Genomic DNA, 66,997 nt, shown 5'->3' with positions numbered 1-66,997 from the left:
TGAAAACAAAATCCTATAGTACCTATGATAACACAGTTACTAAAGGAAATGCTCACTATGTCCTCCCTGACACATGAGACTCACATTGCCCACACATGACATAACTGAAGCCACCACTTCTTACCTGAGAGTGGCTGAACATCTGTAGCAGCAGTGCTCAAGAGGAAAATGACTGTTCCTTCTTATTTGTGGTCCTCCTAAGATTCCTGGAGGATGCACCAGTGGTGGACCACACCAGAAGAGGTGAGGAAGGGGTGAGGAAAGCAAAGCATTTCCCTGCTCAGCAGGACAGCCCTCTGCACCAAACACCATTCCTCTGTTTCACTGGAGCAAGACACCACCATTCCCACTTTCAGGGACCAGCTAAAACTGCGTCCATTGGAAATGCTCAAGAGGTCATTAAACAACCAAAAAGATGTGATGGAAGTTATAACCACACACCAGTTTGAGGAATTCTCTCAGATCCTTGGCTTTTTCTAGGAGTCCACATAGCAGTATGTCTGGACAATTTTCCACACACCTTGGTTTGGCTTTTGTTTTTCTCTGTGCCTCTGTATCGTCATTTGAGCTGTCACTGCTTAACAGGCTAACTAAAATATCCTGAAGACCTTGTGAATTTTGAACACATTTATTTGGAAATTTTCACTGATGCTAAACGTTTTTCCTCTACCAGTGTGTTGATGTACCACCATCTCCCACAGGGCACAGGATCCACAGGCAGTGCTGGGTGAGGTTTCTGCTGATTGCTTTTGAGCTTTAACTTTTTCTTTCAAACTGGAAGACATTCTCCCTCAGCCGCTTGGTGCGTGTAGATCCCTTGTGCTAGCAGAACCCCTCCATTTGGAGAGCTTGGTGCGAATGGGGGTGAGGTTGGTGGTGATGGAACTGCTGGCTGGGAAGCTGTTCAGTATTTTACAGACCAGACAAGCCGCAGAGAAATAGCTGGAGGTGTCCTGCTGCTTTTGCTCGCGGTGGACACCGGAGGGAGCCGCAGCACACCGGCTTGCGAACGCCCCTTCTTTCTCTTGCAGTCCAAGCACACTCTCCAAGATATGTGGCTCTGCATCTGCAGACCTTCATCTGGAATGAAGCATCTCCTCTTAGCTCTCCTGTTTTTCGCCCTACTGGAATAGCAACTGTTTAACCTGTTTTTTGTGATAGAAAATAATCTTGATTTCATCCCTCCCTCCCTTGACTCATGACATTGACAAAGATTGCTGGACGCCCTTCATGGCTGGGAGAGATGAATACTTCACGTACTTCTGCACATTCCCTTCTCTCTCCTGTTGCTGTTTTCTGCTTTGCATGCTGCTGTTCTCCATCACAGGGTATCCTGGGGGAGATCTACAGCTGATGACTCAAGGTAAAGCACTCTCTTCTAAAAGTTCAGTGCCACAGTATGGTGTGAAGAACTGTGCCACAGTAAATGGTGTGGGTGACTCATAAAGAAAACACTTCCATACATATCTTTCTTCAAGTGCTGACCCCAGTGCCTGTAGGTGTTTACCTAAGATCAGATGCAGCGACAGTGATTTAGCAAAAACTTATCTTCCTTTCCAGTTGGTACTGATCCCATTATGTTATCTGGGATGCTGTAGGGATGGTAGCATATTTTGGATGAGATGCAAAATTAGCTTTCCTGGAAATTAAAATCTCCTGGTGCATTTCACCCTGTAGACTACTGCATCTAAACAGACAGTTAAAGTGATCCTGGAGCATGCCATTTCCAAAGGTCTGGGAGAGTTTTACCTCTCCTCTTTGTTTCCCTGGCCTTCACGTATCTTCATGGTAACAGAGCATTAAGTTACATCCAAGTGATAAGAAATTAATGAACTGCTGTGAGATCTATGAATGCATCATGTCAATAATGCAGCTCTAGTAGTCACGTGAAGTGGGGATGAAAGGAATTTTCTTGGGACCCCACTGCTGATGGGCTCCTTTAACACCTGAGGTCTAACACCATCCTGCAGTTGCTCCACTGGTGTTGCTGAGGTCATCAGTGGGAAGGGACATGAGTTAAAGGCCAGATCCATCTATCCCCAGTTTTGGGAGTTTCACGTCTTCATCACATTGTAGAAGAGGGAACACTGCCAAGTACAGGAACCTAGACACACCATTTGTCTCTTTTTTACTCATAGTCACATTTTCTGTTGTCCAATCTACAAAAATAAGGAATTCTTCACCCCTTTATTTCCAAATCAACAAGACAGTGCTTAGAGGGCAGGCAGTCTTTCAGTCACAAAATACACGAAGGTAGTCCATGAAACTCTAATTTATACTGCCTCAGCTCCTTCAAATCAGTTCAGCACTGTGAAGACCTGAGCACAAGAAGAGAAAATCAGTGAGATCTTTGGTTGGTGATTTGGCCATGTGCTTCAGGCTTCTCATGGCCAAGGTGGTTATGCTGAGTTGTCAGGGCTTTCCTTCTTCACTGGGTGTGCATTGGGTTTTTCTTCTCTGCTCTTTCTGTAGTTCTTGTTATCACAAAAATCCTTCCTTTCTGATCCTTTCTACTGTCTTAGGGCAGATTCTTCCCGGCTCCTCCACCTGTTCCTCCACCCTCTCCTTTCTCCAAGGAGCTGAGCTCAAATATGGCTTTTCTCAGGGAATGTTTCCCAAAACTGTTCTCTCAGGGAATGCATAACACTTTAAGCTTAACATATAAATCCCTCCTGCAGGCTCAGTTATGTGTGTCCATACAGACTCTGGAGCACATAGAAACACCATATTTAATTCAACTGGTGCAATTTTATGTACAGATGAGGCTGCAGACACAAGTAAAACACCAGCAAGGACATGATGGATTCCCCCTCCCCTTCTCCCATCTCATCTGGACATCACAAACCCTGGAGCAAAGCCAGCAGGATTAATCCTCCTGTTGCAGCACAGCAATCATGCCCTGGAGCAGCAACCAGAGCTGGCTGAAGGAGTCACTGCTGGGAAGTAGAGCTGTGTTGGTCTTACACCAAGACAGAGAGGTTCACAGAGCTGCTCCAGCACAGATCAAGTCACAGCTGAGCTTTCCAAACACTGCAGTATCAGTCTTACTTAAATCCAGCCTCTTACACCATTTTATTGTCATTTGGTAGTCCTCCATGGTGGAACAGATTTTAGTGGTTTTGTCTACACTAACAGTCCAAAGCCAGCAAAACTATATTAATTATATTTAAAAACAGGATATCCTGTAAGCTTTTAATATCATTGGTGAAGGAGGCAAAAGTGGCAACTTTAAAAGCCATTTGCTTTAAATTCTGTAGTGTTTATGAAATTAACATTTGTTGTCAAAGCCTATTTTTAAACTGGCCACATCCCAAATATACAAACTGTTGAAGTCCTTTTCTCTGTCAGCCTTAACAGCACTCACCCTGCTGCTGAAAGGATTTAAGAAAGAAGAGCAAATTGTACTGAGTAGAAGAAATGCAAATGATGTTATATGTTAGCAGACAGACTGATGAAGGCCTATGTTGTGGGGAAATTAAGAAGCACCACTTTCAGGTTTGCATCTCTCCATTTCCTATACCTTCACAGGGACAGTAAAGTCTGACTTAAATATTCATTTATGTTTTATTCTACGGTTGATGTTACAGGAATCTGAACAAAGACTTTGGGCATTACTGCAACCACATTGATATAAATTGCTCTGTCTCCTGTAGGTACTACTGACTTCAACCAGGCCACCTGAATTTTCTTGTGACCTTCCCCAGGTGTAGTCACTATTCTAACTCGATGGCAGACTGAAAACAAGGCAAGCAATGTTAATGAAAATCTGTCCTAATGTGAAATGTGTACATGTAAAGGGCCTGCACTGCTTTAGCTCACCTCAGCTTTAAAGAGATGAAAACAGCAACAAATGTAGACCATTCTGTATCAACATCAACAGCACCTTCACAAGATGCCTGTAAAAGGGCAACACTGTAGCTGAAAAATCCAATTTAGTACTATTCTAATGATTTCTTGCCTCTGTCCATCAATGCAGCTGCCCTGATATGTATCTTTTTATGAAAAAAACCACTTCAACTATTTATCTACTATGTTAATTTTCTTAGAAAAAACCAACCAAACAAACAAAAAAACAAACCAAAAAGAAACCCCCATATAGAATATTTGCATTCAAATCAAAGCCCACTGTGTTTGTTAAAATATAAATGTTATTTCATCATATCAATGTAACCTCTTTAGCAAGGCTCCTCTGGCTATTTATTGTACACTTGAGTTTTCTTGCCATGCCTGCTACCTCAGGTTTCTCTCCAATTTCATTCTTGGTTTTTTTTTTTTTTTTTTTTTTTTTTTTTTTTTTTTTTTTTTTTTTGTTTTGTTTTGTTTTGTTTTGTTATGTTTTCTTTTTCCTGTATCTAATTTCTCTCTCTCTCTGCCTCCCTTCCATTTCTTCACTTATTCCTCTGATTTTCTTTCTTTCTTTCTTTCTTTCTTTCTTTCTTTCTTTCTTTCTTTCTTTCTTTCTTTCTTTCTTTCTTTCTTTCTTTCTTTCTTTCTTTCTTTCTTTCTTTCTTTCTTTCTTTCTTTCTTTCTTTTTCTCTCCTTTTTCTTTTTTTTTCTGTCCCCCTCCCAGTGCTGTCTCCCGGTTTTTCTATCTGAACAAGCTTTTCTGACTCTGGCGTTCTCTCTGTCTCCTTGGTTTCCTTTCAGTCGCCCTCACCGGAATGTTGGCAGAAACATATTTTTCTTTGAAAACAAAGAGACTAAATAAGTAAATGAATAAATAAAATAGCTGGAAGCAGATGGGAGGTCTCAGTTCCAGAAGGGTCTGTATTCTGCGAGATTTTCTCACTTCCTAGCAAAGGAGGAGATAGTTGCACGCCCTGCCCACCCACCCCCAGGCTCGCAGGGAGCCAGGCTTCCCCCTCCCCTGGCGTGAGGACCTTGCTGGGAGTGATGGATTGCACTGCAGCGAGGGCTGGGAAGCACTGCAGGGAGAGGAGGGGGAGGGATGAGGAAGGAAGGGAAGGCGGGAAGGAGGGAGGAGACAGGCTGCCAGCGTCGGGCTGGGAAGGATGTAACGGGGCTGATGAGGAGAGAGGAAGGGGGGAATGGGAAAACGAGGATGGGGAGGGCATGGCTGGGAGAGCGTTTCTGCAGACAGCACGGCTCCCATCAGGCTGAGGAGCCCAGGAATGGAGGTGGAGGCACCAGGCAGCGGGGGCAAGGCTGGCACTGAGCAGCAGGGGAGACGGGCGGGGAAAATGGAAACGACATAAGGAAAGGGGAGGAGGAGAGAAAGTCGGAGCTAGAGAAAATAAGGCTTTGGTTGTACAGCAACGACAAAAGGACACAACTCTGGCAATCTGGATTTCTTTGGAGCTGTAACAGAGGAGGCAGTGTTGATGTAGAAATACTCAAAAGGTCAAACACAGCATGCTGCAAACTGTAGTGAAATGGGCTTTCATTGCACTCCGAAGGGCGGTAACAGGATGACCTCTGGGCAGTAGCGAGGTCCATCTGTGCGGCCGAACCTACTGGTGATGGAGCCTGCAGTGTCTGCCTGCAGCGGCTTCATCGCCCTGTGGATTTTGGCAAGGGGGATGCGTCCTTTTGCTTGGGCACTGTGAGGAATGCAGATGACCTCCTCCACACTGAACCAATTGCAAGTGCTGCTGAAACATCAGTTGTCATTGTTTGTTGCCTTTCACGCTTCTCTTCTCTCTCTCTCTCTTTTTTAATATACATTTGTCCATCTGTTCCTCATTCATTGCCCAGATTTTTCCTCCATCTCTCCCGTTTCCAGCATTACCTTCCTCTCCCTCGCCCCTGCCCACTGGCGGGCGCAGCGCTGGGAAGGGCGGCGGGACCCGGGGCCGCGGGGCTGGGGAGGATGGGGAGCGGGGAGGGAGGGCTGGCAGCCATCGAGCAGCCCAGCCCGCAGGACGCTGTCCCGCCCCTACAACTTCGCGGAGAGACCCTCCCCCCCTCCCGCCATCCACTCATCCCCCTCTCGCCATCCACTCATCCCCCTCTGGCTACAGCTGGCTCTCCGCCCCCCATCGCCGTGCACCAGCTGCGGATTCCAGCTACACTGACCTAGTTTTGGCCTCCCTGCGAGGCACCTCTGCCCCCCTCCTCCCTTAGCACCTGGCGCAGGAGAAAGGAAGGGGAAGGGTCCTCTAGCACCTTAGGGAGCCTCCTGAGCACTGCTGCCATCATGGCGCCGGACCCTGCGAGGGGGGACCAGGATGGGAGATGCAGGGCCCCCGCCCCCATATCAGCTCCATCGGCTCAGGGCAGGCAAGCGGAGCTGGGTGTGTAAGCATCCCTGTAGCTGCGAGAGGGAGCATCAGTTAGATGAAGAACAATGAAGAAACCGCTCCCCACGAATGAGAGAGAAAGAAAAAAAAAAAAACCACAAAAAACAAAAACAACACAAAAACAACAGATTGCCAGCTCTCATCAGCTCCGGTGACAGAACTGCCGGACACGAGAGGAAAACACTAACACGACTGGGATAAACTCGAGGACATATAACCTGCTGCCTGAAGCTCTTTAGCTCGGAGGGCAGATGTTTATCAGACTTAATGCAGCAAAGTGCCTGCGAGATACAGCCACCCTGTGGTTGCATCAGATCTTTCCCAACAGGCACTGAAATCCAAAGTCATCACTGCAACAGCATTCATCAAAAGACAATGGAGAAGGAGACAGAAAAGGGCGAAATAGGAGTAAAAAAGAGGTAAAGGGGCAGGAAACAAAGGCAGGCAGGCAAGCAGGAACTTTCTCAAGATGGTAAAGTAAAAATGCAGACTGTGAAAAACAGCTGGAGAAGGGGCCAGGCAGACAACAGGGACTGGGAGAAGAGAGATACAGACAAAGTGCTTTCCTTTCAAATGAGTGTTTCCATCGAAAGCACATTCATCCTTCTGTCCAGTACTGTTCTCGGTTTCCCTGCAGCAGAACTGCAACTTAGTTGGGAGAAATGCACTCCTGTTTTGTGGAACTGGGAGCTGCTGGTTATATACCAGTCTTTGAAACTTACCAGCTGCTATTCATCCATCCCTTTGTCTCTGTCTGCAACTCTGCCCGCCTGGGCTTCTTTGTGTCTCTCAGTCCTCAAACTGTGCCCAGAATAGGGAAAACAGAAGCCTCTGACCTTCTCCAAAGTTACCTATTCAATGAGATGCATGCACTCCTCCCTTATGTCCCCAAACGGTTGCTGTCTGTCAGGAAAGGTCTCTCAATGCCCCTACAAGCCCTTTTCTTCTGTCAGGATTGTACCCTGAGCCTAAGCCTCGTCTCAAATGCTGGGAGGAAGGGTGTTCCCATTCCTTCTATTCCATCACATGCACCGCCACTGTTATTTTGTCCCAGTATTTACAGCAAAATAATTATTTTCCCCTCCGTAGCCTGCTGGCTCCCTTCCCACTGCCTGGCATAGGAAACGGGCAGTTGCGTCCTCCCCCTGCCCGTGAGACCGGCACCGGCCGCCCCTCCAGCCCAGGACGGCTCTCCATCCCAGCAGGGATCCAGAGATGCTCCCCGGGCAGCATGTCCCGCGCTGCCCCAGCCCCTCTGCCCGCACGCCGCTCTCCCGCCTCGGGGCACTCCCGAGCCCGGCCCGCTCTGCCGCTGGCTGGACGGCGGCTCTGGCAGCCGGCCCGGGGCAGAGACCTCGCTGCCGCCGCCGGTCGCGGCCGGGCTGCCACGGGCAGGGCTGGGCTCCTCGGCACCGCCGCCACCGCTGCCCGCGGCGCCCCGCCCGCACACGGGCAAGGAGGATGCGGATGCGCGCCCGGGCGCGGGTGGGCAGCGGGGGCGAGCGTGGGGCTGGACCCTCCCGGGTGGGACCCGCAGCCTCCCCGCCCCGAGCCCTCTGCTACCGCTCGGGGTGTCCGCGCCGGCAGCGGCGGAGAGAGGTCCCCATCGGGCATCAGCAGGGCATGGAGCTGTTCGTGGGGAGCAGGAGAGCTTCCCCTGGCATGGGAAACCCGTGTGTGTAGGGCAAGGGACTGTGTTTATCCAGAGACATGGGTGAGTCCGGCGTGATGAAGCACATGGAGCCAGGCACACACGGGCGACAGACCCATCTGCAAGGTGGGCTGTCACATTCTGGAGGGCACGGTGTGGGATTGAGTCAGTGAAACCTGGAACTTTCTGCAGACCCCTTTAGCTGGGAGTCCTTTGTGTTAACAGTGGTTTCTCCATTTTCTGTTATTTTAGAGTAGTTAATTCAGAACAGGAATTAGTGTAACAGCAGAACCAATGAGAAGCTCGGGTTGTAGGAAATTAAAGATGATTTTGCACCATTTGGCAGAGTCCTCATTTACATGGTATAAAACAAGAATGATACGGCCATTTTTCCTGTTGAAACACAGGCCAGAAGTTGTTTCCCTTCATTGGACCATCCATGTTCATATGTGAACCCAAGCATTCATGTGTGAACACAGGCATTTACCTTGCCTTATACATATTTTTTTTTTTACTGTTCAGTCATCCAAGCAGGAAGCAGAAACATTGCTATGAGACTTAGCTGACCAAATGAGTAGCTACTGAAGACACAGGGGAGCACACAGTCAGCACACAGGAAAATGAGTATAAATAATTAGGCTTAGCAACATTTTCAGGCTGCACTTTTCTTCATTGTTCCATCACAAGGTCATACACCCAACCAGAGACAGTATATGAAACTTTACAATGTGAATAATGGGATAATATCCTGCAGGCTTTGGCTTCAGGACTAAACAGCTGGTTTGCAGTTGTAGTGAACTCAGTGACAAAAGATGTTTCATGGAATCAACCGTGAAATCAGATTTTGCATACATTAAGGCTTTGGACCAGTCCTTACATTATGCATTACAGAGTGCATGGGAAAAATCTCAAAAGAAAGGTGCCAGGACTTGTTAGTGTTCTGAGGCATCTATTCCTTGTTGATTCTACAATTATAATTCTTCCCTAAAGGGTGAAGCTTTGTATTCTGGACCACTGACACTGACTGAGGGCACTGTCCAATATCATTCTTGCACTATAAAATAGTAAGAATTTAATCCTGAGAATAGATTTATGGACAACAAGAGAGACCTCGCCTTCACTGGCAAAAAGAAAAAAAAAAAGAAAAAAAGAAAAAGAAAAAGAAAAAGAAAAAAAAAAAAAAAAAAAAAAAAAAAAAAAAAAAAAAAAAAAAAAAGAAAAAAAGGTCTTTCCCAATTCTTGGGAACTATAACTTCATAACCTCTACATGCAACTCAGTTGCAGTGACAACTCTTAATAAAAAAGAACTCAAAAGCTTCTGCAGCAGTAGGTATATTCTAGGTGGGCACATCCTAAGTAATAAATTGACCCTTTCTTCTCTTTCTTCTGTTCAACCTTTCCAAGAAAGGGCAAAATACTCTCATGACTCTTTCCAAACTCACTTAAGTTTCTAGATGAGGGGAAATTGTTCTAGAGATATAGGGTATCCAACCTGCGACAAAGTTCAACATACTACAACCCCAGCAGCTCAACAAACAATAATAAAAAGGATACAGGGCTACATTTTGCATGAGGAAGAGCTACAAAGGTAAGTGCTAGTTGGTGGAATAAATTGTTACAGATAATCATAAGACCCAGCTGAAGTATCCCAAATGGTTTGAGATCAAATATCTTACTGCTACCATGACAAATGTTTTTCCTGTACTTGTAGAATGACTTCCTCTCAGATGTCTTATAACCAAACATGCATTTGTATGGCCAAAAATCTACATTCCTGAATTCCCCAGCTGTGCAATTCTCCTCTTTCCACAAACTCCTAACTGTGTTTGAGCAGCAGAGGCATCTGCCTTACCACTTGGCTGCTTATTGAAATATAAAAGAAAAAAATTCTGCTATTACTGTATCACTGTAGTTACATAAATCCTAATACAGATATTTTTCTATCCTCTTTGCTTTATGCTCTCTTAAAAACCAGCATGCGTGAATCCAGAAGAATTTTTACTCTGAAATACCTGTGCATGCTGGGCAATGTGAAGTTGTTGCGCAATCTTCAGCAGAGCAGTGATACCACAGTAGCTCTTTGTTAGCAAATTCTCTGTGTAAACAAACCCGGCGCACCTCACAGCCTGAAATTACAACTTTTGAAAGTGCGAACTTCGTGCACATGGGAACTCTGTTCTAGAAGGCTTCAGAGTGTAGTAATTCTGTCAAAGAAAGTCATATTTTGCTACTGTCAAAACAACACAAATATTGTCTAGCATTTTGGTGTTCTATATCTCTACCTATATCTCTATCTCTATCTCTGTCTCTATCTCTATCTCTATCTCTATCTCTATCTATTATCTATTACTAGTTTACCGTGCTGGTACTTGCCTACAATTGCCTCCTACTCTCAAGTTGTACTTTCAAGTTGGCTTTTAAGTGAGTGATAGTGTATCTTTCCTTACACTGTTGTACAGAGTCAGAAGGAGGGGAACCTGGAATTTGGAAGTGGTCTCTGTCTTGCAGCTGTGAGAAGCCAGAAGACTTGGCAAGCAACCCAAGCAGACGGGAGAGCATTGGATGATATCTGGTAAATAGGGATTTTGGCCTCTGACATCATCTGTGAGGTAGCCTTGCCTCATACTCATTAAGCAAACAGTTTCAGAAGAGCTGCCTGAATCACATGTGAGGTTTAGTGAGTAGGACCCAGATGTTTGCAGAGCAAAATGAAAAAAACTCTGTCATTCAGGTGAAAGAATTAAGATGGGTAGGACAGCACTGCCACATGCTGAAGGGCAGGTTGAATGGGAACATTCATCGTAGGATGGGTGTTTGGGAATGATCAATGGCTGTATCCCATATTTGCAAAGCTGGGAGTGCAACACAGGTTACTGAGGAACACACATGTTATTCCCCTGGTGTGCAGTGTGTGTATTGTGTCTAGAGGTTCTGAAAATTGGTGAAGGAGAAATTCACACAGGAGAATCTGAAATATATGGCTGATACAATACGGTGAATGAAAAGGGTGTGGTACCGAGGAAACTGAGTAGGTGTGCCACAGAAACTGATCAACAAGGTGTGTTGATTGATAAAGGGGATGTGTCATATTTGTTTGCTCCAGCAATGATTATTTTAGAGAAGTGACAGAAGCGAGGGATGGTGCAGCCCTGGCTGCACGCTGGGTATGTCAGGCACATGATGCTGTATGACGGATGTGTTACATGAGGGACATGTCACAGGACATAAGGTGAGCGGACATAGGCTTAAGCTGTGCCAAGGGAGGTTTAGGTTGGACATTAGGAAGAATTTCTTCACTGAAAGCATGATTAGATATTGGAAATATCTGCCCAGGGAGGTGGTGAGGTCACTGTTCCTGGAGGTGTTTAAGGAAAAACTGGATGTGGCACTCAGTGCCATGATCTATTTCCATGGTGGTGTTTGGTCATAGGTTGGAGTCAGTGATCTCAGAGGTCTTTTCCAACCAAATTGATTCTGTGGTTCTGTCACACCTTGACCTGTCACATGAAGAAGTATGAGGGTTCTGGCTTTGCACACCACATGCCAACAGCAGCAGCAGCAGTGACAATCACTGCCAGACAACACAGCTGCCTGGGCTGCGCTGGGTCGGTCACCTGTGGCAGTGGCCTGGGATCTGCACCCTGGAGTGGCAGTCAGGGGTGAAAGGTGGGGCTGCAGGAGAAGCCGGGTGGGCACGGCAGGACCCAGACTTGGGTCTGCCATGGCAGTAGGGGCTGGACCAAAGCCCGGTCTCGGGTGGGGGAGAAGGGCAGGAGTGGGTGTGAGGAAGACATGAGGAAGAGCTTTGTCAGCAGGTCGTGGGATGTGATCCTGCCCCTCTACTTGGCCTTAGTGAGGCTGCATCTGGATCGCAGTGTCCAGTCTGGGTTCCTCAGGGGAGATGTAAAGCTCCCGGAGCAGGTCTGGGGTGGGAACAAGGATGACTGGGGGACTAGAGCAGCTCTCTTGCAAGGAAAGGCTGAGAGAGTGGGGCCTGTTCAGCCTCGAGAAGATGGGGGGACCTTAGCAATGTGTATAAGCAACTAAAGCGGGGATGCCAAGAGGACGGAGCCAGGCCCTGCTTGATGGTGCCAACCATTAGGACATGAGGCAATGGGCAGAAAATGATGCTCTGGAAGTTCCACCTGAATACGAGGAAGAACTTCTTTGGTGCGCAGGTGACCGAGCACTGGAACAGATTGCTTCGAAAGGCTGTGGAGTCTGTCACTGGCGATATTTGAGAACTGGTTGCAATCCCGTGCAGTGGGCTGGCCGGTTGGTGTGGGCAGGTTGGTGCAGGTGACCACTGCGGTCCCTTCCAACCTGCCCCCTGCTGTGGCAGGCCTCGGCCGTTAGACAGGAGCGGCTTCGGGCCGCGGGTGGTGCCGCCGCTCACGAGCAGCAGTTCGGTCCGGTCCGATCCGGTTGGCCCGGTCCGGTTTGGCCCGGTTCGGTCCGGTTGGGCTCGGTCTGGCCCGAGGCGCCGCCGCCCTCGCGCCCGCCGCGCGCGTGCCCGTCCCGGCCCGGCCGTTGGGGCACCGGCGCCGCTCCGCTGTGAGGGCGGCGGGAGCGAGCGCGGGAGGCGGCGGCGGCGGCGGGCGGGGGGCTCGGTGCAGGGAACAGCCGCGGCCTCCTCGCCTCAGCCGCGGGGAGGAGGGACACCGAGCAGGGGGGAAGGCGGGGTGGCGGCGGGGCTGGGGGGGGGACGAGCGGAGCGTCGCGTCGCTCGCTTCCCTCTAGGACCGCGCGGCGGGAGGAAGGGGCGCGTCTCCCCGGAGCCTTCGTCGCCCCGCGCCCTCCATTCCCAGGCCCGGTGCCGGAGGGGGTGGGGGCGGGCGCCCCGCGGGTCCCCTCAGGCTCGGCGGTGCCCGGGGCGGGTGAGATGTCGGGCTGAGCGGGCGCGAGCCCGCGGGGGTGGGGTCCGCCGTGCCCGGGGAGGGGGCGGGGGGTGGTCGGGACCGTCCCCTCACGGCCGTCCCGCCCCGCCGCGCTGCGCCCATGGTGATTGTGCTGCATCCCCCGCGCGCCGAGCGGGGCGAGCTGCCCGCGCCTCCCGCCGCGCCCGCCGGGGCGCCCAGGTGGGTGGCGGAGGGGCGGCGGCGGCGGCGGCCGCTGGTCGTGCCGGGGAGAGGGGCGGGAGGGGCGGCGGGCCCGGGACACGCGCTCCGCGGGCGGGTCGGCGGCGCTGCCGGGCGGGGTGGGTGGGTGGGTGCGGGCCGCCGCCCCGCGGGCTCGCTCGGGTCCAGGGGGATCGGCGGCGGCCGTGGGGGCTGATCTTCACGTGATGGAGCCAGGGGGGTGTGTGGCGGGCGTTGGGTCTGGCAGAAAGATCTTCCCAACTGGGTTTCCTCTCCCCTTTTGTTTTCCGGTGTTTCAAAAAGCTGGTGGCACATCGGTGACTTTACTGCCTGGGATCTTACCAGGGGCTCCGTTTTCCAAGCGTGCCACTGTGAATCTTGGATTGATTCCATCATTTAAGCCAGCATCCTTTAAACATGTTATTTTTTTTTCTTTTTTTTTTTTTTTTATCCCTTTTTTTTTTTTTTGGTCACCGTTTTTAAACGGCTGTTTATTTTCTGTGGCAGAGTGTGTTCTAATGCATGGGAACACATGCTCCTAATACATAGGAATACACCCTTCTGGACTGAAACGTACTTTTCTCCGGTCTTATCTGAATCCTAAAGGTTATTTTGGGGGAGAGGTTTAAAGGTTTAAAGGCTCACAAATAAAGAGGAATAGTTTTTGTAGGCTTAGAAACTCAATTTCCTCATATGTTCCCACCTAAGTACGGATTTATGTACCCATTGAATGCAATTCTTAAGTTAAAGAACAAACTGCTTAGCCTTGTGGGCTTTTTCCCTTTAAAATCAGTTTCTGTGATAGTATATTTGTGTAAAATACTTAAAGTTGCACATTTCCCCTAATTATGTTCGTGTCATCATTTTCTTTTGACTTTGCTTACTGTTTTGAGTAGCACCTTTTCTTCCTTTGGGATTTAGCTTATCTTTATTTCATACCTTTGTATGTTTATGTCTAATAGGGATGTTTCTTTTTTTTTTTTTCTTTTTCCTCCCTAGGTGTTGGTGACTTCAGTCATTTAGGGGTTTAGTTCTGAGGAAGTAGAGACACAAGGATTGAGTTTCTTTTACGCAGAAAGCTACAGCTCTTCACCAGTACTCTTTTTACTCCTTCCCATCCTTCCCTGCTCCGTAGGGGAGAACAATTTGGGAATTATTTTAAACATTCATTTACTCCCCCTTCCCTCCCTCCCTCCCTCAGAAATCTACCCTGGTCCCAGAGGCATCTGCTAGACAGTGCCTGACAGGACCAGGAGAACGCTATCATTGCTTGTTTGCCTTGGGAGCTTCAGTAGTACCCTTCCCTCCTTTGGGGTGTAGTGGAGGGAGGCATCCAGAAGACTTCCCTTTTTGGTTAGTAGAGGATCCAGGAAAAGGGGTACCTAGCAAGACACGTGACCTCCTTGAGGGAGCCAGAACTGAAGCAGCACTTGGCACGCTGAAGGAAACACCCATCTTTAGTGTCTTTTTCGTCTTCCACTCCTTCCTCACCAAATTTCTGGTAAGTCTCTTCAGCCCATTCATTCACGCAGTGCATGTTTCCCTTCCCCCACTCCAGGCGCTGGGAGAGGCATGCACAGAGACTGTGGGGTGGGGGAAGGGAGGAGGGAAAACTGGCTGTGTACACACGGATCGGATCGGGGAGGAGAGGGGGTATTGTACCACGCTGCGGGGGAACCTGGCACAGGTGGAAAAGCAGCTGATGTGGGAGGAAATGGTGTGTTTTATTTGCACACGGGCGTGCGTGCGCACACGGGGACAGTGGAGGGGTGTGAAAGCTGAGAGCCCCTTGTTGGGAAAAATACCAAAACCGAAGTGGAAGGATGGCTGCTGCTGGCCAGTATTGGGCTCGTGTCGCGGGGAGGAAAGAGAATGGATTATTTGGTGGCGATGGGGAAGTGGGGTGTGGGAATGGGGAATCTTGCCTTCTACTTGCAAGCATGAACACAGAGGAGGAATGATGGGGGGTGTGGATGTCCGCCTTTCAGAGGCAGCTGTGCCTGGGAGGATTGCTGCTAGCATCTTGAACATCACTCAGTGCAAAGGTGGAGACAAGGAGATGAAAGCCATCATGGGGAGTGCAGTTGCCCGTCCGCAGGGGTGGGAATGAATGGGAACAATTAATATATTCCCATATCCTTTGGCTGTTGCAGTCTCCAAATCTCAAAGGGATAAGGAGGTGAATACTGTGATGTGCTTTCAAAGAGGTGTGCTTGGGGTTCACCTGCCTGCAGAGACTTTCAATTCTCCGATGCATGTGTAGAGGGTGGATGATAATGCAGCAGCGGTGGACAGATTGTGCTGCAGCTTTTCAATATATTATATAAAATGCATTTAAATAAATATTTTAATTTTTCAGATTCTTCAGCTTTTAAAAATGTGTTCTTTCCAAAGATTCTCAAACAATTATGTGACAGTCTTAGGAAAACTAGTTTCTGGTACGTAAAAGAGGAATTTTTCTTGATGTTGGCCTTAAGCATCACCATGAAGCAGCATTGTCAGGAACAAGTTGACTTATCTTGGATTTATTTTTCTAAAGATGTCAGTTCTTTTCTCTATCACCATGTGATATATTCATCATCCATACATATTTCCTTAACATTTTCTTTAGATGATCATCATTCTGCTATCTTTGTGTGGAAAAAAAAATCACTTGTGCTTTATGCTCAAAACAGCTGTGAACTGTTTGCAGACCTGCTCTCCCTATGTCATAGAAAGTCCAATTTCTGGGATATTTCAAATGCTGCTCTCTTCTCATTAAGATGAGACAGAGATTTCCATGACAGTGTATGATGGATTACATGCTGGGTCGTGTGCTGGACAACTGTTCATTAGCTGTTTAACTGGTCTGCTATGTAAGATTGACTTTAAAATTCAGATCTGCCTTGAGGTGTTTCCTGAAGGAGATAACTTGGAAGCATCTGCCAGCCATTCTTAGGTCTTCACTCTCTTGAAATGCATCTTTCCAGCCATTCTAGAAACTGCTCTAATGGTAGAGATGATTGGTTTATTGGAAATGTGTACTCAGTTTCAAGCCTTAGCTAATACATGATGAAAAGGAAATCAAAGTACCTTTTCCAGCTTCAATAGCACTGTTCTGAAAATGAGTATTATGGGAGAAGCATTAATGGTGTTGTTAGTGTTACTCTTAGTGAGGTGAGTGCTTGGAGCAGTGTTTTTCCTACTTCTCCATTTCCCATGGTGGTTGTGACTGTCAGTCTCTTGCTCATTCCTTCTCACTTCCCTGAGATTTTTATTGTCAGTATCTCAGCTGTAGGGATTAAACATGCCTAGAGGTGTGCTAAAACTAAGGCTAGGTTTTACCTCTCTGTTAACCACTGAAATCTGTGGAGTTTGTGTTATCTGCACAGTGCTGTAACATCTGGGCCAAGCCCTAGGAAAGGGGCGGTTCTGGGAGGGGCTGCTGGTGATAACTATTCCCCTAACTTGTTTCCCAGATCCCACTGTAGGCAGTGGGAGTGTGCTGCAACATCAGATCACAAGTTGAGCAGGTGAAATAGCTAGATCACGTTGATCATTAATGCTCTAAACATATGGGATTCCATTCATCATTCCCATAGGGAAGACACAGCCTAGACTTTATATTACAAAAGCATTTGGGTAGTTGCATACTGAACAAAAAGAATACTGAACTTTTTTTTTTTTGTATACTAGATACCTTTTATCTTACACATTTATCAATAATGCATAAATTAATTAGGATCTCCTAAAAATGGGTTTCTTGTGTCATCTTAAGGGAAATACATCATGGTGAAAAAGAAAAAGAAACGAGAGTATTTTTCTCCTACTTCTGTATGTTGAAGACAGGAGAATGAGTAAATGAGCCATGGAGACCAATCTCCCATTCCTGGAGGGAGAGGGAGGTCTCTAATTTTCTCTGTGAAGAGAACACCCCCTTCAAGGCAAAAAAAGTGGTCTTCAGAGAAGAGTTCCAGATCTCTCTAGACAGCTGATCTGATTGGCTGAATTCCCTGTTATTTCAATAAAACATATTCATATGTGATGTAAAGTCAAAAAGGAGCACAGTGAGTGCTTTTGTTAGAACAGCTGCTAGAGGTGTACTGCAGATTGAAGGAATGTGGGAGGAAATAGGTTTACATGTGCTGGGGAGGGAAGGAAGCTGCTCAGTGATTGCTGGAGCAAGGCCTGGGTTAAGCAGTGTAAGGGTGCCACAAGTTGAGGTGAATGTTCATTCCCTCCATGAATTGTAAGGAATCTGTTCCACGCAGTGTATTCCTGAAGCAGTTGTGGCAGTGTCTGCTTGGCTGGTGTGACACACAGTTTGATTTTTATCACAGACCTTTTACTTTGATAACCACCCTTTTTCTCTTTCCCAGTCTGTTACATGCACTTAAGTTTATGATTATTTTTTTGCCTTCTGATTTCATAAATCCGTGAAGTAGTTATTGAAAGATTGTACTTACTTTGACTGTAGTAGCTTTGAGTGAAAAGTGCAGTTGAAGTGGCCATCTTGAAGTTATTTAAACATCTGCTCTTCCCCTTATATATACCATAGCTGCTTTGCAATAGATGCTCCCATGGATTAGGAAGTATTCTCTGCACACCCAGCATTGTCTGAGGCTGTGTCTTTTAGATTGAAATGGGTGGAGTTGGTTTTCAGGGAAGAATTCTGGCAATAATATCCAACTTCAGAGCTTAATGCTTTTGTGCATCTGACTGCAAGGCCAGCTTTCCTCCTACAAACCATTTTTCTTGAGAATGTGGGAGGGATTTTTAAGATGTTTGGGTTAATAGGGTAAATTGCAAGTTTCGTTATGTGGGATTTCTTACACAATCAAAATAGATTACAAGGTGAGGCTGAAACTGGTGAATATATTCTGGTTTTAGGAGCAGAAATGTTAGTGTGAAAAAGAAATTATTTTGGGTGGAAAAAAAATATAGTATTGGGTTGGAGGTGAAGGATCCAAGAGTTAGGATTGCTAGTTTCTGTCTCTGCTGCTGGCTTGTAGCTTGTTCTAAAGGGAGCTTCTCAGTCTTTACTTGCAGACTTGAGATTGTTCCTGCCTTTCTTATAAGATGGGAGCTTTTGTAGATACATTTACAAAACCATTAAGATTTTGAGCAAATGAGATGTAGTATTAGGAGAGAGTTGAATAGCCATACCCAAGGCGTTTTCATACACCTGCTGGTTTAATATCCTCATTGATATATATGCATGGCCCTTCTTGACAATGTTGTAACTTATTTCAGAAGAGCAGGAAAGAGAATGATGTTTCTTTTTCTTTCTTTCTTTGACCCTTTGTTGATTTTTAAGAAATTAAGTGCTGAAATGACAGTCAGGGAGAGGTGATGGTGTATTTAAGGGGGTGAAGGTGGGGCCACTTAGAGAAGAGATTTGAGAAAAATTGAAGCAGATTGGTAAAGAAAGCAAAAATGGAGAGAAAATACTTGGTTCTTGTATCAGCGTTAGAACCAGTACTGTGGGGGAAAAAGCCTCAAACCACAGAAACCCAAACGAAAACCCCAGGCAGGCATAAAATACGTGATAGTTTCTGATTTATGGTTGGGTTGTTGGTTTTTTTGGTGTTTTTTTTGTAACGCTGAGGAAGCGTGTGCGGTGTGTTTTTCCGTGCCCTCGGCGTGTCCCGCTGTTGTGTGGGTCGCGCCCGTCGGGGCCGGGGCAGAGCGGCGCTGCCCGGCAGGGGCGGCAGGTGGCGCTGCTGGGCGCGGCCACCCCCCGCAAATGGCAGCGCTGGAGGGCAGTGCCCGGGGCCGCCGGGCTGGGCCTGCGGCGGGGGCATTCCTGCAAAACACAGTCTGTCCCGCTGCCCGGACCAGGATGTCGTTCCAGGAAGTTCAATGTAAACTACCGCGTCCAGACATCCATTGTTGAGGGAGACACAACTGGGGCAGGATCTGATAGATGTCAGCCATTGCCAGCCCGAGCCTCATCTTGCCCTTTTCACTTGGAGCTGCTTTGAAGAACAAAGAGGTTCTTTGAGAGATCAAAAGATACTCCTTATAACCTCCCACACCCATTTTTCTGCAGGGGGCAAACACTCTTTTTCCTGCTTTACCTTGAACATCTTGACTACATTCAAGGACTGGTCTGGATCTGTGATGTCTTTCCTTAGCTTCTGCCTTTTTTTCAGTGTGTTCATATGAAGAACTGTAGTCCTTGGCTTTATTGTAGCACCTCATTTACCAAACCAAGGAAACGAAAGTCACAGACTTTGCGTGTTGTTACTATGGTTCTCAGTACCAGGAATAAAAATGTACACTTAAAATTTTATTTTCTTATTAAGAAAAAGCTGTTCTTGTAGAAAAAGAATCAGTTTTTTAATGCTAGAGAAACCTAGCTGGTTCTTATGGTTGTAACTAAACAATCCTTTTGTTCTAAGACCTTCTGCAGAAACTAAAATTCTTCGTAATATCAAGTGATAGCAATTATATACTAAAGGTGTTTTTCTATTTACATTGTCTGCTGGCAGCAGTCATTAGGACTACCAGGCAAAACTCCTGTTTCTATCTCAGACTTCATAAACTCGTGTCATTTATATTGGTGAAAGTGATGATTTTTGCATCTTTATTTTAATTGGAAAGTTTAAAGGTGATACAGAAAACTGTTCTGGTTTTCTCCAGAATTCCTATCCCCTACACCATGCTTGTCTTTCTTGAACATAAAGGAGTAGTCCATTAATATACTTTTAACTGTTTTACAGCTTTAAAAATATTTCAGTAAAAATATATTCAGACAAAAATAGCCCAAGTCATCTGTCATCTGTATTGAAAGCAAAAGGAGCAGTACCTTGCTCTTATCAGTTCTAGCCCTACTGAAATTCTTCAATTTGAACTGTGTTTTTTGTTCTTGGTCCTGAATTCATTAGTGCTGTTTATGTATAAAGGTGATTTAAAAAAATTGATTTGAAGTAAGAAAGGGCTACCAATGAAATTCTGGCCTTGATTTTGTTTTATTTTACATATGTTAATGTTCTGTATTCTTGACATTTCGTTAGTGTTCCTTGTTCTATTGGTTTTTCCATTATTGTGTGTTCTGGATACTACTTATGTTTCTAAGTATATCTCACAGCAGATGTGAAATTTATGAGAGCAGAACAGTCCTAGATAGTTACCTGGAAGATTCTGTGGTAATGAATTTCTGTACTTCTGGTCTGCTTTTTTAACATAAAGTTTCTCACCCTTTACTCTTCCATATGTGGTGGAAAGAGACAAATCAAGTCTGTCACTGGGTATTTTAGCAGTACCTGGGAGAAGGGCGGAGTTATTTTGGTTGAAGGAATTATCCTTATCATGAAGTTGAAATTCTGGCCTTCAGACATGGCCATTGAAATTGTTTTCAGTTCTTTGCATGCTTTTTAGTACTGTCATGGAAGAGGAATGCTACTGCCAGTAGCAGTAGTTACATCTTTGTGTGCTTCTTGAGGAGAAAGCTGGGATGAGGACCAAGACCTAATTTCTAGCATTTAACGTTCCATGGAAAGCAAATGGATTTGTTTCTGTTGTTGGTACTTTTGGTTGAAGAGTAGGTGTAGACATTATTTTGCTTCTTGGAGATTGGAAGTTGCAGTCTGTTGGAGCAGATTGGCTTGTGCAGGGGACGCGGGACTTAGTACAGCAGGGACTGTGAACATAAGAGCATGTGTACTCTAACAGGGTCTCATCTTCTCCACTGTCTAGCAGTTCCACTGGAAGGAGACCTTGAAGGTTGCAAGACAAGTCCAAGATGTGCAGTTCAGTTGCTCCCAGGCTGTGGTTCTTAACAGACCGTCGCATCAGAGAAGATTACCCTCAGCAGGAGATCCTGAGAGCACTGAAGGCCAAGTGCTGTGAAGAGGAGCTGGATTTCCGGGCCTTGGTGATGGATGAAGTGGTGCTGACCATTGAGGATGGAAATCTTGGTGAGAATGAGCTAAAGCTGGGAGTGTACTGAAGGGGTGCTTGGAAAAAGATTGTAAAATGGAGCATCTGTACTATTTAATAATTAATTCCATGTATGTCAGACTACCTATCATTCATCGTCTTAATCATGTAGATGTGCATCATACCATTTTTAAAAAATTTATTCTGTTAATCAAATATATTTGTTCAGTTTGATAATTTGCATTAGAACCACTTTTGCCTTTCCTCTGCAGAAAAGAGAGGAGGAGGGTTTCATTTTGGTGAGTCTAGGATAAGGACCACAGGACCCCTGAATTATTAAGGAATCATGGAGCTTAATTTTTGCTTCAGTACTTGAACTTTGTGGGTCACATTAAAGCATTTCAGAGGGACTTTTTTCTCCTATTTGTGTTCTGGCTCCAAAATAGAAAACACTGGAAATAATCTGAAAGGAATTTTCAATGAACAGTACAAAGTGTCACGGAGCTAGAGGTTAGAATGTGACATAACTAAAACACGCTGCTGTACGGATGTGGAGTTATGTGAATTCCAAAAAAGAACAGTGCTGATAAAGTATGTGCATCAAATAAATTGAGCTATTACTACAATTTACAGTATTTTAAACTAAATGGTAAGATTTCTGTTGTATTTTCCTACTAGCTTTTTTTTTTTTTTTTCCTTTTGGTGATTAAAAAGGAGAAGTAAAATGTTAAGCTGCATTAGAAATGTTAAGTAAAAGGATTCTCTAGATAGTAAGCTTATGTGATAGGAAAATACTAATACCACGAATGTCAAGCTATGTAACACTTAAATTTATTTTAGTTTCAACATTTTTTAATTTGGATTTCCTGAAGCAAGGGGATTTCAGTGTTGTTTTGGGTTTGTTTTTTTTTTTTAATCTTTAAGTCTTTCATTTCTCTTCCTCATTTACCAGTCACAAAAATGTATTGCTGGAGACCAAGGGAAGAATTACATTTCTGAAAGTTGTATTAGAGTAATTCTTTGTGAGAAGAAAATATGAAAGTACCCTCAGCCGTGAAGAAGAGGCTTCCATGTGTACCTTGTTCCTCTTTGGGAAATCATATGTAGGGAAGGAATCATAAAACTGACTCTGGGGAAGAACTTTGGTCAGAATTTATACCCTAATTTGGCATGAATCAATCAAGTATAAAACCCAGGCATGGTAAAATGACCATTTTTTATTCTGGTATTTCTAAACTTCTGTTTACCTATTTTGTCTTTTAATCTGAGGAGTCTTAGGATTTTTATCACAAATTGAAATTCTGTAGGATGCCTTCAAATCAAGGTAACTTCTTGTCAGAAGGTCTGAGCTCTGAGCGTGCTTTCCTTTGGACAGTGTGTAATGGGAACACAGCCATCCTGGACTGTAGCTGCAGTCTCTGAGATACATAATTAATCCTTCAGCATTTCAGTACTGTTTTTATTTCTTGGTGATTTCTTCCTTTCTGTCTTATGTCTATTTTTGGGGAATTAAATAGGGCAAGTGTAAATTGTGGACCTTTCTGCTCTCTTCTATCTAATGTCTCCTAGTGCTGTGTCTATTGTAAGGAAAAAGATAAAAGTAATGCAAGTTGGAAAACTAATATTGAGGAATGTGTAGTACAAGAACAAGAAAAATTAAGAAAATTACTAGAAAAAGTGCAAGAAAAGGGAAATTATCCTCATACAAAATATTCATTTAATACGATGTAAATAACCTACCATTTGAAAAGAAGTGAGATAAAAGTACTGAAAGGTTGTGGATAGAAATTTAGTTATAGGTAGTCTGGTCTGTCTAACTGTGGTGGTGTTTTGTTGTTCTTGTTGTCTTTTTTTTTTTTTTTTTCTTCCCTGAGGGATGGGAATTGTTTCTATGAAACAGTTCTTTCTCTTGAGGAGCAATGAAGAATCTTCCCTCTTAATTTTCCAGTTGTGCTTTTTCTAGAGCTCTTGCACATACTTTGATAAAGATTACTGGTGGAGGACACAAGCAAAAGCTTTGTGTTTCATTTTCCTTTTTAAAAACCTCAGTTGGCCTACGAAAAGGTGTCCTTTGTAGGAACAAAATCCAGGAGGTAGTGCATTCTGTACCCTTTTTGTTATCTACTGCTGTGTGAGGGATCCAGGTTGAGTAAAATTTTCTATGACATAGAGGAGTTGATGAAGAGAATGTATCTTCAGTGGATAATAATGTGCTTTTGCTTCCTTTTCTATCATTATTTGTCTTGAAAGCTTGGCAATTCAAGGCTCAAACTCTGAAGGTAATACGTGATATTGGAGGAAGTAATAGTTGGTTTTTTCCCCACATATTCATACTTTGATTAGAGCCTTTTTTGTCCTTTAAAACCAGGGCAATTTCTTAAGGAAATTGTTAGAAAAATGTTAAATTTCCGCAGTCAAGTTAGTGGTATTTAAAACCTCAAAAATGTAGTATTTCTGTAGATGATAGAGTCAGTAATCCTTCTTGTGGCCTTGCTGACTATCAGGAACATGGCTGTAGACTTCAGAGACCAAAAACTCAGCATAAGATATTAAAAAGCTTAAAATTATTTACTTCACAGGGCTAGAGTGGAAAATACACTTCTACATTTAGGAAAATTGAGCAGAACCATGGGTTACATACAAGTGAAAATTGTTCCTTCCACAAAGCACTTGGCTTATACCTTAACAATAGAGCACACTGATGCAGGTGTCATTGATGCCCAGGCCAGACAGATGCGTAAAGCTTTTGTGATGCTGAGATTTACAGAATTTGTGTCTGTCAGAAATGATAAGATTTGCCATGGCCAAAGGGAAAAAAGGGGGAGGAGGTGGGGTTGTTTCACTCAGTGGAATCAGCAGCAGCCACTCCCTGGGGCAGGTTTCTGCTGTACTGCAGGGCTGGATGGGAAATGTGTTGGCAAACCAACAGTGTAGGCCCAGCAATCCCTGCTGGTTCCTTTTCTTTCACAGCTGAAACTCAGGATAACCCAACTTCCCAAGTACCCCACGCAACCTCGGTATCACTGGTCACATGAGGAGCCTGCATGCAGCTCAAGATCCACATTAGATACCTCAACACAGCATGAGTCCAGGAGTGATTGTAAATGCAAGTTAAAAGATGTGGAATTAAAGTTTTTCCTTTTTAGTCTAAAGGGAAATTCTTAAACTGATTTATGCTTAAACCATTTTGGAAATAAGTTCAACAAGTATTTTTTGAAATTAACTGTGGTTTATGCCTTACTTGAGTAGGTGTCTGCTTACCCAAGCCATGCATTCCTTTTTCTTTTCCACAGTAGTTTTCTTTTCCACTTTTCTTTTCTACAGTAGTACTCTGTAGACTTCCAGGGTGAAAGGTGAGAAAAAAAAAGTGGAAAAGTAGAGCTGTAGAAACTAATTTTTTCTGCTTCTATGGTGGGCTGAACCTGCTGAGATGGTTACTGAATCAGGCATGCACAACATTGTTGCACAGGAATGGACAAGAATGCATGTGTGGAGGGTGATACTGGGCCGTTTTGATTTAACCTTGCACCTGTAGCTGTAGCCTAAGTTTCTTAAGAGCTAAATTCTTGAAACTAAACCAGTCTAGGACAATCTACTGCCAAATGGAGCAGCCATGTTCCTCTTGTCCCTTTCCAGCATTACTGTTGCTGCTTGCCTTGTAAAGGACTTCATGTCTCTCTTGGTTTGCTTTCATGTTGTACCTCAGCTAATTAAATAAATAGGTTTACCAAATTATCTGCTGCTTTGCAGGCTCTGGCATTTGTGTGAGTTGAGTTGGCCAACCTAATGGAAGACTAACTCCATCAAATAATTAACAATTGTCTGTTGGAATAGGTTGCTGCACCAGCCTTTCTTGTGGTCACACAATTCCTGGCTCTGGTACACATTAAGAAAGAATGGGGTTGTTCTTTCAGAGAATGGCTTGTATTTTTATTGATTTAGTTATAGCTCCAGAAATACTTGAAAATAGGAATTTTCTTGTGATTGGGATGTCTGAATGTGTCAGCTTTAGGATTATTTTGTTTGTGCATGGCATCTGGTATTTACCGCTGCAAGGATTACAAACTGAAATGTCTAATTTTCTAATCTAGTTTGGCAATTCCTGTATTCATTTGAAGTACGTAGCAAGTAATGTAACAAAACTCTGCAGGACATTTTTTAGACATTTATCTGAAGCCTTAGCAGTGAGTCCTGTCAAAATGTGTACTTTTAAACTATATGTCTAAATTTGCTAATGCAGTGATGTAACTGCATTGAGGAATTTGCAGATAAATTAAAGCTTGTGAACAGAGTATGTGGTGTGGGATGAGGTGAAGGTGAAGGAAGGAAAATCCCACCCTATAGGGGGGATTTTGTGGACAAGAGACAAAGCATATCCATGGGTTGTCCCCTCATTCTGAATATTCTTTCTTCTTCCCTGTGTTCAGGATTGAGTAGTACCTTTCCCCACAGACTGCACACCTTACCTGTAGGGCAACATGGTTCAAGAACGATTCTTTGGTGAAGAAAATGTTAGGGAAATTTGGATCCTTCCCTCATTAAAATGATACATAATAATAATACTATAATTAATTTTTTTTGCTACCAGAACAGCAGAAAATGGAATTCACTGAGTCAGCAATTTACCGATACCTTTATTGTACATTTTTGGAATCTCCATATTTTCTGATACTGCCCTGTGAAGGAAAATAGTTTTAAGGAAAGTTGCTTTCATGAACTTTGAACTGTCAAAGATTCTGGAGTGACTAAAGTATAAAACAAAGTATTAACTTTTCCTAAGACTTTAATGGCATTTCCTTTGGGAATGTGAAACCAAATGGTCAGCTCAGGTGAGGAATAAACAGGGCATAATAGTCATGTATTCTAAAACAGTAATACATTGTGCACAGTCAGCTGGCTTTTCTTAAGTCAGATGGGTAGCATCTGGAAACAGATCTCTTACTGTCTTTTTTTTTCTGCAGAGGAAGTACCTAGAGGATAGATTCTTTTAATTTGGTAAAGGTTGGTGTGCTGATTTAGGCTTCTGGGTTTCCAGTGTGGGCCTGAACTTGGCAATAGAAGGTAGTGTCTTGTTGAAGTCTTTCATCTTGCAAGATGTGATTTTGTTTCATATGATCTGTCCTTCATTTCTTGTTTAGTTTGAACTGGTAATGAGTAGTTGCGATCTTTGATTTTTTTTTTCTCACACTGGATTAGACATCATTTGAAATAAACATGGAAGAATTGGCATAGTTGAAAGATTTCTGTCAGGTATAGAAAGCTGTGGGAAAAAGGTAAGGGTGGATAGTTAATTGCTGTGTTTTCACGTAACGGTAAGAAAAACGCTTGAATCAGCTGGATCCATGGTAAGGGAGGGCTTTCACATATATTAAATGGTTTCCATATCAAAATACCAGAGGTCTTAATATCTTTTTAAGTCACCTAAAGACTGTCTTCCATCAAACAATGTAAGAAGAACACAGTCACCTCCTCTTCCTTCTGGCTGTTTCAGTAGCTCCCTGGCGCTTGTTTGTCCAGCAGTGCACCTTAATGTAAGACCTTTTCCTGCAGCATGCAGCAATGGCTTTGGGAGTGATGGAATAGAGGGAAGCAACCTTGGCAAGGTGCCTTTTTGAGCACTGCAGAGTTGGCCTGTTTCCTGCTATTAACTACAGCCAGGGCAGCCATTACTTCCTCTGCAGAGTTGGGAAATTGGTTTGTGACTCAAGTGAGAGCAGGAGAAGGAACTGCATTGTGTGCAAAGGCCTGGAAGGTGGTTAGACATGAAGTGGATTTTGTGCTGTGGAAAGTGCTGGGCTCAGAATCACTTGAAACTGTTTCTGATGTTCTTCCACTGTGAAAATTGATCACTTCCAGTCTGATTGATGTTAAAGCCATAAGCATTACTATTAGGCAGCCATGGACTATACAGAGATTTTGGAATGGTAGCTGTGTTTAGAGGTGGGTGTAATCTAGTATGTGACACCCTGGTATTAGATACCCAAGACAAACACATCTCTAATAGAAAAAACTTAACATTTGCTTTATTATCGTATTGTAATAATAGTGCCTTTCAGCAGCTGCCATATATGTTAAGAAGAATTGGTTTGGTTTTTTCTCAGAACTGACACCAAAGACAACTTTCTTACAATGCATATAGAAAGAAAGGATTTATACTCTGTAACGATCCTGGGTGTTCTTGCAGTTTTCTTCCTTCCTGTCAGGGATTTCTATTCTTATGTGAATGATTGTCATCTTAAACTGATGCTAAAATAACAAAGGCTAACAGTGAATTTGATCTTTTCAAAATTGTTCTGTTTCTTCAGTATGTCACCAGTGATACAGGCTCAGTCCAAAGCCACCCTGGCAAGGTGGAGGGGTAAGAATGTTTCTGCATGGAAATTATGTTAATTTCAGAGGGCCGTGTTAAGGTCTGAAGTTTTTCATTTGCATGTGTTCTAGAACAGCCAGCCAGGAAAATCAGACTTGTAGGGCACATCATCTTGAACATACGTGCATGTCATCATATCTGGAAATGCCAAAAAGCATTGCCAGATTTTTATTGTTGTAAGAATTCTCAGGAGTGGCCATCTGGATGATAAACAACATAAAAGGGGACAAAAGCAAGATGAAAGAAGTGTTTCCATACATCCTAGTCAAGAAATGAAAATTAGCCTAACGTTTCACAAGACAGGCTTTAACTGGCTGGGGATTTGCGTGTCACTTTTCCAGCAATCCCTGTTCCAGTGCTGTGTCACCTAAGCAAGTTTTGCTGGCACATTTGTCTGAGCAGTTGTATTGCGAACCCGGTCTGCATACTGATATGGTTTTAAACCAGTCTGTTCTTGGTGGCAGGTGTTTTTTTTAGGCTTCATCAGTCCTCCAAGTCAGGGAACAGCGTGGCTGCACAAACAGTTCTTCAGCACTTAAATCGGAAGGGCAAACTGTGTGTTGGAGTAGGAGAGATTAGGAGATAGCACAGGTATTGATGCGAAAAACTTAATCTCATGGAGCTGTGCTTGCGTTCCCAGATGTGTGATCAGAGAAGTACTCTATCACCTGTTCTTTAAACAATGACAGTAGCTTTGGCTTTGTCCACCTTTCCTCAAGTCTGGTGGTTGTCTCCATTTGTGAATGATGGGCAGTTGGTTCTCAGTGATTGTGAATATAAGAGAGACTGGTACTACTGAATTTCTACCAGTATTGAGATGGTCTTCCACTGTGCAGACCTGTGTTTAGATTGATACGGACTTCTAGGAGTACCGGTGTCCACAGACAAGTCACTTAATTTTCTTATTTTTATAAACTCTTACCTGTAAATTGTGGTGAAATACCAGTTTTAAGAATTTGTTTCCTTTACTGCATGGGAAGAGTGGAATGAAGAACAAAACAACAACAAAAGCAATGTCACTACTGAAAGGATCAATTTTTTTTTTATTTCCTTATATTGTAAATAATTAACGTTCACAATGTCACAGAAATCTGTAATGTTGTCCTTATAATGATTGTTCTTTGAATGGTAGAGCTTACATGATTTCCATCTCTCTAAAGGTCTAGTCCATTTTAGGGTCAAAAGTGTGATAAAATGCCTTTTTATTTGTCCAAAGTTAAGCAAGTTGAAGCAGAATGTGTTACATGTGCTCTGACAACTTTGAGCAGAATACCTGACAGCAAAAGTATTCTGCTTATGTTGTCAGAGAAACCCTGCTTCAATTACACTAATTAATTGTGTTAACTTGTAGGAAACCTTTCCTACTATACAGAAAGGTTTTCTTGCTCTGTACTTCAATACAGGGCAGGTATTGAGCTGGGCACTGTCTTGCTGTGCTTGTTACTCATCTTGACACATCTGAGTAAAGTGTGGAAGAACAGATATTGGAAGAGACGCGCTAGTGATTTGATCCATTTTGTCAGGGTGTGAAGTAAAAAGGCTAGGTATGTCAATGCTCTTGATTTTGTGGGTGAGAAGGAGGTTAGACTGCACTGACACAGTTATTAGGGTAAAAGAATTTGTTCACCATAATAGTTGTAAAGTAACACCCATGAAATGATATGCTATCAAATCCTGTTTCTTGGCAATTTCTGTCTAAAGAACAATTACATCTGATGGGGAAACACAGCAGTCAGAAGATCAATTAATATTTCCCTTGAGTTCTAAGAACTTGATTGGAAAGTATCCTCTAGGTGTTGTGTCAGTTGTGTTGTTATGTTGGTACAATGCTGGGGAGCTTTGAGGGGGGATGATTTACTTTTAATTTAAGTTTTTTCCAGGACAGAAGAAGTCTTTTGTAAAAGGCTGTGTAAGTGTTCTCTTTAGCTGTTCAAATATACAGCTATGAATTGTTTGACAAGCAATTTAGAAATAGAGCACAGACAGAGCTGTTGGAGCAAAATGCAAAGGTGATTCTCATTCCAGATCCCTTTGATATGCTCACCATCACAACACTGGCCATTCCCAGTCCCTGGGAAGGCATAAAGGGGTTTAAGTCAACTCAAGCCCATTGCTCTCTTCAAAACTCTTTTGGCTAATGATTTTTTTTTATCCTCTAGGTTGGGCTGAGCCCTGGATACACTCCCCCATGCTGGTCTAGTTATCTTGGGAAGACATTCAGGCTCTTGCTGCTCTCCTGGACAGACATTTACACATGCAATTGATTCATTCCTTTATCTTAAAAGCCACCTTTTGGTCTCTTTAGTCATAGAATGGTTGGGGTTGGAAGGGACCTTAAGATCATCTTGTTTCACCCTCCCTGCTGTGAGCAGGGACACCTTCTGCTAGACCAGGCTGCTCAAAGCCTTGTCCAACCTGGCCTTAAACATTTACAGGGATGGGGCAGCCACAAATTCTCAGCTCGTGCCACTGCTTCAGCACCTCATAGTCAAGAATTTCCTCCTAATATCTAAAGTAAACCTAGTCTCTTTCAATTTAAAGCCATTCCCCCTTGTCCTGTCTCTACATGCCCTTGTAAGTACTTACCATCTTTCTTGTAGTCTCCTTTCAGGTACTGAAAGGCTGCAATTAGGTCGCCTGAAAGTCTTCTCCAGGCTGAACATTGCCAATTCTCTCAGTCTTTCCTTAGGGAAGGGGTGCTCCTCCCCTCTAGCCATCATATGATAAGGTCAGCTTTCTTAGCCACAGCTGTCGGTCACTGCCCACATTTGCCCAGAGCGTCACAGGCACATCACATTTGTTCATCTCTGCTGAGCCTTCTCAGGAATTTACTGATCCATCACGTGGAGAAGAGAGCTGTGAGTACATAGAATCTGGAGTTTGAGGCATTTACATCGATGTTAAACTTGTTTAGCATCCGTCTTTGCTTGAAGTAGTAAGTATAATTCTTGCCAAGTTCATGCCCTGACCTTAGAGATGGAATATTTTCATTTTTAATGTGCTAGATGTATGCTTTATGGGACACAGAATGATATGATACAGAGGGAGATCACCTTAGGAAGACTCTGTGATCTGATGACTGTGTCAGTATTTGGGTTCCATATCCAAGTAGCTGTCCTTGGATGACGAGGTAAAAGGGTATCTTCACCACCAGTTTGGCTTACTGTGAGAAGTGCCAGAATCCCTTTGTGAACCTAGTGTGAAAAGTCAAGCTGCTTCTTCCAAGTTTCTTGTTCTGCTCCAGATAGTACTGTGAAGGTCTTGAATTAATGAATAGATTCTTTTGGTTTCCCCACCCCCAATGAAAGTCACTTGCTTTGACATTTGAATGGCTGACCTAACTGCTGAAATTGCTGATGCCCTGACTTTATGCTTACTTCCTGGTAAAGTCAGGATTTATTTAAAAGTATAATTTAAGACACTCAAGATGGTAAATGGATGACATGTCCTGATTTATAATGCCTTCTTCCTTGCTTTCCAGTAAGAAGAGCATATTGTTTTGCTTTCTGTCTTATGTATAAAACAAAATAAAAACATGATTTCATCTGTTGGCCAGACAGGTGACACTGGTGCAAAACTGCTACTTTGCTTAGTTTGTGCAAGGAAATTTTGCATTTTAGTATTAGTTCTGTTTTAGGTGATGTATTTATATCTGATAAAACATTGAATTGGGGGTTTTTTGACGTTGCAGGTGGGTCTTACATCACCCATCTTAACATTACAGTGGGCTAAACCTTTGAATCAGATTTTTATTGCTTAGAATCTGTCCTTCCTTATTAATATACATCTGACTCTTAAGTCTCAAATGTCTCTTTGAGGGAGCCTTGTGATTTTTGCCAAATCATGCAGTGGAAGGAGGGCATTTCAAGGAAAAAAGAATATTTTTCCCCTAATCTGTAAGGATGGTTTTGGAAGGACAAGCTTGAACAGGAACTAAATTGAACTGAAATGGCTTTTGCTGGTGAAAGCAGACATGAATTTGTCCCAGATTATTACCATTTCGAAAAGTAATCTGTTAAGCATCTCAGAGATGTGTTTCAGCTTCATAGCTAAACATTTGAAATGTAGCTGTGTATTAGGCAAAAGAAAAGACCTCTGGTGTTGTGGCCTTCTGTCTGCTGTGGGATGGGAGATACAGTTTGGTCTAAGCACACAGTTTAAGGTAGAGATCTTTTTTCATACTGGTTATACCTTTTCTCTGACACAAACACCAGAATGGTCCATTCAAATATACTGGGGACAAGATGATTGAAATTGGTTTGGGACTGGGCACTGAGGTGGCAGTGAAGAAAAATTTGGTGTGAAGGTAGTGTACTTGGCAAACACGCTGAACAAGAAATTGTGACAGGAAGTGACTGCAGAGAAACTCTTGCTAGATAAAGGGTTGTTTCCCTCATGAAGGAAGTTGGAGATTGAAACTGGTGGGGGCACGGGTTTTGTGTTGAAACTTGCAAACTGAACAAGGAAACTCAAGTGGGAAAAAAGTTTGAAGGCAAGGCAGAGAAGTGAGCAGTTACAGTGGTATTCAAAATTGCAAGCAAAGAAACTACATTGCAGTAGGAGAAATCTGTGGTTTGGAAATTAACTGGAATGTCAGGGGGGGATCAGTGCTATGGATGTGTGAGTGGGGATTGAGAATTTGGGGCAAAGCAAGCTGGTCTCACCCTCACGTGCTATTCCACCTTGTCAGATGTTACAAGGGATGAAGTTTGCTTTTGATTATCTGCAAGTATGAAGATAAAATTCTGTTATGAGTAGCAGCAGCAAAACTTAGAAATCGGCAAAATCAGATTTGGAATTTTATCTTCTTTGTTGTGTATTTGTTTTCAGCTACTACATTTTAAATTACTTAATTACTTGCTATTTTTCTATCAGCCTCCTTAAAGTACATGGTGTTCTGCTCTGGAAATGTAACTTGCAGTATGGTGGAGAGGACAATTGTAGGATGCCTTTTTTGTGATTACAAAAATTTGTGACAATTGAAGCAGAACATTGCTAGAAGAAAAATGTTAGTCTGGTAATTTAAATTGAACTGCTCAGAAATTGCCTTTAATTGCATGTTTTTGCATTTTCTGAGTGCCCAGACTTTGGATGCTAGGATCAGCTTTGTGAAAGAGCTGAATACTTAGATCCACAAATGAAGTCAATCAGAACAGCATGAGCAACTGAGAAATCATGGTCTCCCAAATGTGGCATCTAGAACTCCTTCAACAACACTTATCTCTAGGTTTCTCTCCCCCATATGGGAGATCAGTAGAATATTCACTGATTTCCTGTGGTGTTAACAAAATTAATTATGATTGTGAAGGACTTGGATACTATTGTGATAAGCACAATACATAAAACTCAAGAAGAAACTATTAGTGGTGTGTTTTAAACAAGGATTTTGGTACACCAATCCATGGGTTACACACTAAACAATGTAAAAGAAAATACAGTCCCCAGTCGCTGCTTGTTAAGTGGGTGCTGTTCCTTCTGTGCACATCAGGTATCTGCTATGGGGAAAAATAATGTTTGTTTGTGTAATTGAAGGCAGTAGGTGTGTGAGGTTGTAGATCAGTGCTACACACATCCTTAGTTGTAGCTTTTTCTAACCTTTATGTGCTTGACTTTTTGGCTGCAATAATTTTCTCTTAATGTAGCTTTTGAATGTAATATTGAATGCCTACAGTCTTTGTAAATAAAGTACATGCACATAGGGACTGTGCTGGATGCATCAATGCCATTTACTATCCAGGTTTTGAAAAATGTAGATGTAGAGGAAACCAGAAGTGCTGGAATGATAACTAATTACTTGTGTGACCTAATACTCTTCCCTTTGAATAGTAGTCCGTGGATAAATTTATTATGTATTATTTAAATAAATAAATTTAAATAATTAATTAAAATTATTAAAAAAATAAATTTAAATGTATTATGTTAGTGAGATTGAGGAATTTTACCTAAGTACTTGGGGAAGTTGCTCTTGTACCTTCTTCTCCCTCATACTTGTTTCATGAATATGCAAATTGTCATGTCCCTATTGTTATTTTACTCAGCTACTTTGGAAATTGGCTTATTCCATTCTTGGAATTCAGTTTACATTCTTTTGACAGTGCTGCTTTCAGTGTTTATATTTCATATTTTATGAGGTACCTTGCAAGCTGTTTTTCGTGGTTAAGGATATCTTCATATATATAAAAAAAGTAATATATTACTTTTGGATATCCACATGAAGTGTTGAGCCTTCTGTTCCTGGATGAGGAACAGACTCACAGGCTGAGCTACATTCTTAGTTTTGTGGTCAGGCAGGATGCCCTGCTTTGAGTTGAGATTTTTCTTAATATGAAGTAGGAAGGGAGCACTAGTGAGCCTGGCTGAGCCTGCCATGGCAGAGGCAGCTAGTTGTTATGATTATGAAATTATTTTTTGTAAGCTTCAGGATTCCCTGCACCAACCACACTGTTCTAGAAAGCAGAGCCATGCAAATCTTGCCTCTCTGTGTTGTGGGGCATCTTTCTTTCCTATGTGTTTTTCTGCAATGAAGGTTGTTGTTAATAACAGGAGAGGCCACACCAAGTTCTCCTGCTAGTGTTACTGTGTGTTCTTGTTCCCCTGATTCAGACAACATTCAGGAGTATCCTGTAGAGTCACAGTAAAGGTTTAACTCTTCTTTGTCTGGAGTGCAGTCCATCTCTGCTTCTTCCCCATGAGATAGAATTTTGGTAAGTGTATCTTAAAAATCCTTTTAAGGTTTGAAGTAGCTTTTGTTCCACAAAACTAGATTCAAACTCAGCTCAGGACCTAAAGGGGACTACCCTTTGTGTCCCTGACAGTTTTCTGCACCTGCAGAAAACTTATCTTTCTGTGAAGGCCTATCTTGTTGATGACTGCTTCCACCAGGAAAATGAAATGATGGTGTGCGAGGCCCATTTTCAGTTGTTTCTTTAGAGCTTAACAATAAAAGCTTACAACTTCTTTCTCCACTTTGTTACTTTGCTTTCCAGACAGGATTTGCCTTTATCATATATTAAGTTTCTTCTTTGAGCTCTTTCCAAATTTTATTGTAGTCAGAGAATCAGACTTTGGGTCCTGTCTCTCCCCTGCGACTGTTAAACCTATGAAACCTTTCCACTTCCAGCATGAAGAACTTGATCTTTAATTTTTTAATGACTGTAAGAACCTGTCAGATGATCTTGATAATGCAAAAGAAAGACAGGATGTTGCCCAGTGAACCCACAGATCTAGTTTGAGATGTGAAACGGGGCATTGTGGAGCAAGTGTCCTACTGTTACAGCCAGGCATAACAATAAGTAACCTAAGAGCTCAGGCATACTGCAGGAGAAGGCCCCAGAGAATCATAGGGATAACTGAGTTTGAAAAGGACCTTTAAAAGCCATCTGGACCAACCTTCTAGTCACAGTGGCCAACTTGAAAGCTGGAGCCAGCTCTGAAGTTAGATCAGGTTGCTTGGGGTGTAGGAAGTCAGGTTTTGAATATCTCCAAGGATGAAGCTTCCACAGCCTCTCGGGGCAGTGTGTCATGAAGTTAGACCACCCTCACAGAGTGGGTGGTCCAGATATGTGGTCACAGTGTGTCAGCATGCTGTATCAGTTGCTGGGCTCTCGTCTAGCTCGATGCACTCCAAAGCAGAGCTGCATGCATGTGATCTACTCCTTTGTGTGGGGCACAAACCCTTCTCATATTCACAGTCCTTTTAAAGGAGCCTTTATCCATTCACCACAGTACCTCAGGCATGCAAACTATCCAGCTGCCAATTGAGGAGAGATTATGGATTGAAGTCCTGGTGTGGTGTAAGTGCAGGTAGAAAGAGCTTAATACTGACTGGAGATCTTTGAGATGTGCATGTTCATATCCTGCTTCCTTTTGTTTTTCTGTCAATCTTCCCAGGATCATTCTGGCCTAAGACTGAAATGGTTCTTTATACACCCCTCCTTACATGCTTGGGACTAAAGGTGAGGATGCTTTGAGTTCAGTGGTGCAGGCAGGAAGGCTACTGTACATGTAAACTGCATGTCTTACTGCTTGTAGTTGTTAGTCCTGCTCAAACAACTTTGGCAGCTGGACCTTTGTAGAAGTTTTGCTGCAAATTTTTCGTAACCTGAGAGAGTGAAAGCCACTGGAGAATGTGTTCCCTGCATTGGTCAGGAGGATAGGAATTGGAGAAACAGAAATCAGTCTGATTGGTTTGTTGTTAGAAAATTGGAGGCTGGGCTAGCATGGTAAATGCACAAAGGAGAATACCCACCTCACTACAGAGAATTCCAGTCTCAAAACAGCACTATCTGGACAATTTAAATTGTTCAGATCCTTGCTGCCCTTGATGTGATCCAGATTTCTCTGTTGCAGTTGACACCTGGATTCATCAGATCCCACAGTGAGCTTGTTCAGCTTGCAACACCTGCAGAAAGTGGATTTCACAAAAGAACAGAAGAGTTTCCTGCTGGTGTAGGAAGCTTACCAGCTCACCAGTGTGTCTGTGTATGAGTGATAGGGAGTGGGTGGTACTACATGCCACTGTAGGATTGCATGGAGCTGGAGAGTAAAACTGTTGGCAGCAACAGGATTTAAGTCACAATTGTCTTAGAACCAAAACCTTATGTGAGTGCCTTCTCCTACACAAGAGTTGCTAAATGGGTGCTCATTTCTTCTCCTTTCTTCCTTAGGTCTTCCAAGGTTCATAGCATGCTCTTAGACCTTTTCCTTTCAGAGTTTTTAAGCTTTTTAAGTTGTTAGAGGCAAAGTCTAGGAATGAATTTAAATTGCAATTCGGTAACTTAAGAGCAGATCAAGAATGGCATTCAGTAATGAAATTCCATGATTATGTTGCTGTAAAATGGAAAAACTTGACGAAAAATATAATCTGCAGATATTTAAAGGCGATTCTTCATGTAATCTGTGGAAGAGATAAATGAACTAAGCAGACTTATACCTGAAGTGGTTGTTTCTCTTCTCTGCCGTTGACTTCTTTGTGATGTGAACTGTAACCCTTTAGTGATTTTTATTTCTTTGTAAGTTGGGTGGGTGATTATTTCAGAAAAGACTAGAGCTTTGTATCTTGTAGTGTAGACTAAATGTTTATAAAGATACTTACCAGCTTGTAGGGATTGGAAAGCACAGAATTACCCTTCCAGCCTAGAGATTAGCGGTAAATTGGAGGATCTCTTAAATGTGTTGCCTTCAAAGGTCAAAACAAGCTGACAGTAGGGAGGATATCCCTTCTACTTGCTTTAGTGGTGACTGTGAGTACAGTACTACCCCTACATGATTTTTTTTTTTTTTTTTATTTGACTGGACTGATTGGAAGGACTGTGGAATAATGAGGAACATTTTCTTTCAAGAAGAAAGTTGTAGATTGTATGGAGTTTTAATTAAGGAGCATACTAAGTAAGTATCTTAATTAGTTAGCATGTTTTTGTGACTAGGTGGAAGCTTCTGCATCCAGATCAGGTTCAAAATAATACTGTGGTGTTACATCTGTATTTTCATTACAGAATGGGCATGGAGCATGTGTACAGCTATTGCAGTGTAGTTTTAACCCTCTAAAGCCAGAAAGAGGAGACAAGCTCAGTGAGCTTACAGAGATGTGGGAAATACAGAATTCTTCCTTCTCTAGCTTTGATTTTGTATGGTTTTATGTTAATGTCCGTAAAAACAAAGAAATTTTGGGTTATAGCTTTTGGTCTAGAACAACTTTTTTAGGGGACTGAAAGTGTTCATGTAGGAAAATACTGTACTCATGATAGCACTTGAAACTGATGTATACTATATATCCAAGTACAAGTTTTTCTCTGACACATTAAAAAACCCCCAGACTCTCCCATTTGACAGGAATTGATATTATCTTTGCAAGCTTTAGAGTCAGTTTTAATGCAAGTTTTTTCCCAAAATACCACAGGTAAATTCCTTCCTTTAAGAAGGATGCATTTGTTTCCAAAAATAAGTGCTTCCAATTCATAAATTTAATGCTAGGAAGGCTTGAGACTGCAGTGACAAAACAGTAAACTGAGGGGATCTTTCCAGTCCCCAGAATTCAGACTCAGCTAAATTTAGAAAAAATTGGAAAGGAGAGAGAGTTGAATAGAATTTATTAAAAGTTTCTGACAATGTAGACGTTCTTCTGGGTATCTTTTCTGTAATGGGAGACAGACAGGAAGGATCTGTGTCTTCGTTACAAGTTGGAAACTCGTGTTGGATGCTTCTCCGCTTTGCCTTAGGTAAACAAATGTAAGAAGGTATTGTTTGGTGGCAGAGAGATGAGGTGCGTTATGTTAGGCAATTTAAAAGTATTTAGTAGGCTTTGATATTACAGGAAAAAGATTAGGTTCATCTCAGATGGGAGGAGAACCCATTATGGGTTGCTTGAAATCTTCCTTGGCATTTCTTTCTGTTTTTGGCAAGACCTTTCCAATCACCCTTTTTTTTTTTTTTCAGGTGTATCCTTAACATTTTTTTTATTCACCTGCTATTCAGAATGAGCAGAAACAGCACATGTAAAACATGGGAAAGACTGACTGAGTGTTAAGAGTGGAGTTAGTTTAACAGTAAGGTTAGTTTACATATATTTAGCAGTTTTAGATTAATGGTTAGACTTGATTTTAAAGGGTTTTTACAGCCTTAAGGATTTTATGGTTCTCTTCTTGTTCTGTAACACTGAAAATAGGATGGGATTATTTAGTGTTTATGACTTTCTGCATTTGAGTTGGGGAGGCGATTCCGGAATTTTTTATTTCTAAGGCTCTTAGTGTTGGTAAGCCCTGGATAGACTTGTGACTTGACCTGCCACAGGTGGGTCCTCTCCCAGTTGAGGATGCTTTAGTCTTCTAAAGCACAGTCACTCATGCCTATGTGACCCAGGAATGTTCTAAGATCACCTTGTGGAACGATTGTACAAAAATCCTAATGAGATACAAGAGGCCTCACCTAAACCACATAGAAACAAAAATATCATGTCTGGATTATAAACAGATGTCTGCTTTTAAAGTGTGGTCTGTGCTGAGCAGTGGGTTTAGGTAAAGGTTTCATCATAAAACCTTGCTAAATATACAGCTTCTGCTTTCCAAAATATTTTTTTTTTCAGAATACAGTGGCACAGTAGTCTTGTAGAGAGATAAGTATTGTCTCTGTGCTGTGTGATTTCCTTGGCACTGCTGAGCTATGGAAGTGTATTTTGGTGGGAAAGTCTGGTTAAGTTTTTCTGGAGAAGGAGGATGAGGGCATATTAAGCATATAGGGTTGGATGTTAACAGTTGTTAATTTGGTTTGAAAAAAACTAGTGAGCAGGATAGGAAGGGAGAGAATATGAACTTAAACCACGCAGCACAGAACTATTGTAGAAGTCTGTTTCTGTGGACAGTAGAGTAAAAAAATGGCTTGGTAATAATAGATACCAAAGGGGCTTTTACATGGCAGGGAAATTTTGGAGGAATTGTGACAACTTAATGTTCAGACTAATAAACTGTAGCTGTCAGGTGATGAGTGATACAGAGAAAATTCCTGTGCGACTTCAAAGGAGAAGTTCAGTTCAGTGTTAATAAATTGGTAGTTCTCTAAAATTTCAGTGCTTAGCTGCCTTTCAGAGGTTAAGTTCTGGTTCAAATAAAATTGCATTTAAAGTGTGATACTTTATCTAACATACAGCTGCCACAAGCAGCCGCTTCTCAGAAGAGGAATTTAACTTCAGTGACTGCCTCTATCTTTGGGAAAACCCCCAGGAATTGCCAATTGCTCCAAAATACTTCTATATTTCAATGGAGTTATGTTTTTCAAACACGGTTTGAAAAAAGAAGTTGGAAAAAGATCATGTTTATCACCCAATTTCTGGGAATTTTATGTTGTTTATAGTTAGATAATAAGATAGATACATAAAAATAAATCAATACAGCAGCATGCTTTTGAGGTATAGAGTGGTATTTCATTAATGTTGATTCTACTTCTGTTAATTATTCCTAAATTCCGACACAGTCTAGGGAGAATGTATATGGACTTTTGAAAATTTTAGAGATTTAGTTGTGGTTGAATTTAGTGAGGGAATGTATAAGTTGTTATTGCAGTAATCTGCAATTAAAGTTTGGGATATCTCCCTTCTGAGCTTTAAGCTTGCTCTAACGTGGCAATTAGGGTGAAACACATTTAATTTCCTGCAAGTAAACTGTAAGTAATTATTAAACACTTTATAATGATTTAATGCAAATATTATGCAGTGTCTTATGGGTGACAGATATGGGGAGGACAAATGAACCAGAAATAGGAATGCACTGATTTGAGAGCAGGAATGAGTCCAGGCTTGTAGAAAAATTCAGTGATGTCTGTGAGAACAACTGATGAATTGTGGAGAGCAAGTAGCAGGATGTAATATCATCGAAATACGAGGAAAGGTTTGTGTGATAGAAGGCTTGCCTGTTTCTCCCAGCTGACTGAGTTGAATTCATTATAGCCTGCTTGCTGAGTGACTGTTCACTTGGGAAACGTTAGCAGCTCCATGGATGGGTGGATGAATAAATTTGTATAACAAAGTTCTGAGAGCTGGAGACTTTCAGGGTAGCATCCAGATCTCTGAGGAAAGATCTGGGTAATATATCTAGAAGTTCCCAGACCCTGCTAGCTCCTGTTGGGAATGTGGTGGGAGCTGGTCAAATTTATTCTCGGGTGATTACAGTTCATAATGCAAAAATTCCTTTTGTACTTTTTCTGAATACGGTAATGATTGGTGTATAATATTATGGGTGTACCATGTTCCATTTTGGAGATTTCTGTCTTGCAGTGGAAGAACAAAGACAGCTGGAACTGAGAGAAAGAATAGGTCTTGTTCAAGAGCAGGGTTTACATTTGTTTTTATTGTGTGATATTCAAACATTATAGAACCAAAGAATACCCAAATATTTTATGATAACCTAAAAAATAGTTCCTCAGGCACTGGTAAAATGGTTGTTATATTATGAGAAAGTTCACAGTATTGCATAAGCTTGAAATCTCCCTTTCCTTGCTTATAGTATTGGTACTTCAAAGGACTGTATAGCTGTCTCTTTGCTGTGTCTGTATGTCATGGGCATCCACTAAAAAAGTCAACAATGGATCAGCTAGTTATTTGTCAAGGTATTTCTGTATGATCTGGGTGTCTGCCTTCTGTGTGTTTGTGAGGTCAGTTCATTGTCCACAGGCATCAGTGAGTGTAACCTGCTATTACTGTTTTGGGATCAGGATGGGTCTATAAGTGCAAAGAAAAGAGGGTTCATCTCATCTCAGTGTGCAGTTTTGTGTGCCACACTGTGAAAAAGGTCACTTGATTTGTTCAGCCTGGAGAGATGGAGGCTGAGGGAAGAACTTGAGTGGTCTGTAGCTTCCTCATGAGGGGAAGCAGAGGGGCAGGCACCGATCTCTCCTCTGTGGTGATCAATGACAGGACTCAAGGGAATGGCCTGAAGCTGTGTCAGGTGAGGTTTAGGTTGGATATCAGGAAAAGGTCCTTCACCTAGAGGACAGTTGGGCACTGGAACAGGCTCCCCAGGAAAGTGGTCACAGCACCAAGCCTGACAGTTCAAGAAATGTTTGGACAGTGCTCTTGAGTACATGGTGTGGTTATTGGGACTGTTCTGTGCAGTGCTAGGAGTTGGACACGATGAGCCTTGTGGGTCTCTTTCAACTTAGCACAGTCTATGATTTAAAAAAAAAAAAAAAGATTATATCTTAACCACTGAGCAACATCTCCATAGTCTTGTTTTCCCTTATTCCTCTTTGCATTCTTGAATCAGTTCTTTGGAAAAAAATTACCCGTACGCATTAGTATCTTTTGTGTTACTGCTTTCAGCATATCAGAGTGAATACATATTATTTTACCAGCCTACTTGGCAATAATGACCATTAACCTGATTGTTAACTGATGGATCTCAGATGGAATGCTGAATGCATGCTTGTTTCAAAATGGCAGAATCTGCCTCTCCTTTTTACTGTAATAAAGCTGCTTCTGTTTGCAGCACTGTGTTGCTGGGAGACTGCAGCTAATTTTTATGATGCATGTCAGTAGTAGTGATTCAGATTATATATTTCATTGAGTAGCTCTTCTTTTTGTTTGTAAACTGCCTTCTATAAGGGAAGAGAAATTTTGTTCTGGGGGGAGCAGTATCCAGGCCAGACAGTATGACTGAATCTGAAACAAAAGCTCAGACTGTTCTCTCGATAACATCGCTGTACTTCCAAAGTCTCTTCAGGGGGGATGGTGGCCTGGCTAAATGTACACCAGTCTGATAGTCAAGTCTAACACAGGTATTCAGGAGAGTTCCAGGTGAGACAAACACATCTCCTCAAACTGCTGTTTTTCTTTTTCAGACTCCATGGTGCAAAACTTCAGCGTGTGGCCTGACTTTAAAGCAAAACAACAAAATAGGCTGAGAGATTATGAACTGGAAAACTGTGTCGTTTTGGTTCACAGCACAGATAACGGTGGCAATTTTGGAGCTGTGTAGAAAATGCAGTCCTTTTAAAAATGATTGTTGCACAGCTTGCATGTGGATCAGGACATGCATGCAATTACATTGGCAAAAAGTGGGTGTAATTGGGCATGCACCTAAATGGAAAAATACATGTGTAAGGTGGAATCTGACTAATAAGTAAAAAAAAAATTTTGCTTGCTGAATCTGTCCTCCTTTTCTGGCTAAAGGAGATGGTAGTCCATTTTGTGATGTTCACAGTCTGCTTAGGTTTGTAGCAGTGTCTTGTTTTTAATCTTGCTTGAGATGCCTCTCTAAAATGGGGGGTGTGTGTCTGTCTGAAGCCTGCTTGCTTAAACACGCGAGTCATGTCAGCTGCAATGCGGCAGTGCTTGGTGCTAATGAGGTGAGCAGCCAGAGCACCCGTCTGCTTATGTTTGCTCATCTCTGTGCAATTATGGCTGTGGGGATTGGAAAAAGGGATTTGTATTGGATGTGGCTCTGTTTTGGCCTTTCCGGAGTGTGGTTCTGTGTTCTCCTGAGGACCGGGCAGCACATTTCAACTTCCATTTTGGGAATTAGGTGGTTGATTCATTATATTTAATGCAAGCTCTAAAATACGTCGTGGCTGAGAGAAGAGAAGAAAAAACGGAAGTACAGAGAGGGGAAACACCCCTTCTTCTCTCCCCCCTCCCTCCCTCCCTCCCTCCCTCCCAATTCCCCCCAATTAATTCTAATGCACCTTGAAATGAAATACTTAGCCTGGCAGTGGGTGCATTCATGTAGAGTAGATACAGGTCTGTATAACATAACATCTTTGGAGCACAGTAATCAGGTAATAAAATTTGGTTAGATCTCACTCGTTACAGGTTGGCCTTTGGTAGGCACAAGATGCAGATGCACTGTGATTTCTCCTCTCACTTTTTGTTTGTTTGTTTGTTTGTTTGTTTGTTTGTTTTTAAAAAAACCAAACAAAAAAGGTACTGGCAGCAGTGTGAGCTGAGTATTTTTTGCTGAAGTCGTAAAATTTTGCTTTGAACATAAGATAAATAAAGTGAATATCAAACCTTGTTTGTCTTTTCCCATCCTCAGATGCCAGACTGTCTCCATTGAGCTTGATGCCTTCCTGTCCAATCCTGTTGTATTCCTATTTCTGCGGCTTGTCTTTCAGTGTTTCTTTTTCAGAGAGTTAGCCTGTAAAACTATAGGTTGTGATTAAGTAATATATTGATCTTGGTGGCAAAACTGGCTTTCCTTCTAGTTCCTGCCTTTGTCACAGGGTGTTTCCCTGTTAGCTGATAAAGTTATTTCTGAGTGCTTAATTTAATATAAATCAGATTGTAAATACACTGCAGGTTTTTTGTGTTTTTTTTAAGTCTTGTATCTAGTCTCTGTTACTTTGGCAATATTTTGTGTAATGTGGTACCACAAACAAAGGGATCAATACAGCTGGGCCTGGGAAAGGTATGAACTGCATCCTGTAGGCAAGAACCAGCAGTGGGAAGCAGAAACCTCCTGAGCTGTTGATACAGCTGATGTGAGTGTAGTGTGCAGCTAACACCCGTAGAAAGGATGGAGTGTCAACCTATAAAGAAATGCCCTTCACCCTGGGAAGGAGCCCAAGACTGTGTGCCCTAATTAAGTCTGGTTTTTGCTTGGTCCTAGTTTTGAGTGAGTTGAGAGTGACATGAATGAAACAGCACAGCTGACAAGATGCGTGCTAGGGAGAGCTATGCTGTTTTAACACTCGCTGTTGAAGTCTGGTATCTCTGTGAACACAGATAGTGCAGTATTTCTGTGCCTGTTTACCTTCTCCTGGAGACCTTATGACTTAAGACTGGGATGTTTTTCTCTCTTCCTTCTGCAGGTCTTCGGGTGAAAGGGGAGCTCATCACTGCTTACCCCCAAGTGGTGGTTGTGCGTGTGCCGACACCTTGGGTCCAGAGTGACAGCGACATCACAGTCCTTCGCCACCTAGAGAAGATGGGCTGTCGGTTGATGAATCGTCCTCAAGCCATCCTCAACTGTGTCAACAAGTTCTGGACATTTCAAGAACTTGCTGGCCATGGTGTGCCTCTCCCAGACACTTTCTCGTATGGTAAGGCTGTTGGATCAAAAGGGTAGTATAGTTGCCTAGAAGCTTACACTTTTGCAGTGCAAAAGATGTAGGTTTTGGAAATCCATAGAAATTTAAGTAGCATGAAGCCAGGTCCAGAGCTTAGTGTTGAGTAACCAAAAAGGAAATTAAAGTCAAGGCACTCAGATTCTGGTTTTATCATTGTTGATCAGCTTTTGATGCTTTGAAAAGGGTACTTGAACTGTATGTCAGCTTTCCAAGCAACTGACTTCGGCTGTTAGTGCTATAATACTTTCTGTTCTTTTCCAATTGTCCAAAACAACAGACAAGAGCTTGGGGTACTAAATGTCATAAGTACTACAGAAAAGAAAACGAAACTTTGGTACAACCTGAAAGTAAATTAAACTCCTATATGAATAAAAGTGTCTGCAAATACATTAATTTTTGTGAAGGGACAAAAGTAGCAAAAAGTACAAGCCCTTGTGTTCATGTTTTACAATCGTTTGGGCTTTGTTTCCCACCAAAAAGTTAATTATCGTTTATTATTTCCTCTGGAATCTCTGGTATCTCTGGTTCCTGACAGAGTGCTAGATTAGAGGAACCATTTGTCTGAGCTACCCTGATGCTATTTCTGCTTTTAATTACAATCTATTAAAGAACTGCAGATGCCTCTCAACCTTCTGTTCCTTCTGGGAATACCAGTGCTTTCCTCTCCTTTGTGTGATTGCATCAATGGCTTTTGTAATGGCAACTTGACAAAATGAGAAAAAAAATTGACAAAACCATTGCTTTCTATCAATTACTATTCCCATCAATTACCATGAAAACACATTTGAGAAGAAACTTACCCTTTCTTGTACATGTAGTTGCTCTTACTTATTGAGAAAGGAATGAGTTTTTAATTTTTGGGGGGAAGAGGAGACCATGAATGATGCTTAATAATCGCAGAACATACCTATTTGATTGTAACACCCTCCCACTTCTGTTAGTGCCTGCCTCTGGAATTTCACAGAAGCATGACTTTCTTTTCTTTTTTTCTTTTTTCCTTTTTGTTTTTTTAAACCACAACTATGAAGTTATCAGTGAGAACTGACTTTGCCACGTAAAGCAGGGTGTGCTGATGACATGTTACTCCATGACATGCATTAAACACCATGGCAGGGTCATGATGGCTGCTGCTGACTTTGGGACTTTTGTGTCTTGGCTTCACTTCTTCACTTTACTGCACAATGTGTTAGAGGGGGCTTGTTCCTTTGTCTGCTGACTTCTCTCTTCTGTATTTCTTGTGCTGTGGTCAGCCTTCTTTGAATTGAGCTCAAGGAATGTTGAAGTATTGACCATAACTGTGCAAATGGCCATTAAAAGCTACTCACTAAGGTCCTCACAGATGCAATGGATTAAAAGGTTGAAGTACTACTTCAGGATATAGGGAGAAAGAGATTCAGGAGACTTAAGCCTTCAGAAGGGGGGAGGTGGACTGTCCAAGGTTTGGGTTGTTGCTGCCCTGTGGCTATTGCCTTGTCATTGTTTTCTGTTGCTTTCCTGGTTAGTAGTTTGGATGGAACTGTTACTAGTGTTATGTGTCTGCTATTTTCCTGTTAGACATTTGAAAAGATGGGAGTTGATAAAGCAAAAGGGATAAACTGGAACAAGATGGTAGAATTGAGGCATTCAGATTTGGAGGATTAGATTGAGCCTATTGGGATAGTGATCAAGAGGCATCAGTCAACTTGTGTCTTCATTTCCAGAGGAAGTAGGTCTTAGTATCCCACATGTCACAAACACCTTCAAAGTCTGATCATGCTCCATGACCAAGTTCCTCCTAACTGATAATTTTTTCTGCATTATCTAAGCTGTAAGGGTGGGAAGAATGTATGGCAATTACATCCCAAATTTGGCCACAGCAGACTGGTGGCACATAATGTTGTTGGTTTTCTTTTTGCCAGGTGGTCATGAGAATTTTTCCAAAATGATTGATGAGGCGGAAGTGCTGGAGTTCCCTATGGTGGTGAAGAACACGCGGGGTCATCGAGGTGGGTGTGAGGTCAGGAGTGAGGAGTATTCTGAGCAGCACTCCAAGATTTTGTCTCATCAAGGAATGATAGTTAAGAAGACCTGTTAGGTGTTGGACTTTTTTCCAGCACGTCTAAATTCTACACCCTTGAATGCTGAATGTTGAATAGACTGCAGCACTGGGAAGCAGTTTTAGTAGAACCCAGTCTTGCAAAGGCGGGGGGAAAGGATTCAAAATTATGGTGCATTGGTGACTTCTATGAGGAAAACTTTGAACTGGAATAATGGGAAATCTGGCCTTCGTGAAGTCGAAAGAAGCCAACGTGGATTTTAGGGATGTTTTTAAATAGGCCTAGGAAATGAAATTTCAGTTCATTCAGTGACTTTTTCCTACTCAACTTGGTCTATAATTAGGATTTTGATTTAAATAAAATCTTATGTATTGTTTGTAAAACTCTGTTTTTCAGAAAAATACTTCTGACAATGTCAGTAGTGTTACAACAGTTTCAGATAAAATTGCTCTGTTATTAGTCTTTTGTTTTAAGTGTTGAATATAAAACAAACACCAGCTTGATTTAGTGTTAGGTAGTGGTTACTAAAGGAAACCATATTTAAATCAATTTCAGGGATTATTTACTCAGGAAGTTGCTCTGTTTTTAATATACTTTAAAGCAAATTAATAAATATTAGATCTATAAAGAGACTAAAAATGAAGTTAAAGCACAAAACCAGAAGTTACTTCAAACAAAATCATAACTAGAGGACACTGTTTCTTCTTTCTTTCTGTCCATCAATTTGCTCTCACTCTCTGCTGCTCTGATGCTTCTCTTCAGCTGGCATGAGTGGTTCTGTAGCCATATAGTAAATGGATTCAGGAACTGATCTTGTATGGATCTTGATGGGTTATCTTTACTCAGATTAATTCCTTACATAACTTAGCCCTTACTTGCACAAATGCCTGTGTTGATGTAATGGCAGAGAGCAAAACGCTGGGGCTGAGGAAGACAAGACCTGCTGCTGTTGGCAGCAATACCTGTTAGTGTGGTTTTAAAGTGTGGGTGCAGCTCTAAAGCCAAGGTGGAGTCTGATATTGCAGCAAGGTGAATTTGACAGCTGTGGAATATCTGAGACAGAGGATTTGACTTAACCCTGCCTCTTGTGAAGATCTACTAGATAATTTCAGAGTTTCAGCTATTGGTTTTCTTCTCCCTATTTTAGCCAGGATTCCGGTAAATCTGTTTACAAGTTTTGCTTTAGAGCACTTTAAAGTCCAGGCATTTTAATGCAAATTTATGCAAAGTACATATCTTTTCATATTAAGAGAGCTGGGGAAACTTTTTCAAATTATTTGAAGATCAGCCAAATAAGTGGGCAAACATGGTCATGGGTACTGGCTGATGGATGAATAAATGTTATACTCTTCTAGGCCAGTTTTCTGTGCAGTTTGCTGCTCCAGCAAATGGGCCAGACCTGGTTTTGCCAAGCTGTCATGCTGCTGCGTAATTCGCAAGATCTAAGGAGTTCCTCTTCAAGGCATCATTCTTCCTATTCCATTTCAGGAATACAGTAGGATTATTAATTGCCTGTAGAAGAGATAAAGTTTGCTATGGGAGAAAGGACATGAAGGCTTTTTACTTGTGAATTTTAAGCTTACATTCTCATGTCTCTGTAATGAGAAATTCCATGTTCCTAAGCAGTGTTCTGTGTTTTGGAGACCTTAAATCTTGTCTAAACAGAGGCTGCTCTAGTTGGGCATAGGAGCACTTGGTGGAATTCTTTATACATTATTTAGCCTAGTTCTGCTACTGCTGCATTTCTGTTCTCTTACTTAAGGAGGGGCAGTTTATCAATTTATGTTTGTACTCTGTTAACACCATAACAGAATTGAATGACAGTTTTTCTACAAATGAATGTGTGCAGCCTTATTGCAAAACATAAATCTAATATGACATAGAGCCCTTAAGACAGGGAAAAAGAAGTTGGGAAATGTAAATAAAGATGGAAAGGGATGCAGTCTAGTGAGACTGGAAATTGGATAGAAAGTAGTAGAGTCTGTTTCAGGGATGACTTTAACAAGCATGAATACAACTGGAAAAGAACAAAAAAGTCTTCAGTGCGCTCTAAAAATGAAAGGGAATGGAATTACTTACTTCAGATTAAGAAATTCAAGTCCTAGAGATGTTTGCTTACAGAAAAGCTAGTGATTTGTCAGGAGGGGTTTTTTTCAGTTGTAGGATAATCAATTCATTTTATGTCATGTGGAATCTTCTGCTAAAGTATCTTGGATACTGTGGAGTGAAATGTTCTCCTCTGAATGTAGGAATGTTGTTCCACTGCAAACCCCATTCTGTAGTTGTGATCCCTTTTAAGTATTGAGAAGAGCAGCTCTCAGAAACTTCCTGACAGAGAAGTGGGTGGTTCTGCAGTGGCACACTAGATGCCCAGTATTTAACAGTTTCATGTTGTTGATTCCTGTGTCAAAGCTGTAGGCTGTGGGTCCTGTCCTCTTGGAAGAGCAAAGTTGTTATTAATTATGTGTTGGCTGCTCTTTAAGTATTTCTTCCTTTTTTTTCTCTCACTAAGGACTTGTACCAAAAGAAGCTGAAACTGCAAGACCACCTCCTTTATCTAAAGCTTTTTCCTTTTTCCTTCTTTCTTTTTCTTTTTTTTTAACTCATGTCAACTCAGCTCTGTCAGTACTTGAACATTTAAAAGCGTTGAATCAGTGGAACACTGTTGTCCATGAAGAATTTGTAAATGGATATAAGCTACAGATGGGGCCTCTGAGAATGGGCCGTGTGCTGGTCAGAGGTTTTACTTTCATGTGCTGAATCATTGATGCAGCTCAGATGGGTAGCTGCTTTCAACATCCCGATGTTGTTTCCTCCATACAGGTAAAGCTGTGTTCCTGGCACGAGACAAGCACCATTTGGCAGACCTAAGCCATTTGATCCGTCACGATGCCCCTTACTTATTTCAAAAGTACGTTAAGGAGTCCCATGGCAAGGATGTGCGCGTCATCGTAGTGGGAGGCCGCGTGGTGGGCACCATGCTCCGCTGCTCGACAGATGGGAGGATGCAGAGTAACTGCTCACTTGGTAGGAAAAGCATTGCTCATAGTTTTGATCAGAATATTTCAACCCAGTTGAAAAATCACAAAGCTGACTGAAATAAGCTGCAGGTGTTATTTTGTGTTAATCGTGCTTGCTGCTGGGGGTTTAAAGGGGAAGCATGAGAATAAGGATTAAGTAAGAAGCATGTTGAGCAAACACAGAAGGAGACACGATCTTTGCTCAAAGTGTTTGATAGATGGGTTGGTGACAAGCAGAGGAAAGTTCTAGAACACAAATGGAGCAACAGATGTGGTAATGGCAGTTTGATGCTAATGCCGTATTATCATTAGTTTCATCCTGTTGAGAGGAACAGAATATGAAGGAAGACAGAAAGCAACACTTGAAGGAGGTGGAGGGGTCAGTCCGCTGGCAAGAGAGTAGGAGAAAATGTTAAGTGAAGAAACTGTTGAAGGCAATACACAGTTGGATTGCACTGTGCATTTTCTGTGCTGCCTTAAGTCTGTCAGGTTCCTCCCTGCTACCTCTTCCCCCAAAGACCATATCTGGGAAAAAGAGAAGGTTGTATGCATTGATTGTAGCATACTCAGAACTGAGATTCTGCAGAGCTGTGGGGGTTTCTGAGGGTAAAAGGAGGAAGGACACTTGAGGGTATCTGGTTGAAACTGTACTGAACCTGAGTATGGATGGGATTAAATGTGTTCATATGTAGTGCAGTTTTGGTTAGTCAAAATGCCTGAGAGATTTTAGTTACTAGTTCATGCAGAGGAAATATAGCCTGGAAGATTTTTTCCCTTATTTTTTTTTCTTTTTATTGTTTGGGTTATTTTTATATCTAAATATTGTGATAGATAAAGCTTGAGCCAGTTAATGCTTAGGTGATGGACTGTGAACATGTCTAGCTGAGGTTCAGACACAAATGTTGCCTAATTCTTGCTTTAGAGACAGTAACCTGTGACAGCAAGTTGAGAGGGATGTGAAAGATGATAATGTCTTAATCCCCATCCCCCTCAATTATATCTACAGTTCGAGTTGTAGTCTTACAAGAGCTCTAAGTTTAATTTTGCTGAAATATTTCTTGTGATCACTTAAAAACATGTAAGGAAGGCCTCTACTTTAGAAGGAACAAGGGTGGGTTGTTAATTCATTTTTTTAATATCCTGAAATCATAAAAATCTGTATTTTTTCTTGACTAAAAAGTCGTCACTTAACTTGTTTTTTAACTTGTTTTTAAACAAGTCATAATCTTGACCTGCCAAAGGCAGGTCAGAATCTTTCAAAATCCTAGTGTGGCATCATGTTCATTAGTAGTCACCGTGGAAAGGAGGTCACTTTCTAAGTCATCAGCAGTGTGCTTGCAGGCTTGCTTTGGAGCTTCCCAACCGAAAAGCACTGCCCGGTTGAGAAGGATTTCAGTCACCTGTGACCTGAGTGCAGACAGCAAGTTCTTTTCACTTTTTCCAGGTGGTGTAGGAATGATGTGCTCGCTGAGTGAACAAGGCAAGCAGTTGGCAGTCCAAGTGTCAAACATCCTGGGGATGGATGTGTGCGGCATTGACCTGCTGATGAAGGACGACGGCTCATTCTACGTCTGCGAGGCCAATGCAAATGTAGGTTTCATTGCCTTTGACAAGGCTTGTAATTTAGATGTAGCTGGTATCATAGCGGACTATGCCGCTTCCCTGCTGGCCCCCGGCCGCTTGACGCGGCGCATGTCCTTGCTCTCCGTGGTGTCCACGGCCAGCGAGACTAGTGAGCCAGAGCTGGGCCCTCCAGCTGGGGCCGCTGTCGACAACATGAGTGCTAGCTCCAGCTCTGTCGACAGCGACCCTGAGACCACGGAGAGAGAGTTGCTCACCAAGCTCCCGGGGGCTCTCTTCAACATGAACCAGCTATTAGCCAATGAGATCAAGCTCCTTGTGGAGTGATGCCACGTGTAAATAGGTGACCGACAGAACTCTCTCTTGTAAATTTTTTTTTTAAACCAACTTGCAATGCTGTTTATCAGAGACACTCAGAGGAATGAGGAAAGGAGGGTGGGTGTGTCAGTCAAGAGAGCAAAAGTAAAAAAAAGGCACACGTGCTGTGATTGCTGTCCCTACTCATTTGCGGAACATTAAATTGTGTTCATTCTTCATCAGTTTTACAGTGGAGATGCTCAGTTGATAACCAGGCGGCGATTTTATTTGGATGCTGCTTTGGTCCCCAGATAGATTGCAGTTCATGTGTCTTCACAGGCAAGCATTGAAGCATTGATTCACACTTGAAGATTTTCAGAAAGTTGTCTGGCAGTTCTCCAGAAACTTCTGTGAATTACTGCACCAGTTGAGTCTCTTCTACCTCTGTAAGGCTTGATCCTGTAAATTGCTGAGTGCCTCAAATTCTTTATGTGAGTTGAAGGTGTTAAATACCAAGTATTTCAAAATTCCTGGACACATACTGTTCCTGCTCTTGTAGGTGGGAGCTGTAAGTTCAGGATCCTTTTAAAGTCATCACTTTCTGACCTTGCAGGATACGGCCTTTCAAATGATGAGGCTGAGTGAAGTGTCAGTTGACTTAATGTGAACTTTCTGTAAAAATCTGTAAATTGTACCATCTTGGTATTAAGTGGCAGCTTTGTGTCTAAATTTCTTTATAAAGTTTTTAAAGGAGGGTACTTCTGTTTTTTCTCATTTCAAATCCTGATTTTGGAAGGTATATAGGGGAATTGGTCATACTATATTTGTGGGCAGAAGTGGCACGTTTTTAACTATTTTTTACATGGTTGGAGGAGATAAACAGCACTGTAATGTTTGGTATACAAAATGATGTTTAATCTAATGTGAAAAAGAATTACACTAGTTTAAAACAAACGTGCATCGACTTGTATTTGTTAGTGTTTTAGTCTTTCTGAGAGAGATCTGCAATGTTAATGTTCCTTTTTCTTTAATACATGCTAGTCCAACACTCCCTTCTCTATGCCTGCATCTTTAACAGTGGCCAAAGTGAAAACACCGCAGACTGTTTGTTAAGAAAACACTGAGTTATAGCCTGTACATTGGTGGGGGGGGGTTGTTTGTTTGTTTTTATTTTTTGCTTTTTTTCTTTTTGGAGGGAGGAATGTGGTAAGGTTTGGAGGAGGGAAGAGCTGGTTAAAAGTGATTAGTCATCCAGAGGAACTTTAGAATAAAGCTGCAGTTCATACAATACTTACCAGGCTTACTTTTTCCCCACTGAACGTAAAAAAAGCGATGTTGGCATAAATCCAAAGAGTATAACTGGGGAGAAATATTCAGTTCTTAGCTTTGGAAAACGTGGCAGATTTGAAAAAGAAAAAAAAAAAGAAAAAAAAGGAAAAAAAAAAAAAAAGAGAGCTCAGCCAGAGTTTAAAAAAAGAAAAGTAAACAAACTGTAGGTCCACAAACAATTAAGGGATTGATCCTCGACCCTTATATGTGTGTGGTGTGAGTGCACACACTCATGTGTGTTTGTGTGTGCATAATTGTTTTGCTTTATTTTTTTGAGGGTGTTGGCTGTTTAGCTCCTAATTTTTTTCCAGACTTCCTGATTTTCCTTAATCCTTCTGGCTGTGCATTTTCTCATTAGCCTTGAGCTGGTTTGGAAAACAGATAACCAAAACAGATACTGAGTCCATTTTTCAGTCCCTGTCTTCCTCCTCCTTCTCCTTCTCCCTTTTCATTCCCCTCTTATTCTTGGGGTTCATAAAGCCCTGGAACTATATATATATATAAATATATATATAAAGCTAAGCCTCTTTTTTAAAAACAAAAAGTAAAACGTTTACAATTGAAAAATCATCTTGTGAAAATAGGTTTGTTTGGAGGGGGGTTGTGTGTGTGCAATGCTGCTGTTTTCTGGATACTTTAATGGAGCATGTCCCATGTACCCTCTGAGGTTCTGCACTGCCCACCTCTGTGGCCCTTCCTCACCTCTCTGCTGCTCTGCTGTTTTACCTTCACTTGGACCTTAAACACAACTCACGGACACTATGCAGAGAGTCTTCAAGAGGCAATAAACAGAACAGTATTAACCTACTTTATGGAGGTTTGATCATGCTTCTTTGTACAGTTTGGTTTTTTTTTTTATTATTATTTTAAAAGGAATGTAATAAAATGGCTTTTTTTTTTTTTTTTTTTTTTTTTTGTAGAATTAAATATTATTATTAAAATCAAGTGAAAGGTTGACTGTTGATGTTAAGCAGGAGGGTGGACCAGCTGGTCCAGCAAAAAAAGGGATCTTCAGCAGTAAAGGTATTTTCAAATCCTTCTTACTGAGCCTTCAAGTGCAGAGGTTACACCTGAAGAATATAAAGGTCTTCAACTTCCTTGAAGAGTTACAGAACAACAAAACATGAAAGTAACCTAATTCTCTAGTCACTGAGCAGTAAATTGTCTCTTCAAAGAGCTCTACTTCCCTTGCTTGTTTATCCAAGGGGAATTTGGGGTGGAGGGTGGGGTTTTTTTTGTTGTCGTTGTTGTTCGTTTTTGTTTTTTCTTTTTTTTGTCTATTCATTTTTACTGGTAGGTGCCTGCATTCTTTAGAGGCTGATAGGATCAATCCTTCCCTTTCTAGCTGTGGCATACACATGTGGAATAACAGCAGGGAGTAAACATGTGCTAGTTGGTATACTTGGGGGCCTTTGTGTTTCTATCACAGGAAACATCTTTTAGAGGAAAGAGCTGTTAACTGAATATTCTGGATTGTTTTTTTGAGTCCTCATCGTATCTTGTAGCTTACAGGAACCGTACATTTCTAGCACCCTTTCACAGTGTCTAGGTTACACCTCACAGTTGTAAAATTTGTGAAGCAAACATAAGATTTTTTAAAAAAGAGCAGGTGGGTTGAGAGATTTGCAGTTTGACTTTCTTCTGATAAGTTGCTCTTCAGGTTGGTGCTTCCATTACTAGTTTGGAAATAAGTGTATGCATAGTGGTCACAGAGGGAGACAGGATTTGAGATGTCATGTACATGTGTTTGGACACTGGGTATTGATGCTGCATGAAAACCTTGCTTGAGGGTTCATTTGTACAAATGGGCACACTTGTCTCATGTATTTACTCTCTACTTACCCATTGCTCTTGAAATAGTGATGTGCAAAGAATGGCCTGGGGGTGCAAGGAACACCAGCAAAGCTAGCCCATGGTAACCAGTGTTTCCCATTGAAGGTGAACTTCACAGATGTCAGCTTTATACACTTTACTTTCTTCAGTTCTGTGTGCTGAAAATCACATGCTAAACTTTCATACAGTTGCACTAACACTACCTCCATATGTGGGTTTGGAAGCATGTGCTGAAAAAATGGTCAACATAGTGGTGGATTACAGTAGTGCCAATACAGCTGATGGTGATACAACTATTTTTGTATATTTTAATGTTTGAAAGAGCCAGTTAGAAACTCTTGTTTGCAAGAATAAGTTTCTTAAACTACATCTGATGAAATTTTGTTCTTTGTAACACTGCAGATTTTCTTCTGTTCAACTTACTGTGTTTGTAATTGATGTCTTGCTGTCAATGTATGGATTGTATCTTAATCCTTGTATTAATTGCTCTGATGTGTTTTATAAAGTCTTTCTTGTAATGTTACAACGCCTTATCTGTAAAACAGTGTCAATGCTTGATGTTTACACTGACTGTTACATTTTTTTGTTCTGAATCAATCTCGAAGCCTTTTCTTCCACTTGGTGTGCTGTATTTGCCATGTGATATTTACTCAGGAAATAACCTCTGGAACATCGGGGTGTGTCAGACACAAAGAAGATGCTTCTTCAGCTGTTACACCGGGCTACAAAATCCAACAAATGAAACCAGTGACGCTTGCTAAATTCCCTCATTGCAAAAAACTGTCAGTTAAATACAGAAGGGACCATAAGGGCTTAGAGAGACTTTGAAAACAGATTGTACAGTATCTTTCTCATGGCTCACTCTTTTTGAGAAGGTTTATGAGCTTTATGGCTGGTGTGAGACACACGACCCACTCCTGTTCTCTCTATGGAATAGTAGGTGCTCGGACAGGTAACTTCTGTTGCTAATGTCTTTTTTAATTTTTAATTTTTTCACTGTTCTAGGAATTGTTTTAAACTGAACACTGCAGGATTTATAACAAGGTGTTTGCTGCATTTTCCTTGGTTTTATTTCTTTAAATCTTTCTTAACCTTGAGGGTGACTTTTGGAGCATTCTGATGGTGGATCTGCTGTTGGAAGTCTCCAAGCCTCTCATGTTTCTAATTTGAGTTGAAAAGCTTTTGTTTTGTTTATTTGTTTAAAACAATGACACAAATCAGCTGCGCACATTTCGGGTGGGATTTGTTGTTGCGCTGTTTTGGGTGACTTATTCTCCCTTTTTTTACAGAAATGTGTTCTAACAGTTCACACTTTGTTACTGTTCTTTGCAAAACTTTTCAGGAACCAAAAAAGTCAAACAATCCAGAGAAAACCCCTTCTCCCCTTTCCGATGGCAAGAGTGAGAACTTATGAAAAATCCTTGCGAATGTTCCTTCCTAAACTTTTCCCCCCAGTAATGCAAGCGGGTAAAATGGTAAACGCAGCAGTTTGGTGGCATCCAAAACCGACCTGTTGTCAGGTAAATTGACACTTTTCTGCTCTTACTCTAACCTTCATAAGTTTGCTAACTTGTCTGCCTTCCTTTCTTCCCATCAGTTCATTTTGGTGATACTTGTTGAATGATTTCTTTAACCGGATTTAGAGAAAAGCCTACTTTACTTGCTTATTTCCCCTCCTCATACTTGTTGACTTTTAAGAAAACTCTCATTGTGCTTTGCTTTACTCAGGTGAGACGAAAGTGAGTCCCCCATGCAACTGTATGAGGGATAGTTTTGTAATAGATTAATTTCACTTCCTCTTTATCAGTTCTAGATAGCTTGTCTTCAAGTGTACTATTTTAGCTTAGATTTTTTGAAAGATACGTTGATATTTGCTAAGTGAACATAAAATATAACTGCAGAAGTAAGTAGTTGACAGGAATGAAAAACTAGCACTAAGAATGTTAATTCTATTAAAATTCAATAGAGCAGGATCCTGTAAAGAGGACAGATGGACGAATATGTGTGCTGCAGAAAAAGGCTGTTGAGCTGATGATTTCTCTTTGTGGAGAATGGGGTGACACGTTTTATCTTGCCCTTACTGCTGTATTGAAGCTCTTGTACATTTTATCCTTCTCTGGTAACTCTCTCCCTTAATCTCAAACAATCAAAAAGTGCTGGGTGCTAAATATTTTTTTACTTAATTTAAGGAGGAGAATCTTATATTTTACTCAGAGGTAAAATATCAGACAATTGGAATACCATTTCAAGTTGAAGAATATTGGCCTACAAACAGGCTTCCAAGATTCCTGATGCAGTATTATATTTCCCATGACATCTGTAAAGAATTAGCACTTGTTTCAGATTATTTTTCTGTGTACATTAATTACTCCTCTATACCATCATAAAACAGTCTATTTTTCATAGTCTCAGTTTATATTTTCCTGAAGGAAAGCAAACTTACCAGCAATATAATAAATTGCAGCTTCAAATTAATGTGGGAGGGAATAATTTTAGAGCCAAATTTTGCTCTCAATTACATTTAGCTAAACCTGGAATCACTCTGTGGAAGTCAGTGGAGTGATATCCGATTTCACTGGTATAACTGAGTGTATAATTTGTGTCTTTAATTTTACTTGCAAGGCAATTTTACAAACCTGTTAAACTTACGTTTCCAATGCTTTTTCCTTTCAGACCCACCCACTTCTTGCGTCTCAGCATTGGGCAGGCCTATTCCTTTATTTGTGTATATTTTTGTGCATCAGCTGCTATAGGACACGGGTGTAACACTTTCAGGCATGTGGTTGGGTGTCTTTTTGGGGTTTGTAATAATGTCTAAAAATAAGAATTTCTTTTCCTCAGATTTATTAATTAAATCATGTTGGAACACAGTTTTGCATCTCTAACCTGATTCTAGATACACATTATGTGAAGATTTTCTTGAAAGAAATACAGTACTAGTTCTTTGCAGAGTCTGCAGTTGATCTTTGTTGGGGAGAGTTGACCAAAACTTACTGCATTCTGCAATAGTTAATGTTTTAATATCTAATGTAGCTTGAAAGATGGTTTTACAGATCATACTCCTTCCTCTTTATGGAATGGCTTTCAAAGCCTTGTTATTGATCTTGGTGTGCCCAGTGCTTTGCCTAGTGTATGGGGAAATGGAGAACTTGAATAGGCCATGACTTCTTAGACAAGAGATGATGATTATGTCCATGCTGAACAAGAACTTCTTCTATATGCCCTTCTGCTGCAACAGAATAATAAAACTGGTAGGTGGCAGCAGCAGAAGACACTCATGACTGTGACCTGAGAAACCTCCAGTACTGGGAGAAATGGATTGCAAAATACTAACTGGAGTAAGGGGAATGGAGAAGAGAGGCAGAGTCCCTGAACTGTCCCTTTGAATGGTGAGTCTGATTTACAGAATTCTGACCATCAAAAGACTGTAATACAAGAGGCACATTGATCTATCTCAGTTGGTGTTTGGTTACCTGATGTCCTAATTCTCATCTTTGATTCAACATTTTAGTTTCCCCTCTACCTTTACAAGGCACAGTACTTGTCTTAAAAAATTAAATTTTGCTAAAATTGCCACATATTTAGAGGACTGGAAGATAAGGCTGAAAGGAATTTATCTAGCCCAGTCATTCTCTGCTCCACAGAAGTCTGGTCATATTTGTGCCATTGATGAAATGTTTATTGTAACCTAGTTTAAAAACCAAGGAATACATGAGGAAGATTCTGCAATCCTATGGAATTTCATTTTATGGAGGTAAAAAACATCCTTAGTGTAAGCCAGTGATCAGCTTCATAGGCTGAGAGCCCAACTGCTTTTTTTTGCTACTTAAGAGCAACACATATATAAATATATATATATGTGTGTGTACCATGATAATGAAGAACGTTGTTATTTATGGGGATTTCCTAAATCTCAAGGTAGCAAGAAAAGGTTTGGATCCCCAACAATTAAAATTCTTTTTGGAAGTGGGAAGTACAAATTATATAATGTTTCTGAGTTAGTTAAGGGTTGGTAATTTCAGCCACCTCTTCAGTTCTAAATGGCTTTAAAACTTCTTTGATTGCACATTCCTGTCAGAGAAAACATTTTGAGCATGCACCCTAATAAATAGTTTTTGCAAGTTACATATGTGTATTACTACATTGTAGTAATTACTACATTACATACATTGTAAAACTTACATGAACCCAAGAAGTTAAAAAAGGATGAGATAAAGATTAAATGAAAACTTAATTTTTATTTACTTTACTCTATTTATTAATGGTGAAAAAACCATTTTCGCCCTGCAGCCTTACAGATTATCTTGCAAAGCTCCCTGGGGAATGTGAGCTCCTGTTTGGAGGCCACTGATGTAGACACCATAAATATTTACTGTTGCAGATGCCATCAGGATGTTCCACCATAACAAAACCTCTATGCTAAGTAATTCTCCTACTAGAGATTAAAACGCTGACTCTCTAGTAGAATGACTGCTCCTTCTGAAAAGAAAATGAGAGGAGAGAACAGCACTAGAAGCACTAACGAACTGCCCAACATAGGAGAAGTTTGAATCTGGATCAGCTGGAAATATGGAGAAACATGCCCAAGTGGATTGGGAAAAAGGAATTGTGACAGAATATATACTAATATGCAGAATATAGCAGTAGCTTTCGTATTTTCATAAATGTTTCTACTTAATTTACACCTAAGTATTAGTTGATAAATTCTAAATTCTGTTTTCTCTTGATACCTGGGGTATTCACACTAAAATCAGGAACAGCACTTATATACAGGAACGAAGCTGGATCTGAATTTTGATATCCAGGCAACTAATAGTCTCCAGTGCACATCAGTTACCACTTAGGACCATGGACAACTGGTTTGCTTTTCTCATTAGCTTCTTAGTTATCATACAGCCTTTGAAAGTATTCTGTGGATCACAGGCTGGAAATCCCAGAACTGAATTTTTGCAGAGTGAAACAAGATTGCATGTGCAAAGTGGAAAATATTTTGGATAGAGAATTGATTAGAATCTTGTTGAATATAATAATGAGCAAAGTCTTTATGTGAGACATAGCTCATAGAGAAAGGGTTTTAAATCCAGTCAGGCTGGAGATGTGATGAAGAGAAATAATTCCTGATGTTAGAGGCAAAGGAGTCTGAAGCCTATGTCAGTCTGTCACCAGAGATAAAATGAGGCAGGAAAACAGCTTCTGCTGATCTTGAGCATTCCCAGCTGGTGCTCTAAGGAGGTATCTCACCAGACTTTCCATACATAATATATGCTAGGATGCTAGGCATACTGGCCTTTGGGAGCTGGATCTTGGGGAGAAGAGCTGAAAGTTCCATTGATGAACGAAGTAACTGTATCACCTGCCTACTTGAATGAGTGGTCATGTGCATTAAAGGTGTTACTGCACTGAGTTTATGTGACAGTAACATTTGGGAAGAAAGGTATTCCTCTGGCCCTGGACAAGGGCTTGTTTGCCCCAGCTTGTAACTGCTGCTTCTCTGTGTAGTAGGAGATGGAGGCATATAAATGGATGTGAGGTTTTTTAGTGAGCAGAGACCAAGGTGACTTAGTCACCTGGTCAGGAAAGATTTTTTTGTTTGTTTTTGTTATAAGCAGGAAGGCATTTAGAGCACTTTCAGATCCTCCGCAGTTCTCCATGTGGCTGTCAGTACCGAAGAGTTTTGGTTTTGTTGTTTTTTCTTTTAGATGTGACATACCAAAGCATCTTGTTTTCTGCAGCTTTGATGTGGTAGAGATTTGAAGAAGACAGATTATTTTCCATTCTTGTTACAGACTTCCAGAGGCAGGCAAGGGGTGATATTTGTGAAAGGAGGGAATGGATAGGTTCCTCATGCTGACTGAATAGTCGGTGATGGATTAGGCTGATAAAAAAGTTAACATTCACACTGCACCCATGCAAGGCATTTTCAAGGTATTTCTGCATCCCTCCTTTGTTCCCTTTAGAAACAGTACAAGCGTTACTAGAATATACAGATCTGCATAGTAATATGTTAGTGTATTAAGCTCTGCCAAGTCTTTGCATGAAGGTTTTATAAAAGATTTATGTGAATTTCAGCGTGTCTGCTTTTTTATTTGGAGGGGAGGTTGCTGTATGCAGCTGTGTACAGTATTCTGTCTTAGGGTAATAGATATTTCTTGCTTATTTGGAAAGAGGGAAGTGTGTTTGGGCAGTTAAATATATAATACTGTTATCCATTTCTATAGGGAGCTGAACAGTTAAGAGGAAGCATTTTTGTCTTAGACAAATTACAATATAATTGAGGTTTTTAATACAGGAATAAAAAAGAAATGTTTTATTAGAGGCCATTGGAATTTTTTTCAATAAAGTGTTCTAATAGTAAGAAACTAATTTCACAGAACCAAGTATCAGTTAGGTTGGAACAGACCTCTGAGACCGTCAAGTCCCAGCCTCTGAATGAACACCATCTTGTCAGGTAGACAATGGCACTAAGTGCCACATCCAGTCTTTCTTACACACCTCCAGGGATGGTGACTCCACCACCTCCCTGGTTCCAATGTTTGATAACCCTTCTGTGAACAAATTCCTCCTCATGTCCAACATGAACCTCATTCACTGTTGTAATATATAAAATTAATAAATAAATTTATCACATTTGTAAATGTCCAGTGTTTCAGTTATACCTTGATGAGGAATGGGAATGTCACACTGACTGTGTAGCTGTACATATTTCATATCTGTAAACATTTCGTTTACAAGAAGTTCGGTTTGTCCAAGAGGGTGTGTGCAGTTTCCCCTCCTCGCTGCTGCTGTGCAAAGCACTGCCTGGTAGTCTTTATTCTCTGGATTTTTTCTGTTGGATGGTATTGTGCATTAAGCCTGAGACTTGCATTTTGTGAGTTTTAGGAGGAAACTTGGTGTGCTTGTGTATATATTTTCCCACGCATCTAACAAACACAAGGCGACAAAAACAACACAAATGTCATGGTTACCCTGCCCACCGACCTTTACAACATTGTATGGGAGGGGTAGTGCAGTTGTAATGTGATGTAGGAATGCTTGTCCATGCCCAAATGGAAATGATTGTTTACTGGATGGCAAATACTGAGGCTTTATCATTGGGAGAACTAGGCAGGAAAAGTCTGCAGTTTACTTTGCTAAACTTTTACACAATTTTTCCTCCACATGGAATATTTCCACAGGAATCTAATGCGTGTGAAAGATGCTGGATCACCAGGTGCAGAGATTGAGCTCTACCCACTGGAAAGGTAACAGGAACTAGATCTTATCTTCAGAACACAACCTTCACTGAATCTCACTCCTTAACCTGGAAAGGCCTTTTCCAAGGTCAGAAGAGGAGTTTGGTACCCATGGCTTAATCCTTGGTGTGTCTGTGATGCAGCAGGGAAGCCAGATGGTGCTGGGATACAGAGATTTTTTTTTATGATGTCTGCTTACTTGATGTCTCTTATGATTTCTGATGTTCATGTTTTGGAGCAAAGACTAACTTCTTCAATGATTTATTTCTTTAGGTTTTTCTACAGCAGCAGGAAGTCTTCTCTTCCTTCTCGTGGGAACACTTAGCCTTTTGATAATGCCTCTTTCACCATGAAGGGAAGAGAGGATGGCTCAGCAGGGATGTGCAATGGAGTGATGTCCACATGTGGCGTTAACAGTCATGATCCCTGTCCTGCTAACTTGGAGAATTGAATAAAAGAGTTGAATTGTAATTCATGAGAGTGTGGAATTATTTTTGGTACCTTTTGCACCGTCTCCCCTTTCTTGAAGGGCTGGTTAACTTCAGAAATCTGTTGATATTGTATCAAAGCTGCAGCTAAGTCAGCAGAGTATAACCTATTGGATATTCTTCATTTTATTAACCTTTTTTTTCCCTCCAGGAATTATATTCCTAAAAGTTCTAAATGCTTTGAACATTGACATGAATAATCTTCCCAAATGCCTTAGAAACTTCATCAGGTCTTTGGCTTTGTCAGTCATGTTATGAGTTCACCTAAGTCACTGAGGATACAAATCTCCTGAGTTTTAAAAGTGAAGTCACCATACAGATCATGTTCTACTTCATGGTCATTTTGGTGGCTGCTAGAGAAAAAGAGAAACAACTTGGTTAACCTACCAGAGATAATGTGCCTTTGGATTTTTGAAGCCTTATTGGCAGGGCTTGTTAAAGACATGGGCATGCACATTGATACTATCTGTTGTTTCTGAAGACAGCTGGTAGTTAAAACCATGGGTTATAGATCTTGCACATGGTTCTCTTGGTTTGTTGTTAGTGAAGCACTGTAAAGAATTAGATACATACTGATGGCATTTCCATAATGTGCCTACTTGAAATTTGTACAGAATTTACAGAAGTGAAGGAAAAAAGGGAAGCAAGATGCTGAGTTGGTACATTATCAGTGAACACCTCTTATCCTTGACAGTCTTCCTGTTCGTTTCATGGATATTCATTTCATGTAAATTTTAATGCCTGTTTTCTATGTGCTTGTTCTAATAATTTACATGTGAATGTAACCTAGGAATGTGGCTCATAATCTGTCTGCAGCTATGTCTTTTTTCTAGTAGCTGCATTTTATGGTTGATTTTTTTGCAAATCTGTGTGTCACACCGTTCCTCTGGCACCTCTGTCAGCAGGTGGAATGACTGCCCACCCCACAGCATGCCCCCCCACAGTGGCCATTTCATCTCTTGTGGTTCAGTGCCTGTTTGTGTGCTGTTGCATATGCTGATGCTTCCTTAAGTGCTTTTCTGCTTTAATATTTCATGTTAAAAAAAGTAGAATAGCTGAGAACTTTCTAAATTTCTTCTTAGTTTCATATATCCCATCTTACTAAGCTGCTTCTAGGCCCTGTCAGTATTTCAGTTCTCTTATTTTTTGTGAGTGTTCAGTGTTCTCTGTTCTGCTGCCTCAAGTTTGCTCCTCCTGCGTTCATAGTCTCTTTTTTTTTTTTTTTTTTTTTTTTTTTTGTCCCCCTGGTCTTTTTTCTGCTCTTAACTGACCCCATATGTTCTTGTCTTTGTGCCAAGCACACATACACATATGGTAGCCTAAGAATATTTCTTACTCAGTGTCTATCACAGATAACCATTCTTTATATTAAAGTGTGCTTTCCTTTTTTCAGAGTGAGAAATGCTTTGTTACTACACATTTATTTCTGGTATTTCACAGCCCTAAAAGTGTTAGAAATAAAATAGAAATTAAAAGCAGTTTATCACTGTGTAATGTCTTAGTAGTGAGTGAGAGTTAGCAAATTGCAATACTAAGGAGACAGTTCCTGGCTTTTGCTCTCATTTATCTATCTTTGTTGAGAAGGATTGGTCTTACAATCTATCTCTTTATTTACCTCACTTAAAAGCTCAAATTCAAGACCTGTAGTCAAGAATCTGTTGGTGTCATGTAAAGTTTTGCTTTCCTTTGTCTTTTCTTATCTTCCTTTGAATTTAAATACTGGGTTATCAACAATTAAGTAGTAATTGGATATTCATGATATCCAGTATCATGAAAAATATCAGAATATTTTGACATTACTTGTACAGTGTAGTGGAAACAGTAATAATAGTTCTGTAGTGATAATACTGACCTGTACTGTGATGATCAGGGTATAAACAGTTCCTTTTGCACATCTGCATTTCCTATTAGTTGGAATTGTGCTGTTTTGCCAGCTAGAGAATCAGAGTACTTGTAAAACTCCACTTTGCTTAGTGTGATGAGATCTTGGGGTGGGGTATGTTTGTATTGAGGCCAGACTTGGAGAGAGGTGGTAATTTTGTTTAGCATTAGATCTGGAAAACCTCTGTAACTCGTCTGGCCTGCGTTCCCAGTTGTGCATGATGTAAACAGATAGCTATGTCTTGACCACTGTCTTTTATTTTTCTGGGTAATTTTCCTTATATTTTGCCTTATCACCTTGGTTGCTTCTCCAGTGAACTCTTTCCCTGTCTAGACAACTTGGTTTATCACTGTGCATTTACCTCTAGGTGGTCTGCAAAATCTAGGTTTGAAATCAGACATTGCATCATCATCTCTGTGACTCTCATCTCATGTTGTCACCACTTCAGTATTTTTCCAGACACAGTGCTTTGGAGGCTGCCCTGCTGCGATGGTAATGTTGAGAAGGGAGAGTGTGCATTGCAATGGCCAGGTCACCTGAAAAGCTTCAAGGGTGGAATCCTTGGGAGAGGAGCTGCCCCTGTGTGCTTCTTTCCCTTGCACTGACCCCCTCAGTTTAGCTGGTGGTGCACAGGGCAGTCTGATAAGCACAGGCTGATAAGCTCACCCCTACAATGCTTCCTGTCTTGGGCACTTCAGCTGAGACAGGCCAGTCGGAGAGATCAGCGATCACTGGGTCACTGCTGCTGTGCTCTTGCTGAGATTGGAGCAAGCTCCATGGTCTCCTGAATGTTTACCCTGATCTGCTTTGGATCTAACATCCCAGTTGGTGGAAGGGAGTTGAGTAAGTAGTACTGGGCTCCAAAATCACGTTAAACACATTAGATAGAGTTTCTGTCAGAGATGGAGTACACCTCTATTTTTCTCAGCATTTTAATTTAAAAAATTATTTTTATTTTTTATAATGACACTTCTGAAGATTTCTAACAAAAGCAAAAGTCTTTCTTCTAGCTCTGCTCATCTTTTCCTTCCTAGAGAGCATATATAGCAGCTGCCTAAGCTGTCCTTAGGGAAGAACCTGCTGCTTTTTCCCTACAGCCCCCAAGATTCAGGAGGAAAAGGTAGGGGTATAGTGATGTTCTTGGAAGGGAAAAGATTGGGATGCTTCTCTCCAGGATTCCTGATAACCATCCATGTTCAGCAGCTTAGCAGTAACAACAGTTGTCTCTAACAGTATGGAATAAAAAGCAGGGAAGGAAGGGACAGTATCCCTTAGAGCTGTGATGTCACTAATGGACCAGAAGTCACATTTCTGTGGGGATAAGGCAGGGTGGAGAACTTGGGCTTTTGGACAAATAAAAAAAACGATCTCCACAGTTTTCCAGTCCCCTTTTCCAGACTTGTGGACAGTGCTGTGTTAGAGGGAAGAATATCTGCCTAATGTTCCCTGTAACATCCCTCTGTGCAGCTTTCTGTGGTCCTATATGCAAGGTAGAACTCTGAGGGAAGAAGTACTCTCAAAATCATTCGGAGTACTCCCTGCAGCCTGAATACTTTTGTGGCTTGGATTGGGAATCTCTTGTTTTAGCCCAATCTTAGTAACAGCTCATGTGTTTTGAAAACAGCTGAATTTGTGAGCAGTGAGTGGAAATGAAGAATTGCAGCCCAGTTAGGAGATTTCACTCTGGAATAAGCAACCCTTGAAACAGGAGAGGAGGCCCAGTAGAGGGAAGGAAAGAAAGTGTTTTTAGTATCTAAATTTCCAGATTTAGTTAAGGGGTGGTGTGTGTAACTTTGTTATCTTTGTTATAACACTGCTAGTTCTGATACCTTCAGTTGTCACACGAGTCACTTGGGGTGGGAGATGTTAAAGGAGTACAGCCTTGGTTAGATGCAGGTGACTGGTGTAGAAGCAAAAGGATGAGAAGGGTTCCTAATGATGCTTTCCTGTCTAAACTCTATTCCTGTTCCTCCCATTGCTCGACCGAGATACCCTTTTGCATTGTGATTTGTTAGGAGTCTTTTTTTGCATCAATTTCTAAGGTTGACAGTTTTTAACTGTTGCAGATTTCTCTCCTGCAACCAAATTATGGTCTTGAGACTGGCCATTGTTTTAAAGATACCTGTGTATCTGTTACCTTGCCTGAAAGGTTGTGTTTGGAACACAGAATTACATTTTTCTGCTCAGTATTGTGGGCTGTGGTTAATATCCCTTTGTGCAAGGCAGTTTTGCATCTCTGGTGTGGAGCCCCTGGTGGTTTTAACACCATCTGAGTTAGCAGTGTTTCCTTAGAAGTTTAGTTATTCACTGAGATGAAGCTGGCATTGAGCACATGTTACTATAGACTGTACCAAAGATGAGTCTACTCTGGAAGGCAAATAGCTAAAGCAGATGACAAAGGTGACAGGACCCAGGAAAAGAGCATTGTCAGTAGCTATGAGTTGTAACTCATCTGCGGTGCAGTGACAGCTGTACATTATGAGAATCCATTGGATGGAAAGGGATGAAAAATGACCAAGATTCTGTCTGTTGGCTGGCCACTATTCTTTGCATGCATCCTGTTTTTCACCTTCCTATAGGGAATTACTGCAAGAGTCACACCACATTTGCAGGTGGAAATGTTTGTTCTTGAGCAACTGTGCACTGTCAGGAAGGGCAGCAGGGACCCACCTGTCCAGGCTTAGGTGCAGTTTCCTTTGTCACAAAGCAAGCCCCCAGTGAGCTATGTGCAGCTGAAGATGCCAGCAACAAAAGCAAGGATGCAGCCACAGGAATTTAGCATTGAGGACACTGTAGAGACCCATTTTCAAACATGGTTTTAAGGCATCCAAGTCTTGCAAAATTACTAGTCATAGCCATCAACTTTTGATTAAATTTCCATCTCTTTCCTTTAGCCCACATGATTGGTATTTAATGTCACTGAATTCAATGTCCCTTGGAGCATAACACACTGTGGTGCATTGTTCTGTTTGTATAGAGTTGGCAAGCAGGCCATAATGTGTTGCTTGGGTTGCCTGGAGGAGTTCAGCATCTTTTAATTACATGTTTTTGGAAGTGTCCTTTAACAGATGTAACTCTTAGGAGCTGGAACAGTGAGGATGAGAAGCAAGCTGGTTCAGAGGGATTTGAAAGCAGCTGCTGTAAGCCCAGAATGGTGAAATTCATGAAGGTGAAATTCATGCTGATACGCAATTCTACTTTTGGAAGCTTTTTCTACAATTCCTATCTTCTCCATTGGTTTTGGAAACCTTCCCAGAGTTTTGGATACCCCTCCTCAGGTTAGCAATGCTCTGCTGTCACTGAGCTTCTGATAAAACCTATCCTACCCCTGCACTTGTCTTTTGCATGGAGAGGGTGTGGGCCAGCAAGGTTTGTTCTTTTCACTGGCGTGTCAGAAGCGCTGCCAGTCGTGTCTGTTTCCAGATGTAGTTTTGTCACAGGCACCTGTCAATGACTGGTCTTTGAATGACATCTTCCAAGGTGAAGGAGGTAAATTACAACATCTGTAAGTCACTTCTAACTGTGC

The 66,997-nt window shown here is 41.7% G+C and overlaps 1 protein-coding gene across 2 annotated transcripts; it reads left to right on the top strand.

Annotated features, from left to right (window-relative positions):
- The first annotated feature begins 13,905 nt into the window (after positions 1-13,905).
- On the top strand, positions 13,906-54,258 carry RIMKLB (ribosomal modification protein rimK like family member B). 2 transcript variants are annotated; one of them, XM_083885000.1, is made up of 6 exons: positions 13,906-14,490; positions 20,673-20,890; positions 43,516-43,746; positions 45,672-45,758; positions 48,633-48,836; positions 50,274-54,258. In XM_083885000.1, the coding sequence occupies exons 2-6, from the start codon at positions 20,716-20,718 to the stop codon at positions 50,735-50,737; spliced, it is 1,161 nt and encodes a 386-aa protein (XP_083741126.1). In that variant the 5' UTR covers positions 13,906-14,490; positions 20,673-20,715; the 3' UTR covers positions 50,738-54,258. The 2 variants fall into 2 exon arrangements, with proteins under 2 accessions (XP_083741126.1, XP_083741125.1); XM_083884999.1 differs by having other exon boundaries at positions 20,670-20,890.
- Positions 54,259-66,997: the final 12,739 nt, after the last annotated feature.

The sequence above is a fragment of the Zosterops lateralis genome, assembly GCF_965231275.1.
Source record: "Zosterops lateralis genome assembly, chromosome: 2".
Lineage (NCBI taxonomy): Eukaryota > Metazoa > Chordata > Aves > Passeriformes > Zosteropidae > Zosterops > Zosterops lateralis.
The sequence above is the reverse complement of the archived record's forward strand: the minus strand, read 5'-3'. Positions and strand labels throughout refer to the sequence as shown.

Excerpts from the sequence above, each read along its gene's own strand:
- RIMKLB (XM_083885000.1), top strand. The coding sequence starts at position 20,716 with ATGTGCAGTTCAGTTGCTCCCAGGCTGTGGTTCTTAACAGACCGTCGC. Across the intron at positions 20,891-43,515 it reads CATTGAGGATGGAAATCTTG|GTCTTCGGGTGAAAGGGGAG; the intron begins GTGAGAATGAGC and ends TTCCTTCTGCAG. Across the intron at positions 48,837-50,273 it reads GCAGAGTAACTGCTCACTTG|GTGGTGTAGGAATGATGTGC; the intron begins GTAGGAAAAGCA and ends CACTTTTTCCAG.